The 60,948-nt window shown below is 43.1% G+C and overlaps 1 long non-coding RNA gene and 1 other non-coding gene across 5 annotated transcripts; one reads left to right on the top strand and one right to left on the bottom strand.

Annotated features, from left to right (window-relative positions):
* Positions 1-1,190: 1,190 nt before the first annotated feature.
* LOC114593574 (uncharacterized) lies at positions 1,191-15,241 on the bottom strand. 4 transcript variants are annotated; one of them, XR_013392409.1, is made up of 6 exons: positions 14,704-15,240; positions 14,233-14,322; positions 13,485-13,596; positions 11,720-11,908; positions 3,488-9,784; positions 1,191-2,635 (listed from the first exon to the last, which is right to left on the bottom strand). It is a non-coding gene; the product is annotated as an uncharacterized LOC114593574 (long non-coding RNA). The 4 variants fall into 4 exon arrangements; XR_013392410.1 differs by having other exon boundaries at positions 1,191-3,597; positions 4,731-9,784; positions 14,704-15,238; XR_013392408.1 differs by having other exon boundaries at positions 1,191-9,784; positions 14,704-15,241.
* Positions 15,242-16,833: 1,592 nt separating this feature from the next.
* On the top strand, positions 16,834-16,906 carry TRNAE-UUC (transfer RNA glutamic acid (anticodon UUC)). Its single transcript has one exon. It is a non-coding gene; the product is annotated as a tRNA-Glu (tRNA).
* The last annotated feature ends 44,042 nt before the right edge of the window (positions 16,907-60,948 follow it).

The following is a 60,948-nucleotide window of genomic DNA, read 5'->3' as shown; positions in this document are numbered from 1 at the left end:
TCCCCACCACAGTATGATCCAGACCAGCTAGAATTATGGAAATTGGGCTGCATCACCAGCTACAGCCAATAGCAATTTGTATGGTGACAATACACTTCTTCTGCCTGTCAGGGCCATAAGGTGGCCAGTGCCTTGTGCACTTGCATGTAGCCCAATTTACATCAGTACTTTCCTATGTGGTACAGGCACGGCCACACTTAACATGTGTGAACACTGATAGGTAGCCGTGTTGGTCTGCCATAGTCAAAACAAAACAAAACAAAACAAAAAAATTATCTGAAGAAGTGTGCATGCACACGAAAGCTCATACCAAGAACTAACTTAGTTGGTCTTTAAGGTGCTACTGGAAGGAATTTTTTTTGTTTTGACTATGGCAGACCAACACGGCTACCTATCTGTAACTGGAACTATGGAAGGCACCACATTGAGCCGCATGAAATGGAAGTCCATCGGTATCTGAAGAAGTGTGCATGCACACGAAAGCTCATACCAAGAACTAACTTAGTTGGTCTTTAAGGTGCTACTGGAAGGAATTTTTTTTGTTTTGACTATGTGTGAACACATCCACTTTGTTCCAATACAGATCCTGTATTTAGCAGAGGACTCTGCTACGTGGTCATCAAGGTCCCTTACAATTCGAGTTGTGCGTAAATTGCATCATGTTGAGATTATACGAGATATATCTTGGTAATCAGCAGCCGTCTGCTGTGGTTGTTGAAATTATTCACCTACGGAAACACTAAATGCAGATCAAATCAGCGGAAGTGAATGTTTGGTCAATGGGCTGCAATGGCTGAAGACCTTTTCTGGAGCCTGGGTAGCCCAATCCTAGAAGCACAAGACCGTTCGTCCGGGTGGGGAGTGCTTTGGTAGTCTCTGTGTAATGTGGACCATTGCCCCGAATATCAAGACATGTTTTTAAAGAAAGTGATCTGCATTTAGAAGTTTGAAGACGTTTGTCCAAAGGCTGTGGTCACAGGCTCATTCAGTCTGAAGCACGTTTCACTGATATTAGCTGATATTTGCTTCCATGTTAAGAATGTTGTGAAAGACGCTGCAGATCCTGAAGGCAAAAATTAATATAAAATTATTGCTACCTTGTGTCCTGGATGCTGAATGATAGATGATCCCTACTGAGAAATAAATGCACATAAGAAAAGACATCCCAGACGAATCACACAAACTCAGTGTTAAAAAGTATGAAACATTTGAGGATTTTATTGCATTAAAGGTGTGGGATGTTTCAGGAAAATCCACAGTCCATACGGTAAAAATAACTCTTTTACACAATCCATCTCAACGTTCTAGCTTCTATCTGCTCATTTGATTCATTTGAAAAAAATTCTAGAGACTTTGGTTGATTCCTTAGATTAAATCTCATTTTAAATAGTACTCTGTAGATACCTTTAGAGAGTGGTTTCCTGCCAGTGTCTGTTCTTGTGTATGCAGCTGTAAAGGAATTACTAGATAAATTATTTTTTTTGCGCCAAAAATGTATTTTCTACAACATCCAAGAACCAACACCTTCAAATTACAAGGAATGTACAATGTGAGAGCTACATATTTTTTGACGGGCACAATTTTCCCATGGTCTGTCTTTTTTGTCATCTTCTGTTATATGGATATACCATGAAGTGTGATGTTCCCCTCTTGAAAATAGGGGACCTGTGGCATCTGGGACAGGATCTCTTTCCTTTAAAGATGACTTTTATATTAGAACTTTAGCATTTATTTAATGGGATATAGGTTGTCACCTGCATAAACAAGTTACTTGGTTGCAATGCTGTTCTAGCACACCAGTGTTGCTGAGCATGGAGACGGGGAGATCCCTGTTATCAGACCAAAACTATGATGTGCCCATGGGCAGGGGGCTTGCTGTCCCCCCCCACATCAAGTTAATAAATAAAAACACTTAACTAAAAGTAGAAGTTGTAGAAAGGTTTTGACAGATTTTTCTGAGTGCTTGGTGGGGTGTGTGTGTCAAAAGAGAATAATTTAAAACAACTGTTGTTCAGACATTTCATTCTGAACTTGCTAGACAGAGGATGATGACAGGTGGGTGTCCGGCCCTCCATAACATAAATCCTAGCTATGCGCATGGATGTGCCATGTCATTCTTGGCCAGCTACCGAAAGGCAAGGGTGATGCAGCCTAGGTTCTTGTGCCCAGAAGGCCTGGCGATGTGCACAGTGGTACAACCGCAACACATGTGTTGCAGTCCATGTCGGTATTAAGGCACGGCTCGACACTCACTGTTGTAGGACGAGTGGAGGCTGGGAAGCCTTTTATACTGACAGTAATGAGAAGTGAGTCAGCCAGTCCACATTGTGGCCAGTTCACAGCAGCCACAATTACGATGTTATCATCTTGGACTGGGTGTTCCTTGTATAACTCAGCCAGCAGTACATGTATAGGAGGTCCTCCACACAACCCAGCGGCCCCTTGTGGATAGCCACGTGCCCAATGTGCTCCATCCTGTTGCATTGCAATCAGCAGTTTCCCAGAACCAAGAAGGTTTTCTCTAAATATGAATACAGATGAAAGATGAGCCACCATCTTTAAATAACTTCTTTGAAAATCTAATAGCAATATGTTTCGTGAGGTTGTTATACAGGGCACTATGGATTAATATCACCTGGAAAGAAAAGAATCAAGTTGTAAGAGTTCGCATTTTATTTAAGGTTAGATAATTTGGAGAGAGTTGAGAGGAAGCTGGCTGGTTCGTTAAAACACTCAAGGCATATGCCTAAGTCACATGATGGCTGAAGACACATGCAAGGAAGTAGTCTTTTAACTTAACTGGGTTCTGCATACATATAAACCAACACACCATGCCTGGGGAAAGGCCAAATGCCATAAATATATATTAAAAAAACATTTCAGCATCAGAATGGTTAATACATAGGATAGCCTGAAAAGAGCCTATTGGTTAACCCTAAGGGATGGCTGACAATTGTTAGACTCATCAGATGAAGATAATCTCCTCAGATAGCTTTTAGGTTTGCCTAGCTGACGGCAAAAGCACAGTATACCGGTAACACACGTTTTCAGAAAGGAGTGTTTCATATACAGAGACTCATGCGACCAAGCAGCTCAGAAACACTGAAAATGAAAAGATGTAAAGCTTTGCTGCATAACTGACTCACACACTGTCAGAAATATGAAAGTCTTCCATGCTCTGGCCTTCTTTAGATCATTCCTTATTTGTGCTTCCCTTCCTCTTTGTTTCAGATTGCGATTTAAATCAAACTCTTTTCTGTGACTGTCTGTTATGCAGCATTTGGGTAAGTCCCATTTTTTTCCACAATTTAAAATTATATCTATATTTATATCTCTGTATACCCTAGGAAATCTATACCAGCAGGGCACTTTACAGAGTAAAATACATGTGATAATCTTTTAAAACCAAAGAGAAAATTATTTCAGCAGAGGAGCATGTGAAATTGTACAGAACACTAAAATTGGAATGTGCATGTATGATACATACCCAAACTCCTATTATAAAATATTCCCAGCATTTAAACCACTATTGGGTGAATTTGGGATGATATTTTATTTGCCTTCTTCTTCTTCTTCTTCTTTTTTAAATGAGACGTTCTTTGAAAAATGACACAAAAGTAAATAGTTTTACAAAGCAACAACCTAATCAGTCTCTCAAGCAGAATATAAATCATGGATTTCATTAACTGTTGGTAGCCAGTTTAAATTGTAGTCTTGTCCATAATGTCTATCTATCTATGTATGTCCGAGTTATATTAAAAACCTTTAAATGGCTTTGTAATACCAGCCACATCTAGCTATTATAATAATTAATGATAGTGTTTTATAAATCAATATATGTATTCTTGATAAATTCATATCCAGTTAATGGTGTAATTTAAATAAAAAATTAATGCAATAAAGGACATACAGGCATAGGCAGAAAATCTTTAAAGGTTAAGAGGCAAATTTGTCTAAATTCTTTTTTTATTTTTATTTTTAAAAAAACCTCTCATTTTTTAGGGCAGCAGGGCTGGGGGGAAGAATTGCCCACTGAAACCCATTCGTCTAAAAGAGTCAACCTTATATTTTGTTTGCCATTTGGTTTTACTATTATCTATAATTTCGCAAGCCTGATGCTTCCGAGTCTGTAGTTTTGTAGAAGATTTAGGTTACAACAAATCAGGAGTTAGAGCAGGTGCTCTCAGCATGGATTTAAAGGGGGGGGGAGGGAGGGACCCCTTTTTAAAATGTAATTTTACGTTTTTTAAATTTATGAACTTCTTATTCCAGATTTTGGTAGGTGAATGTTCTTTATTATATGTGTGCTCCATACTCCATAAATATGAAAACGCAGCTCCAAAATCATAAGCGCATTGCAATGATTGTGTAAATCCTCAAGAATGTTTTCAGCCAACAGAAATATGTTCCTTATCTGCTGTTCTAAGTACAGTTAATCCAGTTTATTCAAAAAAATAACATGGGAGTAACTTGGGGGGGACGGGACTTATCACCCCCCCTCCTTTCCTCCCTAAGCTGCACATTCATATTAAATTACATAAAGTTTCTTTTATGGGTTATTGTATAGTTTACAGTTTATTTATAGCCTATAACAAAATGCATCCTGAAAAACAACACAAGGTTAGAAAAACAACAGCGTTCACTGTGTATTATCATCCACAGCAATCTTAAACATATAATAATAATTGTTGTTTGTTTATATGTTGAACATTAAGCAAGGAATAGCTCACCAAATTTATGCAAAAAATTAAGCATGGCGATTGAGGCTGACATGATGCAGAAATGTTACTTTAATCCGGAGAGATTAGTTTCTGACGTTTTTCTTAACATTGCAATTGCCTTATTTAGAACAGTAAAAGTGATTCGTCCAATCTCCCTTGACAAGGATGGAAGGTTGCAAGATCCCTCATGGAAGGAAAAAGGAATGGATTTGCTGTTCTTTCACTTTAATAATACACCTTCATAGCCAATTTTTATTGTTTAAAAGTTTACATTTGCATTTCCACATGCAATTCTATATAGTTCAGTGCTTGCTTGAGGGGCAGGGAGAGAAAAGATGTGGTGGGGGAGAGGAGAGATAAAAATAAAAGTACAGTTAATAAGTGCACGTCAAAGTGAGCTGGAATAATGCAATCCATTTAAGATGTATTGTGATTTTAGGGAGAGAAAAACATGGCACAGATTTCTAGGAAACCTAATAAAAGAATACATCAACTGCTACAGATAAGTGAAGCAATGAAATATGTCAAGTTTTTAAATATATATGTTCACCTTCCATTGTATTTTTCCTCTTGGGACTACATATGTTGCTCTCAACTAGCCCCCGCCTCCAGATTATACTATGCAACAACAACAACAACCAGCTACCTGAATCTTAGGCTTTATTAGCCTTTCAGCACTTTAAGGATATATCCTCTTCATTACATGAAGTGAAACAGGAATCTTTAAAATATTGATCCACAAATATCTGTAATGTTTTTTTAAGAAAGTGTTTTTAATCAAATGTAGGACGTTTCATTTTTTTCTTTTTTACATACAAATCACAGTATTTCTCCACTTAAATGAATGTTGTCTGCTTTTAACTCACTATGCTCATTTTGAGGGTAAAAATCAATGTACCTGATAATTTTGCTAAAATTATTTTTTCCCTCAGAATGTCTATCAAGCAGCTTAATATATTAGATTTAGGTGGATTTAGTCCTGCTAACTTCCACAGGACTCTCAAGAAAATCCTCTACAGCTAATTGGCATATATAAAACACTTACTTTTGGAGCTCTCCTTTTTTACTCCAATGAGACCATTTTCTGGAATAGACAGTTTAAGGCTTTGCTATTGACAGGCCAAAATCCAAGCCGGGGAGTTTAACTGGTTTGTGGATCAAACATTTTGTTTCCTTGTGTGGTTATCCCCCTTGAGCCATGTGAAGTGGATTAGCATCACAACCACAAGTTCTCTCAGGATTCAAACCTGATTTCAGAAGAAACAGCATCCGTGTAAACAAATGCCTCTCCCAGCTGTGTACAGTCAGCTCTCATCTGCAGATATTTACATCCACAAAACCACATTGTCAGAGCCAAGGAAATTATGCAACAACAGTGACTTGTTAAATAGGTTTTCCTCATCAGATAAGGACAAGTTTAAGGAGCCCTCGAGGCAAAGGGTACTGATCTGGCCAGCTGACAGAGACCAAGATACAGGTAATTATTGCTATCACAGAACAATGGGTTAAAAGAAGGAACCGGCCTCATCCATTCAACTGGACCGAGAGGGAGTTTATAAGGATATCCTGTTTGGAACATCATAAATGTACGATCAGCTTTGGCAGCTATAAGCTGGCAAATGTGTTGAAGAAATCAGAGCACACTTCTCAGTAATAGCACAATCCAATTGGTTAAAAACATCTGACAGATATGACCATTCTCTGCAGCCCACATCATCCCAATTCCACCGGCCAGGCAGAGGATTTAAGAAAAGCAAAAGTCTTCGCTGCACAGCAAAGCTGCTTTGCTTCTCCGCATTCCTTGTGAGCACCAATTCCCTGTGACTGAAAACAGTCCTTGCTTATTAAGATGCTAAAGCTTTTCCTCTAGAGGACATACTAATTTCTGTGCAGGAATCACATGGTGTTGTAGGAAGAGTCCCGGTTTCCGAGGAACACATCATGATTTAAGGAGGCAGTAGCTGAGCATCACTGCAATTTCAGTGTTAAAAGCGGTAATCTGTTTATGAGCTTTTTGCCTGAAGTTATATATAAAAAAAACCCAAAACCGGAGGGTGTGGGGGATAAACACACACATGACAACATGCAACAACAAACAAACAGCTGGTTTAAAAGAACCAAACATTTCGCTTATAATTATTGAGCTCAGTGTAACTAACCATTCTGGGTGGATTCGCCTTTTGAGAATATTTCTCGCTTAGCAGACAGCAAGTTGCCAAAGGCTTCTTCTTGTGGCACGCAGAGGATTCGAGTAGCCATGATAAGAAATGTATTGCAATTTTAAAAGGCTCATACAAAGCCACCGGGAAGGGGGTGGAATCTAAACAAAGGATGTGTAAGCAATTTCATTTATTTTGATAAACCTCCCTCCTGCTCAAGAGCATTTTGCTGTCTTTGTCAAAGTGAATGACAACAATTTGGCCAACTCTCTCTAAGCCACACTCAGCAGTGACAGGCAAATTATCAGAGGCCCTGCACTCCTTATTATCAGAGGAGAAGTCATCAGGAGGACGCGTGGAGGATCCCTCTCCCCTGTCACTATTTGTCAGTGGGACAAGGGCCACTGCTATGGGGAGCTGACAGGTAATTTCAACAATAACAATTACTCCTATTACTGGTGTCATAAACAATTCGCCCAAGGCATGACAATAGCAAAGCTTTATAATTCAATGCCATATAAATAAATGCCAGCAGGTAACAAGTAATTTAGCTCCAATCAAGCCTTGGCCCCAGCATTAATATTGTTATTGCACGAAAATGGAAAATTGAAAAAAAAAAATTCAATAAGTTAATGAATTAAGAAAGGGTTCAAGGGCTAGCAAAGAGCAGCAGCTTTAAAATCACCCTTTAAGATCCATTTTGCATTTGCAATACTGTACATTTACTATTTCACAAGATAACACCAGAGGCATGGTTCAGCTTACTTGTGTTTCTGCCCTAGAGAAAATGCAAATTTCACTGTATTCTTGTTTGTCTTCAGTTATTAAACTGCATATTTAAAATGTACATTAAGAACCAATGCGTCCCCTGCACTTCCCTATTTGTTTTAATACAGACAAAAATCGAATTGAAGAGGTCATACGGCTTAAGATAAGCTATTAGCAGCCTGATCCACAGCCCAGTTGAAGAGGATACTGTGACTTACATCAGGTTTAACCCTGTTAAGTTCAATATAGCAGCAATTCATATTTACTAAGCCGTGAATTAGGCTAAGAAGGTGTAGTTCAAAATTCAGTACATTGTATTTTTCCTTTTCCATTCAGGTTTGATGAGACAGCAACTGAAAGTTGTTTTATTGTACATATATATGTTGCAATAAAATGCTCTTTTCTCTGTTAGTTTCCTGCCTCACTTTTGTAAGCAGAGCCACAAAATTCAAATCCTGACATTAGCAAAATAAAGCACAAGCAAGTCTTATTACTCCATGTTGATCCGCCCAATTTGCAATTTTACTCTTTGTCCACTAAGACAATGTGGCATCACTTTGACAGGAGTAAAAGAATTTGAAAATCTCTAATTAGAAGAGCTGTGGAGCAATTAACGCATGTCAAATTTCACTTCATCAAGTGCCACTCTAATTTTCTCACTAAAAATTAATGGACTTTTTTTTTTTGTATGTGCATGTCCCCTCAAGGCAATGTTGATTCAAATCTGCTCAAGAAGCAGCGTTGCACAGCTAAGCATCTTTTTGATTACAATCCGACACACTTCTAACTGCTTTCATTCTCACTGCCACAGATACTTTGTCAACAGTCAAATTACACCACGCTGATAACAATGCATAATGGTGTTCCTCAAAGGAGGTGCCTGTCATGGAACAGGGTTTCATAAAACGCGCCATCTTCTTCACTAAGAAACGCCACTGTTTTAAACCAAACTTTTTGTGTGGATTCAGCAGCCCTTGCTCTGCATGTTTGCGTCTGTTTCATTGCAATTTAGTTAATTCTAGATCACAGGGAAAGACAGTTGTGACTGCTTAAAGATGGCAAGTGTAGAACGAAAAAGAAAGGAGGATATCACTTTTCACCATTTCTTCTCCAAGACAGGTTTCTATGTAGCATCCTGGAATTGCCCAACAGCTATTCAGCAAAAGACAAAGGCACTCCTCACATGAACTGCCTTGTGATGTCAGTCGTAAAAGTTTTCCTGAGCAAAAGCTGCAAGTTTTGGCACAAATACTATAAACATAACAGAAAGTGTTCTTTTAATGGATAGTATTTGGATTCCAACAGAATTTGTATAATGGTAGTATCTGCCAGATTCCATCAAAAATAAAATAAATAATTAAAAACCGGAAGAGGCAAGTGACAAATAGCTTTTTACATTTGAAAAAATAACTCTCGAGCGTTGCAAGATGTGGAAAAATGGGCTCATCTAAACGTTTTCATTTTTAAAGTGTATTTATTTATGGTTGATATGCAAGTACAGAAAAGCTTTAGGAGAAGGAGGGGGGGGGGGGTTCCTTTTCTTTGATCAAAGCTGACTCTCAAAGACCTTGGAAAATTTCCAGTTATTCAAATGCCTCTCCCCCCCCCCCCAAATTAAAACATGTCTGTGTTGAACCACTAATTAGTGACTTAACTACCGTAATATACAACTTTGCTACAAATGTCAAACGTTATCTTTTGTGTTTGATTGCTTCTCATCATTTTAAACATCTTATATTTACAGTTTTTATGCCAAATTCATCTCTGTTGCTGGAACTTAATTAACCTGAATGGAAAGAGACCATTGGATAATAGTTCACATTTTCATTATATTCCCTTACCATTTTGACCATGTTGCCATTAACAGCTTGGTGCAACTTTATAACAATGTCTCGCAATCCACAGATGTCTCCTTTAGAAAATGTTCAGACATTTTCAGAGTTCTGGGGACAGTCATATAGATTTTTCCTTTGTCCCATTTTTGGCATTTATGTTCATAGAAACCAGATCTCAACACAAACTGCTGAAGCATTTAAAACTCCTCAGTCGTGGTGGGATGGAAACAACGTCATCAAAAGTTAAGCAAATCAAACTGATAAGATGTGTTTCCTTCTTATTAATGGTGATTCTATATTCCTTAAAAATGATAATGTGGGAATTAGACAAGGTATATAATATACACTGCATATCAAAGACCATTTTAAAACATACAATCATTCTGGCAGAAAATAAATTGAATGTGAGGATGAGGTAAAGCAATACACGGATAAAAATTTGAAAATATAACTTCAATGCAAAACAGTTTTTTCTTCAGGATTTTTGCTTTTGTTTTTAAAATGCTAAATAAACAATACATAATGCATCCCTCATCAGCCGCAAACCGTGAGGGCTCTGCACTCAAATAACAGGAAACATATTCAATTTTCCTAACAGAAGACAGTTCATTAAGCTGTGCCACATCAAATAAAACTTTAATTTCTTCAGCATCCGAGTCGCAATGAAAGCAATTGATGAAGATGAGCCATATGGTACTTCTATCAGCAAACACATATTGCTCATTCCCCAAAAGTTTTCTAATTCTGCTCCCCAGGCCTGTGTAATATAGATAATGTGCTCTGAGAGCAGCAACCATGAGCTATCTGGTGTACATTTCTAATACTGTATTTAATGGGAAATAATGAATCATAAAAGCCTGCGGAAGGCTGCTTTTGCTAACCTAAATCTCAGCTGTAATTTCATCGTTCTGTGCCTAAGATGCTGTTTGCCCTTTCTAAACAACAGCAACTGAATGTAATAATGCAGTCGCTTCAAACCTGGGTGGGAGGAGAAATCCTCCTTAATACAGCCAGGCTTCATTTAACTCTTGAGGCTCCAAAGACACACAAACTAGGATCAATAAGAGAGTATTGTATGCTTTGAAAATATCACATACATGTGTACACAGGCACAAGGCACATGGAAATGCTTATTTTCATCTGTATCTATATGATAGTATTAAATTTTTTTTGAAGCTCTCCCAAACAGATAACTAAATGTGTGTGTGGTGGGGGGAATGATTTGAGACTCCAAAATTTGGAACTTTTGTAGTAGCAGCTGCAAACACCCAGACTTTAAAATGATTTTTTCCCTATGTACAAAAAATTGAAGGACAATTCCTGAATGAACAAGTCCATATAAAAATATCAGTTTACAAGGTTAGGTATATTGTGTTTAGATTTATAGATTACTGATTCATGCAACTTTTTTTTTTTTACAAGCTTCTAAATTATATTTTTATATCCAACGAGGATTTAAATATCAAAAATTGCTAAGCAAAAATAGATGGGTTGAAGTTAAACTTTACATGGCTCAGTCATGCAGAGTGTGTTGTTCTGAGAATGTCCTTAAATCTGCAAAAAGTTCAGACGTTAAGCCAACACGTTTTCTTAAAGATATGGTACTTCCCCCGTATGCATTGGAAACATATTTAAGTGAATGTGTTTGGCAATATATGAATCCCAAACCATCACATTGCAAAGGAAGCCTTTGGAAAGTTAGAGACTGCCTTTAAAAGCTTATTAAAACCAGCATGTTCCATGTCTGTCTTTGAATTTAGAGACGCGATTGCCTTCATTAATGCTGCCTGTTTGGGTGCTTTTCCCGCAAATGTTTTAAGTGCCGGCTTTCTCCACGCCTTCTCTCGCCCCAATGCTGATTCTCACTAGCTGTCCACTTGGGAGTTTCCTCCCCGTAAAATCTCAAACAACAAATTAATCTTCCTTATGCAGCAACATTTACCGGCAGGTGAAATATACCAAAACAACACAGTATTGAATGCAATGTCCTCAAAGAAGAGGTAAAATAAACCTGACCATCTCCAGTGTGGAAAATAAATAAATACCCATTTCCAAAACGAAATAAGCACATTGATTATATTGCATGAATGTCTTAAAAACAAGTGTTTAAAGACTCCCCCCCTGTCCCCCCGGCTCCAAACAGCGCAGAAACCTCTGCCTGCTCCGATGGGTCACAATGACAATGGTCTATTGCAATGTAAAACAAGCTGCGGGATAAAAAGGTGCTTTCTGTTACCATTTTATCAAAGCTGTTCATCTTCCAGCTGCAGGCAGCATTTTGCCGGAATTGCAGATATTTCTCTGTCCAGGCGCCTTTGTTTGTGCATCTCATTTGCATATATTTATCTCCAGCTGAGGGTGCTTTCAGCTCATTAAGGCCTCCCCTCACATTATTTCATAAGCCAGCTGCTAGGAGGGATTTCACCTGTGGTGAGTGAGAAAAGAAGGGTAGAATAATAATAATAATAATAATAATAATAATAATAATAATACTCCAAACACACAACGCAGCGCACCCCCCCCAATTCTTCATAAAAAGGAAATTTTCGGACTCTCTTCCCCTATAAATGGGCACCATTTGTGTTAAACAGCTTCTTGTCATGATAGATGCCTCCGAGGGTCAGGGGTGAAAGTTGATTTGAAGGTCAGCAGTAAAACAACAGACAAACCAGACGCCAAACTGGTTCCTGAGCTGTCGGTGGGAGCGCTGGTACAACCAGGTCTTGAACCTTTCCCAACCTCTAATAAAACAGGCTAAGAATCTGAAGTGGATCAAGCAGACCCCAGAGGAAGATGCGCAGAAACACACACAAATAATATCGATATCAAGCAGCAAGGAGAAACAACGTGGGCAGCTGCCCCGCAGTACAGGCATGCGCCTATTGTTTCAAGAGCAGGGGAATTAATTCCACTTATTTATTTAAGGCGTGTCAACTCACTGCCTAAACCTGTTTCAGTGTCAAGATGAATAAAACTTTTATGGCTCATAAAATGGAGTAATTCATCTCAATGTTCTTTGTGGCGCTTTCCCCCCCCTCCCCTGGCATAGATAGGTCTCTGTTCGGAATGGTTGAGGCCAAATGTACTGTTGCTACGGGACGCACCATACGAAAAAAAGGGGGGGGGCAGCAGCAGAATTATTTGATTGGCAAACGGAGAACAGCACAAAGAATAAAGCAGAAGAGGTTAGGAGCTGAGTAATCGCCTCCAAAATTCTCACAGGCAGCGTCTCCCTTGCCTGCATTTGCAAGCAGAGAGTTGCAATGTTGACTCTGAAACATTTAAAAATAAACAAATTCCAGGGAGGAATGCGTTTTGTTTTGTTTTGCACATTATGTTGCTCACCTGCTTCTGCCTCAATCATCCATTCGCTTATTCAGTTGGCCCTTCTCAGTTTTGCACTAGTGCGAACAGTACGAAATTCTTACATTTATTAAAAAGTAGACCCAATCTCTTAACTGTAGACTCGTCTGATTTTGCTACCCAGGTGTGGGGCTTGCAGCTAATAAAGCCTCACGAACCAATTCTTCCCACCCACCCAGGATGCGTTTAGTAGTTGTAAAAAGTATAGCCTGAAATTTAAGGCATTTGAATGTGCCATATCTGATGAGTGAGAAGCAGACTCTCTCAAATAGCAAAGCTTAAATGGATTATCCAGGTTTGTAAAGGGAGGGAAAATGTACCTGCGACTTGTTTTAAATAGAACGAGGACACCTTTGAAGTAATGGGAAATAATTTACAGCAGAATTGCAGCCCTGCACCAAAAAAATAAAAGGCAATTTCAATTTTAAGAAATAAACTTTTATGACATGTCTGTAAAATAAATATTCAAATATTGGTCTCTGCTTAGATATATCTATGATACTTAGTCATTGGTTTGTTTATAGTGAAAGGGAATCTGGAATAAACAAATGCCATTTTGTTTAGTGCTTCATCCAAAATGCTCATCAGAATAACACTGTGTTTTCATTGTGCGAATTGCAGGTTCTCTTCAAACTTACGTTTCCTTTACAAATTCAGATCACTGTCACATTCGCTGCCTACAGTGTGAAGACATCCCCATTTTTAGCTTCAGCTCATCTTATCCGAAACAAGCCTTGACTCAAAAAAACTCTGAAACATGAAAAATAGGAGATACTCATAATGACCAAACTCTGCCTCAGTAACAGCTTGCATTTCTAACTTGGCCTGCATTTAAAAGATTTCCTTTTATTTCACCTAAAGAAAGAGTGTCTCTGGCCGAAATGCCTTTAAAACTTTTGAAATCTTGTTCATACCTTGATTTATTTATTTTTAACAACTTGAATAAGTTCATTACGGCTATTTTGGCGTTTGTTCTCTCTTAAGAAACACAGAATACACCCCAGATCCCAAACAGATCTCCTACTCCCCCAAAAGATCTTTAACCATGTTTCTCATTTTTCTTTGCCTCTAATCTAATCGCTAATTCCTTCACTTGGTCAAGAAGTTAAAAATGTTAAGTGCTAGCAGCGCCTCCTTCCTCCCCCTCATATCTGTCTCTGTTTATGGAACGGGCCCTGGTTTCCTCCCTCGCCTGTTCAGCTCCAGGTCTTCAGGTCAGGAGACTGTAAATACACACAGCACTGCCCCAACCCATAAATCTGAGCAAAGGGCAGGCATATATATTCAGATAAGCAATGTGGAGGGGAAAGAAAGGAAAGACAGAACAAACAGAGTCTGTAGAGCGCCAGGCGTTTTCCTAGAAACAAAATTAAAATGCCAACAAACCTCTCCGTAAGGCAGTGGAAGGAGAGAAGTCCTCTTGTTGAACATCGGCCTCTAAAAGATGAGTTTGGAATCATCACCGTTCTCCTCCCACTGTTTATATACAAATGAGTAAAATAAATGCATTTTATTGCCTTCGAGACAGTGAAAACAAACAAAGGCATTGCACTTACATTCCTGCATGCTGTTCTGGCGCCTCCCACTTGCAACCGGTTGTTTTGGTACCCAGTTCCTCACCAATTTAAGAAACCCCAAGAACAGCACTAATTCCTTTGTACAAGAAATCCCAATCCCAGGGAGGGCGGGGTACAAATTATTATTATTATTATTATTATTATTATTATTATTATTATTAAAGGACCCAATGAGACGGGGCTGAAACCACCTTACCAACCCCCCTCCCAATAATAATCAATTATTTCATCAAATAGGATTTGGTGCTAATGTAATGGCACATGCATCGTCGACACTCACCTCTTAACACGTATGCAAATGGTTGACATCCTATAATAATCTAAATATTTGGGTGGCTTTGGCCGACTGCCATGATGGCAGGATACCCCCCACCTGCCCATTCATAGCATCTGAGTAGATAGGTTTTAATGCTGGGATCAAGAACAAGCTAGGAAGAAGGTGTCAGCATTTCACAAAGCAATCTAGGTAATAATTGCAGTTGCCTCCTTGTAGTGTTGGCTGGTGTTCCCCGAGCAAAGAAAGCAGAATTGACTGACGTTTTGCTCTTACACGAACACACCAAACTTCACAAAGGCTTCCCTCCTCAGCTCAGGCTGACATTTCCTCGCACTGCTCTCATATTCACCTCTCCTGCTCTCTGATATCTGCTGTAAATAGGACCTGCTATTAGACAGCTTTCCTTTTTCACTTTGATTCAGGTGAGGTGTAACATACTGCAGATGTACCAGTGAGAGAAGCCATTACACTAAGGGCCTTTTCCCCTTCCTCAGTTGAAAACAAAGTGAAAACTTCAGTGACTTGGCAGACCTCTGCAGAAAACCATAGCAGAGAGCGCGCACAATTTATTGTAAGGCCAATTTTCTCCCCAGTATGGTGGTTTTTTGGTTTTTTTTACTTGAAACAAATGTAAATCAATTGTCATTAGTTCTGGCACATACTGGCAAGTTGTTGAATTAAAGGTTTTCAGTCATATGACAGAAGTTGTCTCCTTCCACACACACAAACATTCCAGGCCCAGTCCTTTTCCATCAAAAGGATTTAGAAGAACATTTTCAAGGTTTCCAAGCATTTCAGAGTATTAGTGTGGGTTTTTAATTTTAAAAGTCAAATCTTGATTTCATACGTATTAGAACTGAAAAACTTTTACATTTAAAATAGATTGTTACATGAAACTGTCATATCAATATTAGTTCCCTTGGTGGAAATGACTGACAGACAAATGGCGCAAATGATAATTTGTTAATACATATCCAAGAAATTAGTAATAACTAGTTTCTTAATAAAAAAAAATCTTTCCAGTAGCACCTTAGAGACCAACTAAGTTTGTTATTGGTATGAGCTTTCATGTGCATACACACATCTTCAGGTGTATCTGAAGACGTATGCATGCACACAAAAGCTCATACCAATAACAAACTTAGTTGGTCTCTAAGGTGCTACTGGAAGGATTTTTTTTGTTTTGCTTCGACTACGGCAGACCAACACGGCTACCTACCTGTAACTAGTTTCTTAATATTTACTGATATGATGAATAATACTTTTGCATTTTCTCTATGTGGATTTTAATTTATTTGACCTGAGGTAATTACCTAACTTTAAATTTTGGGTCTTCTAAAGCAGATATTACGGGACGCGGGTGGCGCTGTGGGTAAAAGCCTCAGCGCCTAGGGCTTGCCGATCGAAAGGTCGGCGGTTCGAATCCCCGCGGCGGGGTGCGCTCCCGTTGCTCGGTCCCAGCGCCTGCCAACCTAGCAGTTCGAAAGCACCCCCGGGTGCAAGTAGATAAATAGGAACCGCTTACTAGCGGGAAGGTAAACGGCGTTTCCGTGTGCGGCTCTGGCTCGCCAGATGCAGCTTTGTCACGCTGGCCATGTGACCCGGAAGTGTCTGCGGACAGCGCTGGCCCCCGGCCTCTTAAGTGAGATGGGCGCACAACCCCAGAGTCTGTCAAGACTGGCCCGTACGGGCAGGGGTACCTTTACCTTTTTAAAGCAGATATTGGTTTATGTTCTGCCCTATTGTAAAATTATCTGCCCCACAGAAATGTTTTAAACGTTTGCTTAAATGCTCAGCAGGAAAGCTCTCTAAAGTACAATTGGCTTTTAATCTGCGTTTTTCTTTTCTTTACTGCGTGGGTCCAGGTTATCTTAATATCTGCCTGATCCATTATGTCCCGACCTTATCACTGAGGTTTTCAGGACAGTCTTTGTTGGTGGTCTCCCGTGGCTCAGATGCCATGGTCTGTAACTACCAGAATCTGTGCCTTCGGTTTAGTGGGCTCGAGACGGTGGAGCTGAGAGTGGACAGGCACCTTCCTGACTGAACTTCAGGCCCAGGAATAAGACTTTCTTGTTCCATCAGGCATTTTAAGGTAACGTTTGGTTTTATGATTATTTTTATTGTCTTATTGCCTGGATAGCTCAGTCGGTAGAGCATCAGACTTTCAATCTGAGGGTCCAGGGTCCATGTCCCTATTTGGGCAATTAATTTTGGCTGCTGGGATAGCTCAGTCAGTAGAGCATGGGACTTTTAATTTCAGGGTTATGGGTTCGAGTCCAACACTGGGCAAAAGATTCCTGCATTGCAGGGGGCTGGACTAGATGACCCCCGTGGTCCCTTCCAACTCTACAATTCAATGATTAGGTTTTCTGTGAATTGTTTTTATGCGTACCACTCAGAAATATGAATAAATAAGCAGTATAGAAATGTCTTAAATAAATAAAATGAATATATACAAACTTTGTAAATGCTCAGGTAGGGATGCAAGAAATACCGTATTTTTTGCTCTATAAGACTCACTTTTTCCCTCCTAAAAAGTAAGGGGAAATGTGTGTGCGTCTTATGGAGCGAATGCAGGCTGCGCAGCTATCCCAGAAGCCAGAACAGCAAGAGGGATTGCTGCTTTCGCTGCGCAGCAATCCCTCTTGTTGTTCTGCCTTCTGAGATTCAGAATATTTTTTTTCCTGTTTTCCTCCTCCAAAAACTAGGTGCGTCTTATAGTCTGGTGCGTCTTATAGAGCGAAAAATACGGTATTTACAGGGAAGTTCATACCAAAGTTAATGAAGATGAATGAAAATGGGGGGCAATTTCATCAAAAACCAATTTGGGGTTGGTGGTTGAAAGGCGGGCAGGTGGGCAGGAGACCATTACTGGGATCTTACTGGAAGCTGGCCGTGTGGCATGCAGGAGCGCCCATTACCCTTCCTTCACTAACCCCTTGGGGTCATTCCTGGTCAAGCGTCATCATTTGACCACCATCAGTATAAAACTAAATGTTTAAATTAATGCAAGAGGCTTCTTTGAAATGCACGTGCCCAAATTCTTGTCACTTAAAAAGGTAAAGGACCCCTGACAGTTCAGTCCAGTCGCAGACGACTCTGGGGTTGCAGGCTGAGGGAGCTGGTGTTTGTTTGCAGACAGTTTTTCCAGGTCATGTGGCCAGCATGACTAAGCCGCTTCTGGCGAAACCAGAGCAGCGCACGGAAACACCATGCTGCACTGTTTTTAATATTCAGTTGGAAGCCGCCCAGAGTGGCTGGGGAAACCCAGCCAGATGGGCGGGGTATAAATAAATTATTATTATTATTATTATTATTATTATTATTATTATTATTATTATTATTTTCCTTCCCACCGGAGTGGTACCTATTCATCTACTTGCACTTTGACGTGCTTTCGAACTGCTAGGTTGGCAGGAGCTGGGACCGAGCAACGGGAGCTCACCCCGTCGCGGGGATTCGAACCACTGACCTTCCGATCGGCAAGCCCAAGACTCAGTGGTTTACACCACGGCGCCACCCGCGTCCCTTCTTGTCACTTACACCAAAACAATTGCCAGTTTTTGTCCAACAAAGAAAATGGTCAGCTTCCAAATGGGTGCATACAGACGCCTTTGTCGTACCCGTTGAAAAGTTACTCCTGAAAATTAGCGGGGTGCGGAAGGATTCTCTGGAGATGTATTTGATGCAGACGAGGCATTGCAGTATGAAGCAAAAATTGGCAAAGCCCCCGTATGTGCATATAGAAGTACTTTAGGTGTCTGGAGTGTGTTTGTTGTATCCATTCCAACTATCAGTATAAATCGAGAACATTCGATTGGTAAACTTTATAACCCTCACTTTACAACCCTATCCATGAATAAATGGGAAAGTTCTATAACATTTTTTTCCTGTATATACAGGCAAGTTTCATGTTTTCTTAGGTAATTTGTCATATTTTTAAAGGGAATAAAGCTAATTGGTTTATAGCTATCAGATTCCTCTGAAATTGTCAGAGGCAATTCATATGAAACTTAGAGTCTGAGTGTTTGGCTGGATAACCCTAAAAATATTCAGGGCTTATCTAAGCCTCAGTAAAACCTATCAGTACCATTTTAAAACTCCGGAAATTGAGCTAAAACTGTCTTGAGAGAGGTATCTTTCTTTGTAAGATTACCACTACTTCCTGACTGAAACCAGGCTTGAGAAAATATGGTGAGAATCACTTTTTTGTGGTATTTCAGCTTTCAATCCAAGTCAAAACCAGGAAGTGCAGAAGTAGGTGAAAATTAAAATCACTAAGAAAATAAGTTTCACAAAGGCTTGATTCCCAAAAGCCTTCTGGAAAGTTGGGGGAAAAAATGCCATTAACTCCCATGAATGTCTGTCACAAGGAATGCTTTCCACAGTCAAATCCTACTTTTGTAGACTGAATCCCCGTGTTGTCTGCTTCCCTCAAAAGTCAGATCCGCTTGCGTTTTATCCAGGCCAGTGCATAAATCCCAAGTCATAAATCTATATGCTGTCCCAGACTGCTGGATTTTGCATCTGTAACTTTGGAAAACGGAGAGTAAAAAGATTTACACAACTGCATGTAGACAGAATCGCCCTTGTTGATTCCTCAGCTGATTCCTCTGTTGCTGATTTGAGGAAGAATATTTTGGACACAGTCTTCTATTGAGATGTATATTCCTGAGATGAGGCAAAATGAAGACATGATTTCTTAGTTGCACGGGGTTTTTGGAAGGGATTGGACAGGGTTATTTATCGCACTTGGTCCTAGCGGTCCACATACATGCGTATCTTGTGCCTGCACCGGCCTGCTGTTGTCTCAGTGAGGTGAATGCACGTAGCACTTACGCTCCAAAGCAGAAGCCAGGCTGCAGTGCTGGCCTGCCATTTTCTGCCCCCTGTGCCAAATTCTCCAGAAGCCATAAACTGGTGGTGTGTAAGCCTATTCACGCACCATGCCTTAAAAGCATCAGATTAAAAACTGTAATTTTATGTGTTTCTTTCATTAAATTTAGGCACATTTTGATTGTAAAAAAACCACACCCCTCAAAGCAGTTTACAAAAAGATATAATGCACGAGAACAGCAGCTGGACAGGAAAGGTTTAATTGGGGGAGGTTTCCTTGGGTTTTTTTGCAACCAGAAAGAGAAATCTAGCCACAGTTTCTGATAATAATTTATTCCGATCTGCTGAAAGGTGGAATTTTTTGAGGGAATAGAAGCTGAGTGGTTCACTGGAAGGGGTACACTTAAGTTGGCCATCCGATAACAGAAAAGGTAAGCAATTAACCTACCTTGGGTGGAAAATAATTTCCCTAAGTATCTCGCATAGCTTCCTGGGGAGCACAGAACAAACCCAGATAGAGTGGGGAACAAACTTTTTGGGCAGAGGACATAGAGTATCAATGAGTGTCAATGTTCTGAGCATGGAGGCATTGCATGGACTGAGTGCAGTTGTGTCTCGACGCTCCAGAGCAGCCCTCCAGATGTTTTGAGACTACAATTCCCATCATCCCTGACCACTGGTCCTGCTAGCTAGGGATCATGGGAGTTGTAGGCCAAAAACATCTGGAGGGCCGAGGTTGAGGAAGGCTGCTCCAGAGGGACAGGCTCATCTTGGACTCCTTGAGTGGGAATGGACCTCCTGATTATCAAGAGTTAGGTGGGCACCTGGGCAGTGCTCCTAGATTCAACATGCACCTCACAGGTAGACCTTGAGGACCCCACTGGTGCAGCATCTGCTTGAGCTGCCTTCACAATGGGCTTCACAATATATTGTAATTGTTTTATAGATGATGTGTTAATTACTTTATATTATTTATGCCATATTTGTGATGTTCTATTATGCTTTATTCTGTTATTGTTATTTACTGTGTGTAAGCACTGGGGACGCGGGTGGCGCTGCCGGTTAAACCACAGAGCCAAGGACTTGCCGATCAGAAGGTCAGCGGTTCAAATCCCCACAATGGGGTGAGTTCCTGTTGCTTGGTCCCAGCTCCTGCCAACCTAGCAGTTCAAAAGCACGTCAAAGTGCAAGTAGATAAATAGGTACCGCTCCGGCAGGAAGGTAAATAGCATTTCCGTGCGCTGCTCTAGTTCGCCAGAAGCGGCTTAGTCATGCTGGCCACATGACCCAGAAGCTGTACGCTGGCTCCCTCGGCCAGTAAAGCGAGATGAGCGCCGCAACGCCAGAGTCGGTCACAACTGGACCTAGTGGTCAGGGGTCCCTTTACCTTTTAAGCCGCTCTGAGAGTCATACGAAATGGAAAGCGGCGTAGAAGTACAGCAAATCAAATCAATCCAGTTAAGTCAACGAGCCATAGTTGATTTTGCTTGGTGATAGCCCAGGGTAAGCCAAAAGTTTTATGGATAAACCTAACAATTGTTATTTGTTGTTAAGGGTCTTATACGACCCGCTGATATACTTGTTCCATTGGAGGATGAGCAGAGGCCCTAAGGGGAATGTCAGAGGATGCCTTGGTATTCTGATAGAAAGAGAAATAGTTCTGTCTATAGCAGATGGTCTGCAAGCCCCTTACTGAATGTTTAAACCAGGATTAGACTATGTGATGGTTACAGATGTATTTGTTTAAAGCTCGTCTGCTCCAACCCAGACAAAGCTGGAGAGGCGTAGATTTTTAGGGTAGAAGGCAGCACACTGGTGACAGGAGCTGAACTCTCCTTGTACTTCCTGCTGCTTATGTTTCCTTCTGTTCTGCTTTCAGGGAGGATCGCTTTCGACATCAAAGTCCACACTGAGAGTGAAATTTCAGGGAGCTAAGCCCCAGACTGGGGAAACCTGCAAATCTGATGAGCATCTCCTCCGTTCCTTCGTCCTAGTCATTTATAAACATGCGGGGCCCAGGGCAGAATGTGTTTCAGTTTTAGGGTCCTGTTTTATCAGTTATTCAGATTTTTTTTTATCTATTTGTACATATGAAACATGCAATACTTTCAGGACATTCACATCTCAGTGCTGAAGTAAGCAAAAAAAAAAAAAAAAAAAAAAAAGGAGGCTGGGTTTTTAAAACTTCAAACTCAAATGTGGTCTGGGATTTTAAAAATTTTACCTATGGAGAACCCCTTTTAGAAAAGCTGGTAAAATTCGAAGAGCCCTACAGAGACTCCTGGTGCATGGAATGCACAGGAAACCTCTTCAAACATGAAATGGGGGTGGGGTTTCCCCCCACCAGTTCACCCAAGGGTTACTTAAAAATTACCTTTTCTCTTATTAATAGCATCCACCATAAAGTTGTTCTGATCCTTTTATTGTACTGCACTAATTAAAAATGCTCTGCAAGAGCTAGTATTGAGCTAATGAAAGGCCAATAAAATGAATTTGCAAATAGCACAGCTCTGTAATCAATTATCACATTTTTTTATTTTTTTCTTTTTTGGTAAAGGCACATTCATCTCAAAGAATAAGATGGAGTCATCTGGCTATGAGCAAACTGGATCTCTAAATGTTAATGAGCCCCAGATTTACCACCACTATAGAGAAGGGTTTAATGGGGTGCAAATCTAATGCATAGCACCACTCTCGGCAAGGCTATAGATCGAGCGATTTGTTCCTTTAAAACCAGCATCTGTAATATTTAAAATTCCTGCGACTTCCGTACTGCCAACTTCTGAAGGATGTTACTGAGAACATTAATGAGAGTTGGGTACATAGTAAAAACATCTCGTGAAGATATGCCGAAATCATTAATTCAGTTATATTCATAATTCTTTGGTGTTTCCTTTCCATAAGTATGGGCCATTTAGTTTAACTAGCCCTGGAAGCAAATTACAAGGTTTTATGCTGAATGCCTTCTTGCAGCTGTTGAAGACCAAAAGCTCAACCCAGCCCAAGCCTCAACATTCAATAGCTCTGTAGCACTGGGAGATTACACACCATTTGCTCCAATATACTTTCCTTTTAGCTTTCTGTACTAAGACCTACCTTTCAGGACCTCTTATTTACTTTTTTTTGGGGGGTGGGGTGTGTGTAATTTTCATTTTACTTTGATTTCCCTGCAATGAGGAACTTAGGTTTTCCTAACACACTTTTGGTCAGATTTTTGTTCTTCACATATCTCTATGATATGTGGATGACATGCAATGCTGCCATTTCACTTTTATTCCAGCAGAAACATCCAAGAGGAAGGGAGAGGATTCTATTCCGTGCTCCCATCCCTCGTAAACTCTTGCACTACTGTCCACACCATTCAGGGCCAGGTTTCCAGGGCACTAAAGCATGGGGAAGGAAAATCTGCGGACGTAGACTTCCCTCCTTCTCCATTAGCTAATGTAGCTGCTGGATCAAAAGCCATTCTGTGTGGAACAGCAGAATTGGATTCCACCCATTAAGGTAAAGGTAAAGGGACCCCTGACTATTAGGTCCAGTCGTGACCGACTCTGGGGTTGCGGCTCTCATCTCGCTTTACTGGCCAAGGGAGCCGGCGTACAGCTTCCGGATCATGTGGCCAGCATGACTAAGCCGCTTCTGGCGAACCAGAGCAGTACACGGAAACGCTGTTTACCTTCCTGCCAGAGCGGTACCTATTTATCTACATGCACTCTGATGTGCTTTCGAATTGCTAGGTTGGCAGGAGCAGGGAAGAGCAACGGGAGCTCACCCCATTGCAGGGATTGGAACTGCTGACCTTCTGATTGGCAAGTCCTAGGCTCAGTGGCTTAACCCACAGCGCCACCCGCGTCCTATTCCACCCATTACCAATCAATAAAAAATGCAAATAAAAAATAAAATTCGGCACAGACAGTGCTATTCTCATGCAGGCATGGACTCACTCTGCCCTAAGGGACTAGAATCATAGAATCATAGAGTTGGAATAGACCACAAGGGCCATCGAGTCCAACCCCCTGCCAAGCAGGAAACACCACCAGAGCACTCCTGACATATGGTAGTCAAGCCTCTGCTTAAAGACCTCCAAAGAAGGAGACTCCACCACACTCCTTGGCAGCAAATTCCACTGTCGAACAGCTCTTACTGTCAGGAAGTTCTTCCTAATGTTTAGGTGGAATTTTCTTTCTTGTAGTTTGGATCCATTGCTCTGTGTCCGCTTCTCTGGAGCAGCAGAAAACAACCTTTCTCCCTCCTCTATATGACATCCTTTTATATATTTGAACATGGCTATCATATCATCCCTTAACCTCCTCTTCTCCAGGCTAAACATGCCCAGCTCCCTTAGCCGTTCCTCATAAGGCATCGTTTCCAGACCTTTGACCATTTTGGTTGCCCTCCTCTGGACACGTTCCAGTTTGTCAGCGTCCTTCTTGAACTGTGGTGCCCAGAACTGGACACAGTACTCCAGGTGAGGTCTGACCAGAGCAGAATACAGTGGCACTATTACTTCCCTTGATCTAGATGCTATACTCCTATTGATGAGGCCCAGAATTGCATTGGCTTTTTTAGCTGCCGCGCCACACTGTTGGCTCATGTCAAGTTTGTGGTCAACCAAGACTCCTAGATCCTTTTCACATGTACTGCTCTCAAGCCAGGTGTCACCCATATTGTATTTGTGCCTCTCATTTTTTTTGCCCAAGTGCAATACTTTACATTTCTCCCTGTTAAAGTTCATCTTGTTTGTTTTGGCCCAGTTCTCTAATCTGTCAAGCTCGACTACAATCAATCCTATGCCAAAAACACCCATGAAAGGAAAGTTAGGATGCAGCCCAATGTTCTGCATGTTGTGGAAATTTATAACTTCAGTGCTATAGTAATTCCTAAGCCCACATCCTCAGTTTGTTTGCACTTCAGTCTCAGTGACGTCTGTGCTGGCTTGGACATGTCCACAGAATGGAAGATGGCAGGATTCCCAAAGATATGCTCTATGGGGAACTGGCTTCAGGCACTAGACCTGTTGCGGGACCAACTCTGTTAATAATAACAACAATAATAATAATAATAATAATAATAATAATAATAATAATAATAATTTTTATTTATACCCTGCCTTCCCTGGCCAAAACCAGGCTCAGAGCGGCTAACATAAATTAAAATACATCCTAAAATCAGATCAGGATCAGAACCCCCCCCCCATCTCATTCTGTTCAGAAAACCTGGGGCCACTTTCAACCAATACATCTCTTCCTGCACGACAGTACAAGCCGTGCATTCAAATATGGTAGGCATTGGGCTTTCTTGATCATTATTGCTTGAGATCCACTCAATGGTTTACTTGACTGGTCCTGTGCAGCTACTCTGAAGTGGTGGTGGGGTTGGGGAATGGGACTTTCCCATGCTAGTCAAGTGCCTGTCAAAAAGCTCTCAGACACTAAATGCATATGCATGGTTGAAGCCCTCTGTGTAAGATCTCATTGTGCGATTCTAGCAGGTCAGCCTTTACCTCCAACGTTGCCTATTACTCAATAAGGTTTGATCATGTACTCTTATGATCAGGTTGTTCCTCCTGGAGGTCAGCCAGCAGTATGCAAAAAGGACTTCATGAACTTTTGCCTTAGTTCAGGCATAGGCAAACTTGGCCCTCCAGATGTTTTGGGACTACAACTCCCATCATCCCTGACCACTGGTCCTGTTAGCTAGGGATGATGGGAGTTGTAGTCCCAAAACATCTGGAGGGCCAAGTTGGCCTATGCCTGCCTTAGTTTCTAGTTCTTCCAATGGATCCAGCTATGGTAACTGTCAGAATTTATTTATTTGTTGTATTCGTTAGTCACTATGTCTTGCTCAGGGCAACCCAAAGTGACTTACAATGGGCTTATCACTGGCAAACCATTTATAGTGCTTTTGCTGACATGTTAAGTATCTTCCCTTGTCTGTCTCTGCAGAAGATCAAATGGCCTCAAAGTCCTTGTTTTTCTAAAAATTGTTCAGCTAAAAGAACAAAGCAAAATCCCCCAAAGGGTTTATGTATTAACTTGTGTATGTCTTTCTAGTTCCCATGGCTTTACCATTTCTAAAGTGTGTATGCATTTATTAAAAATCTTCTAGTATTGAATATGGCAGGCAGCCCAACAGAATCATAAGATTTTGTGGACTAGACGCTACTACTTCATCAGATGCATGAAATGCAATCTTCAGTTGGCTGGTAGGGCCAACTGGGCATATAGAAAGAAGACTGTGTAAAGTTTGAAGTCAAATTGCCAATGAGATGAATAAAGTGCAGCCTGTGACAATTCAATTAGAGCTTATATGATTACAAAACCAGAAATTGTGACCCTTCATAATATCAGTAACTGGTGATAACAGAATCATCTTAGATTTCTAGATTTAGAAGTCAGTACATCACAAGAACTTAATTGGGATGAATGCAGAGTAGGAGAGTATCTTCTGCAGAAAAAACCCCCAAATTGGGTTAGAAGAAATCCCAGCCTCTCCTACAAACCCCAAACTGATCAAGATGTCAACTATGGCCTTGAAAGAACTGTGCTTGGAGTTCCAAAAACTTATGTCAAGTTTTAAAATAAATTGCTTTCTCCAGTTGATTGTGTTATTGGGTGGAACTGAGTAGACTCTTGTATTCAATAACCATAATTGGAGAACAGTTTGCCAACAACCTTAAAATAATGAACCCCCTGGACCCATGCTGCTTCATTCCTCCACATTTATCTTTGCTTCTCGCAGAAGTGCTCCCGTAAGAATACAAAATGGACACGTGCAGTCTCTTCAACTCCTTAAATTTCATTAAGATCATGTTTCTTTAAAATCTCCCCACAAGTCAAGCAGAGTTGAGAAAACTCAAAATTGCTTACGCTCCAGTCTCGCACTATTCCTCGTGGACCACTTTCCCCATTAAACTCTTCTTCCCAAAGTGGAATTTTTATAGTGATAATAGCAAGGTTAAATTAATCAGCTAATGATGTCCCTAAAGATCATTTGCTGCTGCTTAAGATCTACACCTGGCTTTCTTTACTTATGTGTTATTGCTTTCTTCACTAAATTGGTTTCTTGGGCTGTTCTCTCTTTGTTCCCCACATTTCTCTGCTTTGACAGCTCAGGAAGAGCCAAACTTTATGTGACAACAGGCCTGATGTAATTTTATCTCCAAGTTTCACTATTACCTTTTTTATAAAGACAAACAAACACACAAAAGCCCACCTTTAATAATTGTAGCCACAGTAGGTGGGTGTGGGGGTTGACTGATTCCCCTGCTCCATTATTCCATTGGCTCCTCCTTACTGTTTGCCCTCACTACCAGAATTGTGGTTCTGATTTGATTTAGGCAATCTTGCAGATGCATTTTTTTTAAAAAAAACCCTCACAACTGAGAAAGTACCTTTGATTGTGTTCAGAGAAATTCTATAGGTTCCGAATCTGCATTAGCAATCAGTGCCTAGCAGTTTTGAAGAAGGAAAAAAACCTATGAAAAAGTACCACTCAGCTGTCATTACTTACTGCCAGACAGATTTCCTTGCAAAACACTTTAAATTACGGTGCCAATTGGATTTCAGTTTTATTTTAAAGAGTCCTAGAACTGGCACATGAAATAAACTGGAAATTTAATGCTGTAATTTCTTGCCAAGTGGAGAAGAAAAAGTCTTTGCCACATTTCTGCACCTGATCAGAAATTTACCAAAGCAGTAAGATACTCACCAACTTGGTAGGACAGTTGAGATGCCTGGATGACTAAATTGCTACCTGTACGTAGGTAAGTTACCACGTGGTAAATGGTAACTCAAGATCGGCTGCAGATTTGTTTATATTTAAATTACTTTGAACTGACATCAACTCGGCAAGATGGTATAGGGGGCAGATGGTTGATTTTCCTCTTGCTTTATTGAAAATGAACTCATTCATTCAACCACCATCCACTTTCCATCTTGCCATGTGTTTAGCTGATTTTGCACATCCTGAAAGTGGCCCCAGGACTATAGAATATGGTTAGGTGAAAATATTCTGACACAGTGAAAATATAGACGCAATTCAACACACAGCCCCTTTGAACGGTTCTGTGAGGACAAATGGTGAAAAGATGCCATAATTTTACAAGTGAATGGGAAGAAAAAGCCAGAACATATCCTGGCAACATGTTTAAGAAGTTGATTTATGTCTCATGCTGAGCCTTACACCTGCAGTTCAAGCAAAACCCAACTTTGCCGCCCCACAGAGTCTACTTTATTAGGTATGAAGGAGTCACAAGAAGCCATGTAATTAAAACTGTAATTAACTGGAAAGAGAAAGTGCCACCTGAGTTTTGAGAGGCTGTCAATTTTATTTGCCTTACAGCTCTCCTTCTGGTTCTTTTCTCTGTGTGGGCTTATTTTGTTCTTAAATCTAATCCTCCTTGCCCATTCCCCATTTACCCCAAATATTCAGTGTATATTCTCATCAGCATCATTAAGCAGAACAAGTAATCTACATGGGAATCTATGTTATTTAAATATCATTCATTCAAAGCTCAAACTTAATTCTGTCCCTCATATTATGTCAAATGCAACCTCCCTTGATCTTAGTCTTTGATTACCAGAGTGCTCTATATATTTTATAGTTATGTGTTCAAAATGTGGAATCAATCCACACTCTTAAGGCAATGTTGACAATCTTTTATGACTGGAAATATGGAGGTGACACTGGTCACCCAGTAGTCTTTATGTATTCAGGTGTCTGTCTCTATATTTAAGGGGCATTCTGGCATGGTGCAGACATTTTCTGAAACCCATGTATGATCTATTATACACTGTTAGCTTAGCCTTGGTAATTGAATATAACATTAAATATTGCCAAACAATATTTCTCAAAAGAAGCATCTGAATTTGGAGAATCCAAGTTCTGAGGAATCAGAAGTCTTCAACTTACATTGAGAAAAACAAGGCCTCCAAGCTTTAGGTAGTGCAACTAAAAGTGTATCAGTTCCAGGCTGCTAATATAAGTTGAAGTGGAAACTCTTCCCTCCAGAAGTAGAAATGACCAATATTAATGGTCTATAAATCTATATAGGAGCTTCTTTTAACACTATTCAGGGTGAGTGAGCATTTGTGTGTGTGTGTGTGTGTGTGTGTGTGTGTGTACATACACATGCACACTGAGATAAATAAATAGATGTATGTATAGATATATATATTACAATACGTCCGTTGACAAATTGCATGCAGAAGATGCATTCCATAGCAAGATGATTTGCCTGCTAAAAGTAATGGAGTAGAGAATGGACCAGGCTCTCGGCTGGTGTAAATCAGCACAGCTCTGAGAAAATAGAAACTGACACACCCCAGCTGGGGATCTGTAGCAAAATTGTCAAGAACATCATCACCTGGTAATGCAAAAGGTGTTCCTGCTGCTTATGTTTGCAGCTGCCCAGTTATTCAACTTGGTTCTTATTTCACCTGCAACATTTCCTTTCTGTCTGAAAGCAGAGGATGAGGAACATTAACACCATCTAGATACAATGCTAATTATTGGAAACAAATACAATGAAGCAGATTATACACCCCGCTCCCCTGCACCAAAGAGCTCTAATATGTGAGTTAATATACGGTAGTTTCTTCTTTAGCTGCTTAAATTGCTCTCTCCTCACTTCATATAAGTTCTACAAATTCATTTCATTTGAATAAGGGTACTTTAACAAATAGGGACGTGGTGGCGCTGTGGGTTAAACCACAGAGCCTAGGGCTTGCCGATCAGAAGGTCGGCAGTTCGAATCCCCTTGACGGGGTGAGCTCCCGTTGCTCGGTCCCTGCTCCTGCCAACCTAGCAGTTCGAAAGCACGTCAAAGTGCAAGTAGATAAATAGGTACTGCTCTGGTGGGAAGGAAAATGGCATTTCTGTGTGCTGCTCTGGTTCACCAGAAGCGGCTTAGTCATGCTGGCCACATGACCCGGAAGCTGTACGCCGGCTCCCTCGGCCAATAAAGCGAGATGAGCGCCACAACCCCAGAGTCGGCCACGACTGGACCTAATGGTCAGGGGTCCCTTTAGCTTTTACTTTAACAAATACTATTGTTCTAAAAATCAGCACCCGGCAACAGGACATTATAGCAAAAATACTGCAACAATATGCTTCTTGCAAAGTGATCAGGGTCAAAGTGTTATTATCACTGCTCATCTCGCGTAAGCCCCATAGAAGCACGTGAGATGAGCGCCGCAACCCCAGTCATTCGCAACTGGACTTAACTGTCAGGAGGCCTTTACCTTTACCTTTTAAAGCACCATTGAACTTAGTAGGACTTACTGCTGAGTAGAACTGCATAGGATTGTGCTGTTTAACACCCATTGATTTATACAAGAAATATTTAAGCATACACTTAACCCTTTCATTGAAATTAACATGATCTAGATGTGCTTAACATTGGTTGAGTCACATCCATTAAATTATAAGGAACAAACAAACAGTGAACTAAACTAAAACCTAAAACCAAATGCTTATTTTGCAGAGACTCAAGATAATAGCGTTAACCTTTTCCCCTTATCGATTTACCAGATGACAGAAAGCATCAGTTTAAAATCTCAACCCTGGAGAAAGGAAGCTATAATTCTTACAATTCATTTTCCTTTCATGTAGTTCATTTGTATCTGCCTTTGTAAACGTTATTCGTTTGCAGTTGCCCCCACTTTCGCAAATAGGCCTCTTAATTGCAAGATTGCTGGTTCCTGGAATCTTTTAACATTAGGGGAGATCTCTGTATCAGCGTATAATTTCGGAAAGTCAACTAGAGGTATCCACAGCACATTACGTGCGGGGCTTCGCTTCTTATTGAGGTACAAGTCAGCAGGGCAACTCCCTGACCATCTGTGTTCTATAAATTACAGTAACACTGGCACATGCTGCTACTAAATCACCAATGAACAGGCTTTACCTTGTGACACACTACATGAACCCTGTTGGATATTCCAATAAACTTCCATAAAGCATCTGATATAAACTCAGGATTATGTTTCCTTCAGGGGTTGGGAAACTTACATTATTCTTTCCTTGTGGGAACGTCTAGTACTTACCATGTCAAAAATGTGAGCATTGGTACATTACCTGTTTCCAAATTAGTGACTTGCACCATATTCTTAGGCTGCTATCCACAAACAGGTTGAGGCTGAGGTAATTTTGTTTCAAACAATTGGCACTTCAACCCCCCCAATGGAGTTTCAGTGGAACTTGTTTCCAAATTATAACCGTGAATAGTAATGCAGGCTTTCCCCATTAAAAGGGATTAAAACAGCTCAAATTCAGGGAGTTTATAATTTTTTTTAATTGGTAGGACTTTTAGCTATTATTGTGGTAGTCCAGGAATCCACACGTATGTGATTTTTTTTATTAATCTCATATAAAAATATTAATAGTAGTAGCAGCAGGAGTATTCGTACCCAAGGCAGGGTACAACAATAACCTACAATATTCATTCACTACGTCTTCCACCTCACAAATTAATACTACAATATTAAAATCAATTTAAAAATTTACTTTTCTAGCTGATAATATGGGGAATTTCTTAAAGCTACGAGGTTTAGATTGGCCACTTCAGAATACGATGAGCAAGTGTCTAATTTTTCTTATGCTAGAGAAAAAGAAAAGCATATGCAGGCAGTTTTCTGCAAAAGATTCAGAATAAACTTTAAAAAGTGCTACCTCTGGTCACAGAGGAGACTTTACTGTATGCTTGTCTTTGATATATTTCTTTTATTTCCGATATAGTAATAGTAATGATGAATACTGGATCCAAACCTTAAAGAGTCCTAAACTACAAGTGCACAAGAGCCCTTCAATGAAGGCGCCTCATGACTAGCACATGGCAAAAAGAAACAGAAGCGGTAAAGTTGGATGAAAATGGTTCTCATAAAGATTTCAAGAGTTCTTTAAAAAAAAACCCCAAAACTAGAGTCAATATGTTTAGGAGAGTCTTAGACTCTGTGTGCACGCATGCTGTATATGGAAATAATCAACACACCTCCTGTAAACCAAAATTACAAGAAGAATATGACTAATCAAACATCTGAAATGCTATTGCTGCTGGTTTGTATGTCTGCTTGTTAAAATAGCAGATATTTCATCTTGAACATACACTCCGAACATGACCGATTGCAGATATAACTTTCAGCAACTTTAAAACACCTAATCCAGTTCTTTAATTAATACAGTCTATTCTGAAACTTGAGGGATTTATTGGTGCTGGCAGAAACATTTGAAAATAACTTCAGGAAGTTCATGACATACCATGTATCTCAAGGGAATTCATTCATTTTCCTACATATTTTTTCTTTGCCACCATCAATAAATTCATTCAGAGGTTTAAATATACTAAGCTAGAAGGCAGTTAAAACGCTGTTGGAAATTTTCAATAGTATGATTTAAGAGAATATAAATACGGACAAAGAGATTCACTGTATTATTATTTGTTTTATAAATTTATATTTAAATATTTCTAGAATGGCTGAAGGAGACTCTCAAGTTCTCAAAGAAAAACGAAACCAAGAGATACCCAGACGAACTATGTTTTTGTGTCTTGATGTAGATATACCCATACATGCAGGGTGGGGTTCAACTAAATCCCGTAAGTGGAAGCATTGCACAAGGACTCTTGCTTGTGTCATGGGGCTTCCCCTCTCTCTGCTCCCTTTGTGTTCCCTGAAATTGGCTCTGGAAGGGTTTTGCAGAGCCCCTGGAACAGCATGCAGAGGGAGAAGAGGGGGAAGGCCCAATGTAGGAGCAGAAGATTTTGCACAGGACTTCCAACGATCACCTTGGCGCAATAATGAATTGCTCCTACGGTCAAGCGCTAAGGATTCTGAAATTGGTTGTGCCAGCACATTAGGATGGGGTGTGTGTGTGTGCTGTCCCATTTTTCTGCCTAAGGCAAAATGGGAAGGTGTTCCCCTGACCCGTGATGTGCCCCCCTGCTGCCCCCGCCAAAGCCTTAGCAGGCTCACATGGCTGAGGTCCAGGGCTGAGGGCCTTCTGGCGGTTCCCTCACTGTGAGAAGTGAAGTTACAGGGAACCAGGCAGAGGGCCTTCTCGGTAGTGGCTCCCGCCCTGTGGAATGCCCTCCCATCAGATGTCAAGGAAATAAACAACTATATGACGTTTAGAAGACATCTGAAAGCAGCCCTGTTTAGGGAAGTTTTTAATGTCTGATGTTTTAATGTATTTTTAATCTTTTGTTGGAAGCAGCCCAGAGTGGCTGGGGAAACCCAGCCAGAAGGGCAGGGTAGAAATAATAAGTTGTTATTATTATTATTATTATTATTATTATTATTATTATTATTATTAGGCTTCCAGGTTTTGGTGAGATATTGTGAGAGCTCCGTGAGATTGCGCAGACCTTCAGAAGCCTCACACAACCTTCCTTGGACCCTGGTAAGGGAGACACTCTGCCTCACTTACCCAGGTCTCAGGAAGGTCGTGCAAAGCCTCTGCACGATCTTGTGGGTATCTTGTAAGATCTCATCGGAACTCGGAAGCCACTGAAGTTGCTTCTCCTTCCTTCTCTGGTGGTGTTGGGCACCCACAGAAGCACTCCTTGGATTCTGTCACCTGAGGCGTCTGCCTCCGTCTGCCTCATGGACTGGCTGGCCCTGATTAGGATGTTGGATATTACAAAAACATGGCATTATTCCGGCATTATATTGATGCCCAGATGCAGGTCACATGTGAGGAACATGGTGAATGGCCAAGACATTTCACTAGGAAGTTGGGTTTGAGGAAAGATTCGTACAGAATTGTTGACAAGGTAATAATATAATTATATTTGTCATGGACATTCACTCTGCAAAAAATATGGCAGACACAGTTAAAACATATTGATGGGTAAGAGTAGACAATGCTATCATGTGGTCATGTCTCGTTCACACCTTTGTGATATAAGATTATTAATACCCTTTTGGAGAAATGGTAATGACCGCTCCCCACATTAAACGGGGGGTGCCCTTTGCGTGGTCGCGCACAGGCCCTGGACCCTGTGCGGCTCCATCAGCATAGGCTTGGCTTCGCCTTCCCCCAGGTGGGATACCTGGAGGTCTCCGCCTACCTCAGTCAGTTGTCCAATCCCACCTGGGGAAGCGTTGCCAGGGTGACCAGGCCAGGGAGGGGGAGGGACTACCTGCCCACACAATAGAGAAAGGATCTTATCTGGGAATCCTCAGTTGGCTCCAGAGCTTCTCCCACCCTACCCACCCTCAGTTAAGACTTCTTTTGCAGGTTAACCTTTTCTTCACAGGTATGCAGGCGCTGCTATGTCAAGGTCGCTGTTGAAGGGCCAGAAAGGAATTCCCCTGCATTGGCAGGTTTTGCCTTTCCCGTAGTAAAACATCACAACTTTGGCGTTATCAGGCCTTGGGCGGAATCCTTTAGTCTATCTTCCCTGAATGGGGGGGGGGGGCGTGCAGCAGTGACCCACACTCCCTTCCTTTTTGTGGCGGCGATACCAGGGCTCCCAGTTAAAGGGGTTTTTGAGGGGAGGCTTTGACCGTATGCCGAGAGGTCGTCATTGCTCTCCCCTGCGACGGTGGCAAAACGGGGGCAGCTCTCTCTGCTTGAACATATGTTCTCCAGAGCCGCCCCCCCCCCCACTGGATAACCCTGATGTTCCCCAGATCCCCGGCTGGGGACTGGGAGGGATAAACGCCCAATGCCTGAGCCAAGGTCTACCCACATGTGACCAATTTTAATCCCATAGCACGTTGTCTTGAGTTGTTATTCCACATGGGGGGGGGCTGCCCAGGGTTTGGGGGACTCCGCCTCTCCATGCAAACACACATGCACACACTGACTTTACTTGCTCAAAGTCCCCTATTACAGCAGTAAATGAAATAATCCAGTTTCAGTAGTGTCAACTGAAAGAGCACAGAATCTTCCAAATCTGACATAAAGAGGTCTTGGTAGTACAGAGGCACTGTGCCGTTTTGAACATTTGTAGCTATAATTGTAGCCAACTTTTTGTTTTTTTGAGTGGCTAAATGAGTACTGATCAAGCTGTGTTTGGAGATCTACTGACAGAGGGAAGTTCTGCATAGCACCACTTAATATTTTATGATGCATTCTACCTGCGATACGGTGGTAGTCGTTTTAAAGACTTAGTGGTGAGAGGCAGGCTGTAGAAACGAAAACAAATGTACAACTCTTTTTATTTTGTTTTCTAGAATAGCACAGTGCAAGAAGAGGGTCAGATTCTTTTACGCCTCTGGCAAAATTGTACCTCAAGGAAGGAGAAATTCTAGGAAGACCAAAGAGCTTATCTGATAAGTTAACTGCGCTCTGCTGAACTTTGCCTTCTGTCTTGTTGTACCATTTATGTGAATGACTGAAGTGTACATCTGCCAACCACAGCAGTGTGAGGTGGCAAAAAATGGCCGGTGCAGGAAAAAGGAAGTGCAGAGTGGTTTCTTACAGAACTGAGGTGAGAAGCTTGTGATGAAGGGACTACTTCATTCACACCCACAGTGCTATATAAACAACACTAGCAATACACACCATTGTTATGATTAGCTTTCCGGACAACCAGTGGTTTGTGGAATCAGTATGCCTGTTTCTTTTGCGCACAGTCCAGTCTGGAGCTTGAGTTGCAAGGAACCACATTTTCTAAGCACCGAATCCGCCATATTTTATGCAACATCTCCCCCAGAGAGTGCATTCACTGTAGTCACATTCACACGCTTACTCGTGTTGCAGAACATTCATGCTGCAGGAGCTGACGCAGCGCTTTTGGCCTAGTCCTGATATTACATCCCCACCACCATGTCACCTCGACCTTCACAGGTTCAGGACCGAGTTGATCACCCTACTAGGCTATTGCAATCTCTTTATAGGGCCAAGTCTTCTCAACTTTTTTTTTTAATTTGCATTTTAATTGTTAACATTGTTATATTACATCAATAAACGTTGTCATATTACATTACAGGGACGCGGGTGGCGCTGTGGGTTAAACCACAGAGCCTAGGACTTGCCGATCAGAAGGTCAGTGGTTCTAATCCTCGCGACGGGGTGAGCTCCCGTTGTTCAGTCCCTGCTCCTGCCCACCTAGCAGTTCGAAAGCACGTCAAAGTGCAAGTAGATAAATAGGTACCGCTCCGGCAGGAAGGTAAACGGCATTTCCGTGCGCTGCTCTGGTTTGCCAGAAGCGGCTTAGTCATGCTGGCCACATGATCCGGAAGCTGTACGCCGGCTCCCTCGGCCACAGTTTGTGAACCCAGACATATCACAAACCACAGTTTGCACAAACTGTGGCTTGCAAACCAACTTCAAATCACTGATGTGCTGGTTTGGCAGTCCCTCACAAACCATGGTTCGTAAGATGGTGTAGGTTCCAGCCCTGAACCATTGGGTTTGGCACTGCCTAAAGGCAACCTTTGTCTTTGGGAGATTTTCCTGTTAATAATATATTTATCTGAACAAAATAAAAGCAAATACATAAAAAGAACCTAGAAGAGGGGCAGAGAATTGGCTGTTGGAGCAACATAATGAAAAGAGCACCTGTCCTCCATAAAACCTTCAAATGCAGAGGTTTTAAAAATTATATTTCTATTTCAGCTTTATGTTCAAGGAGATGTACTACTTTCAGAGCACCTTGGCTATTGACACTTCAGAGTGAAACAAAATTGGCAGTGAATGAACCTAAAAATGCTATCAAAAGTGAAAAAGAACAATGAAAATGACGAAGCCTAAATGCATAGTCTTTGCTCTGAACCTTTTACTGATAGAAAACATCTAATTCCCTCAAACCACTTCCCGAAAAGCAAAGCTTTAGGTAGAGAAAGAGCAGCCCAACTATGTAGCATTCATTTTTCTTTTTTTGCTTTGATGCCAAAAACAAAGGAGCAGTTCTGTATTTTTCAAGATCTTGGTTCCAGCATTTTGAAAGGTCAAAAAATAGACATTGTCTCCCTTCCTCTATTTTACTGTGCTCTGGGATCAACGAGTTCTCAATACTACTGATATAAAATGTTTTTATCCATTTATAAATTTGTGTGTATTATATTTATTATTGTGGGCACCCTGGGGAGGACATGATATGCACATGCTTGCATAGTAAACACATATGCATGTGCTGTGTACTTCCTTATGGTACTGTCTATGTTTTCCACTTGGCTTTTGTTCCAGTTGAGGTATGCAGATTATTGGTGCAGAATAAACCTGTGTAAATGGGGGGGGGGGGCAGAGAATGCAAGAAACTGCCTATTGGTAAAAATCTTGCCCATAGTCTTAATTTCCTAATGTAGAAGTTCTAAATTTGTAGTCAAATTACTTTCAAGAAATCCTGTTCTTGGGCTCCACAGCCCTTTTTGACCTCACTCCCTTTTGCCTATGTCTTTCCTTCCTTCCTTTCTGTAAATTTAACAACTGCTGTCCTGTACATAGCAGGAAGACTTGGAGGTGGGGAGAAGTTACCTGTTTAACAGACAATTCTTTAAAAGCACAGGAGTGGGATCTATGAAAATGTGTCACCCCTACTCATGCAGACAGAGGGACTCAAAAGGAGGCAGATATTCCTAATAATGTTTATCCCACAGCTGAAATCCGCTGTGATCAGAGCCCTGCTGATCAGGCTTTTGATATATCTGCGATCAGGGACGCGGACTTATAAAAAATATTGGGGGGGCCCGGGAAAGCTCATGAATAATAAATAAGCTCATGAATATGCAAATAAAGTGGCGCCGCCTCCTCGTGAGCGAATAGGGGAGAGCGTGCTGCGCCTAGCCCCATGGAGTCGGCGCCTATGAGAGAGCCCGAGAGAGAGAGAGAGAGAGAGAGAGAGAGCCCGAGAGAGAGCGAGAGAGAGAGAGAGCGCAGCCAAGCCCCCTTCACCGCCTGCCCCCCCCGCCAGCCCCCTCTCCCCTCCTCCCTAGGCGGCAGCTCCGCCATGACCACAAACGGTGGCGGCAGCAGCAGCAGCCGCGCGCGGCCCGGGCTCCCCTCGCCGGCCGCGGGAGCCAAGGCGCGCGATAATTTGCTTAAATTATGTCAGCGGCGCCCGGCAGAGCAGCCCTCTCGGCCACGGCAGCCCGGCTCTCCCAGCCCCCGGGGGCCGCCCTCCTCCCTCGCGCAACCGCAGCGTTCCCGCCCGGGGAGGCGGCGCCCCCAGGAGAGGCGGCAGCAGCAGCCGCGCGCGGCCCGGGCTCCCCTCGCCGGCCGCGGGAGCCAAGGCGCGCGATAATTTTTTTAATTATTGGGGGGGCCGAGCCCCCCCAATAAAATTTTTGAGGGGGCTCGGGCCCCCTCAGGCCCCATGGGGTCGGCGCCTATGTCTGCGATGCAGAAATAGTTCCTGTGTTCTGGGCTGTGGGCAATTTTAACGGAATCAAGCCCAGAGAGCAAGGCAGGCTCTTCTTCTCTATCAGGGGCTCCACTCAGGCTGGGCCTGGGCCCTGTGGAATAGCCACAAAGCAGTTAAATACTTGGATTTAATTCTCCCAATTTAGTTCCACTGCCTTCGCTGGGTCTTAGCAACTTTAAATCCAAATCTCACGGCTTAACCAGGTCAAGGAGTGGGATGTCCACTGAACACATCTGCCGCCTTTCCTTTTTCTTAAGCACGCACGGCTTTCCACTCTCACTCTCGGCTAAGATCCTTTGACAGCATGGGCATTGTGGTGGTGGTGACTTCTAAAAGTGTAATGCTACAGACCCAGACATACGCAAGGCATCTCAGCCATCACGTTTGCTCTGACTCCACATCACTCACTGCCCATATTCCCCACTCTGAACAGAACAGGACAAGGCCAGAGGGGGAAATGCAACTGAAGTGTACTGAGCTATTAGTGTACGGCATTGTTTTCAATCTTAATATAACAGGACAGAATAAATAGGGATTAGTGCTGAAGTTGAAGTTTTTATTATGTGAAGTACTCGATGGGCTGCTGGGGGAGTTTCAGAGATAAAGAGAGTACCAACCAGAAAAAAAGGTATTTATTTTGTCAAGCCCCTTTAATCTTTTCCTTAGCTTGCTTTTGAGCCCGTGAATTACAAGTGCTAACAAATTTGATTGCCCGACAGTCTTCTAGGGCAATAAGGGGAATTTCTGTGCTTTTGCAAAAGTATACACAGCCTGCTTGTGGAATTCAGCACACCTCTTTTTTGGAGCGGTTTGGGGTGGCGGCACCTTGGAGCACAGTGGCTTCCTTCTGGGCAGGTGTCACGGGAATAGGGGTTGCTTGTGTGTAACCTTCTAGCTGTTCCAAACTGCTTAGGATCGTGGTGTGTCTTCCCTGACTGAGCAGCTTGGGTGCTGCTGCTGCTCAGTCGCTCGACGAATCCGTGAGTGGGCGTTTTCTAAATTTCCTCCAGCATAGAAGCTCCTTGACAGTTACTCTCCGCCTCCCCTCTCTGCGCGAAACCCTTCTGCGCAGAGTGGGCGTGCCCAGGGGCGGCCCTCCACTCTCTTCACTGCCTTCAGTGCCAGAGTCTCGGAGCCTCTCCTCCAAGATGCTTTCCCTCTCTTCCTCCTTCCTGGTGTCCCCTGGACATTCTTCCCCAGATGACGTTCTCTCTCTACCCTTACTAGTTCCTTCTCCTGCAGAGTCGGGAAGCCCGCCCTCTCTCCTCTGCTCCGATGTCAGTTCCCTGACATCCACCTCCCTCCCAGGGCCCTCCCCTCCCCCCGACCTTCCCTCTGACGGAGATTCAGGGAACCCTCGGAAAGAACTCTCTTCTCCCTCTGACGGTTCAAACACCCTTCTCCACTTGCTGCTCTCTCTCTCCTCTTCCCAATCCTCCCACTCCGATTCTTCTTCGGGCCAACCCCCCCCTTCCTCGTCGGAGACAGGAAAACCCTCAAACTCTTCCTCCTCATCGGTGGTTCCAAATTGCTCCCTCCAGAATCTCTCTGGTGGTTGGGGCTTTCTCGGGTACCTCCTATGAAACTCCTCCTGCAGGTACTCATCCCTCATTTCTTCTGCTGGTACCCATGCATTTTCCTCAGTTGTTTCCCCCTCCCATGCCACCAAATACTCCACCCTCCCTCCTTTCCACCTGGAATCGAGAATCTCAGCTGCATGTCCACTGAGTTCTCTTTCCTCCATCGGTGGCTGTAAGGGTGTTCTATTTTGCTGGCCCAGACATTCCCTCCCTTCCCTGAATGGTGAAAGTAAGGACCTGTGAAACACCGGGTGCAGTTTCATGTGATATGGCAATTTGAGCCTAAAGGTCACCGGATTGACTTGCTGAGTTACTTCGAACGGTCCCAGCCTCTTTGGCCGTAGTTTCTTGCATCCTCCCTTGAACGGTAACCCTTTGGTGGACAACCACACCTGGTCCCCCACCCTTATGCTTTCTCCCTCCCTGCGGTGCCGATCGGCCTGCCTCTTATACACTTCCTTGGCTCTCTCCAGGTTTAACTTAAGCTGTTGGTGTAAAGCCGCCATTTCTTCCACAAACTGCTCCGCGGCGGGAACACTCCAACTTCCCTCCCCTTCCCCTGGAAAAGCCCTGGGATGACACCCGTAATTTGCCATAAACGGGCTCATCCCTGTGGACACATGTTCTGCGTTATTGTATGCAAACTCAGCCAACGCTAATTTGTCCACCCAGTCCTTCTCTCTCTCGTGGACGTAGCATCGTAGATATTGTTGCAGCACGCTGTTCGCTCTCTCTGCCTGTCCATTAGTCTGCGGATGCCTGGCCGTAGAGAACACCACCTCCACGTCCAGCAGACTCATAAGCTTTCTCCAGAAGCGTGACGTGAACTGCCGGCCTCTGTCAGATAAAATCCTCAAGGGGGCGCCATGCAACCTGAAAACATGCTCTACAAACAATTTGGCCGTTTCTTCTGCAGTCACCACATGCGAACACGCAATAAAATGGCACATCTTTGTCATCAAATCAACAACCACCATTACTGCCGTCTTTCCCCTGGCCTTGGGTAAATCAGTCATAAAGTCAATTGATACCACCTCCCATGGTCTCCCTGGTGTAGGTAATGGTTCCAGTAACCCCGCAGGAGCCGACCTCTCCCCCTTCGCTCTCTGGCAAACCTGGCACCCTCGTACATACTGCTTCACATCCTCCCTCACCCGTGGCCACCAAAATTCCCTGGTCACCCGTAACATGGTTTTATGTTGTCCAAAATGTCCCGCCGTGGGATTGTCATGCATCTGTTTGAGTATTCTGCTTCTCAATTCCCCCTCAGGTATGTACAAGGCCCCCCTATAGTACAATGCTCCGTCCTTGACTTCAAACTCCCCTTGAGTTTCCCCAGGGGTCCCAATCTCTCGCATCTTGGTTTGTGCATATTGATCATCCCTCGTCAACCCGGCTAGCTCTTGCCTCCCTACGAACACTCCCCCACAGACCCAATTTTCCTCTGGAATGACATGTCGTGCTACTTGTCCTCCCTCCCCCTCTTCATATTCAGGCTTGCGGGAGAGGGCGTCTGCTCTGACATTTTCCTTCCCGGGCACGTACCTAATCTCAAAATTAAACTTGGAGAACTCTTGAGCCCACCGCACCTGACGTTGGTTGAGCACTCTGGCCGTTCTCCAATACTCCAGGTTCTTGTGGTCAGTACACACCTGGACCTTGTGCTGCGCCCCTATGAGAAAATGTCGCCACCGTCGAAACGCTTCGTGAATAGCCAGCAGTTCTCGATCGTAAACTGTGTAGTTTTGCTCTGACTTGTTAAGCTTTCTTGAGAAGAAGGCACACGGTTTCCACTCCCCATGTGCCTGCTGGAGCAATATTCCCCCCACCGCTCTGTCTGACGCGTCCGTCTCAAGCCTCATTGGCTTCCGCAGATCCACATGTAAGAGCTGCTCTTCCGACGCAAAAGCCCTCTTGAGCCTTTCAAAGGAACGCTGGGCCTCTTCCGTCCATTCGAACTTCTTCTTACTGCTGAGGCAATCCGTTATGGGTGCCGTTAGATGTGCAAAGTTCTTGATGAACTTCCTGTAGAAATTTGCAAACCCCAAGAACCTCTGCACGTCCTTCCTGTTCTTGGGAGGCTTCCATTCTAGCACTGCTTGCACCTTGCCCGGGTCCATCGCCAAGCCCTTGTCTGACAGCCGATAGCCAAGGAACTCCACCTCTCGCACGTGGAATTGGCACTTCTCCAGTTTGACCCACAGCTGGTGCTCCTGCAGTCTCTTCAGTACTTCCCTGACGTCTTTTACATGTTGCTCTTCGTTCTCTGAATAGATTAGGACGTCGTCCAGGAAGGCTACACAATTCTTGTAGAGCAATGACCCCAACACGTGGTGCATAAAACTTTGAAATGTCGATGAGCCTGATTGGAGTCCGAAGGGCATAACTAAGTACTCAAAGGCTCCCAGAGGGGTGAACATGGTGGTTTTCCATTCATCTCCCTCCCTCATCCTTATCAAGTTGTACGCCCCCCGAAGGTCCAGCTTAGTAAAGATCTTCCCCTCCCTCACCCTGGCCAAAATGTCATCAATCCTGGGCATGGGGAAGGTCACAGGCTCCGACACCCTGTTCACGGACCTGAAATCTACGACCAAGCGTAGTTCTTTGGAGTCTCTTTTGTCCACAAAGAACACTGGACTGCCCCCCACCGCCCTTGATTCACGTATAAAACCCCTCTTCAGATTCTTGTCAATGAACTTTCTCAACTCCTGCATCTCCCTATCAGACATGGCGTACAGCTTACCCACTGGTAACTGTGCCCCTGGGAGTAGATTTATCTGACAGTCAAAGGGCCGGTGAGGGGGGAGTCTATCCGCCTCTCTCTCGCTGAAGACTTCTTCCAGGTCTGCATACTGAGGTGGTACTCTCCCCTTTTCTCCCACCGCCATTCCTGCCACCCTGGCTACTGCCATCCTCGAGGTTTCCCCTCCGTGGCAGTGCTCTACGCAGTGGGCTGATCCAAACGTGACTGTCCTCTGGTGCCACCCTACTACTGGGTCGTGTAATGCCAACCAACTCATTCCCAGTATGATGGGTGGTCCTGCTAGGGTGGCTACGTGAAAGGCAATGGTTTCAGTGTGTCTGGAAACTGTCATTTTCATGGGAGGGGTTTGGTGGGTTACTTCCCCTCCCAAAAGTTCTCTCCCATCTATCGTGGTTACTTGCAGTGGATGTTCCAAAGGCACCACCTGGAGCTGGTGCTCTAGCGCAAAGTCCTTGCTAAAGAAGTTGCACGAGCTGCCTGAATCCAGCAGCGCCTTCACCTTGATGGGGTGTCCGTTTGGGAGTTCTAGTACCACCTCTATTGCAATGGCTGCTCGGGGGGGTTCTGGTTTGGGCACTTCTACTGATTGCTCGCCTGGCTGCTGTGCCCTCCTTCCTGCAGCCAAGCCTTGCCGTTTCCCGGCTCCTCCTTCTTCTCCTCCTCACTCCCCACTGCCCCCACCATTCCTTGCCACGCCTTCTTCTGAGGGCATGCTCTGGCAAAATGTCCCGGCTGCTGGCAGAGGAAACACCTCTTGCTGTTTTTCCCCTCCTTCTTGCGTACCTCGCTGGAGTTTGAAAGCCCGCGCGCGCTCACTCCTCCGATCTCCATTGGCTCCTCGGGCGGCACTGCTGACGTTGGCATGTCTGGAATCCGGTTCTCCTGCCAACGCTCTGGCCTCCCTTCCCGCCTTTCCAAAGCGCGCGTCTCTTGTCTAACTCCCACAGCGAGCGCCAACTTGGTCAGCTGATCCATCGATTGCGGGCGGGGCGAGCGGGAAAGTTCGTCTCTCACCCAGGGGGATAGCCCCTCCTCAAAAAGCATTTGAATCGGTTCCGAACTCAAATCCCACCCAAGTTTATGGATCAACATAGCAAATCTCGACCAGTACTCTCTCACTGACTGGTTTCCTTGTTTGCACCCCATCAGTTCTTTGCGCGTCACACTCAGTTCCACATCACTCGAGAACATGTGGTCCATCGCGGAAAAGAACTTTCTCAGGTCCTTCAAGGCAGCATTCTCCGCTGCCATCAAGGGGCGGACCCAATCCCTGGCTCGCCCCTCCAGGTGCCCCACCACGAAAGCAACTCTCCCCCCATCGTCGGTAAAATCATGGTACTGCAGATCCAACGCATACTGCACTTCAGTCTTAAAAGCGTTATAGTCTCTGGGGTTGCCCCCAAACTTCTGCACTAGTCCCGGTACCTTTCTTGCGATGGGGGTGATCTTTCCCTGGGCGTCATGTGTCCTCCTCTCATCCAGCCGCGCCGCTAGTAGTGCCAGTTGCTGCTCCAGGTCTCGATTTCTCTCCTCAAGACTCTGCCCGCCTCTGGCTCCCTCTCCGGCGCCTGCTCCTTCTGTTTGACTCATGACTGTTCCCCAGTGCTCTAGCACACAAGCAACGTAAAGGACTCACGGATTGCTGTCACGGGAATAGGGGTTGCTTGTGTGTAACCTTCTAGCTGTTCCAAACTGCTTAGGATTGTGGTGTGTCTTCCCTGACTGAGCAGCTTGGGTGCTGCTGCTGCTCAGTCGCTCGACGAATCCGTGAGTGGGCGTTTTCTAAATTTCCTCCAGCATAGAAGCTCCTTGACAGTTACTCTCCGCCTCCCCTCTCTGCGCGAAACCCTTCTGCGCAGAGTGGGCGTGCCCAGGGGCGGCCCTCCACTCTCTTCACTGCCTTCAGTGCCAGAGTCTCGGAGCCTCTCCTCCAAGATGCTTTCCCTCTCTTCCTCCTTCCTGGTGTCCCCTGGACATTCTTCCCCAGATGACGTTCTCTCTCTACCCTTACTAGTTCCTTCTCCTGCAGAGTCGGGAAGCCCGCCCTCTCTCCTCTGCTCCGATGTCAGTTCCCTGACAGCAGGCTACCCACATTCCAGAGCTCTCATAGTTCCTTCCCACTGGGCAGCACACATCTGTCTAGACGCAACAATAGAAGGCTTCTGTCACTGATATTGGCTGGCAACATGGCAACACCAAACTGCCCCATTCAATAGTGCCACTGTATTCTGCTCTGGTCAGACCTCACCTGGAGTACTGTGTCCAGTTCTGGGCACCACAGTTCAAGAAGGACACTGACAAACTGGAACGTGTCCAGAGGAGGGCAACCAAAATGATCAAAGGCCTGGAAACGATGCCTTATGAGGAACGGCTAAGGGAGCTGGGCATGTTTAGCCTGGAGAAGAGGAGGTTAAGGGGTGATATGATAGCCATGTTCAAATATATAAAAGGATGTCATATAGAGGAGGGAGAAAGGTTGTTTTCTGCTGCTCCAGAGAAGCGGACACGGAGCAATGGATCCAAACTACAAGAAAGAAGATTCCACCTAAACATTAGGAAGAACTTCCTGACAGTAAGAGCTGTTCGACAGTGGAATTTGCTGCCAAGGAGTGTGGTGGAGTCTCCTTCTTTGGAGGTCTTTAAGCAGAGGCTTGGCAACCATATGTCAGGAGTGCTCTGATGGTGTTTCCTGCTTGGCAGGGGGTTGGACTCGATGGCCCTTGTGGTCTCTTCCAACTCTATGATTCTATGATTCTATGATTCCAAACAGATATCAAATTGGTTAGAGTATATCATTTGCCCTTGAGCAGTTGAAGTTGGACTATGGACTGGAGACTCACTAGTTACTCTGGTTGTTCACTAGTTGCACTACAACAAGGAAGCTGCTTTATAACCATGTTCTATTGCGGTGTTGCCCATGTGATGTGCTGGACTAGGACCTGGGAGGCCAGGGTTCAAATCTTCACTCTTCCATGAAGCTCACTGGGTGACCTTGGGTCAGTCAACATCTTTCAATCTAAATTATCTGACAGTGCTGTTTTAGTGAGGAAATGAGGGGAGGACTGCGAGGAATATAAATGTAGTAATAAATACAAATACCCCAAGTTATAAATTCTACAGGTATTTGCTATGTCCTTCTGCGTCCTACTAGAAGTTTTGTCTGGTGGATTTTCTTCATAGCCTTGTGATTTCTGGAGGTGTTTTGATGATGAGGATATAGCCCAAACCTTGAACATACATTAAAGACCATGCAATGCATGCTGCCTCCTCATTTTTTTAAATCTAGACATAGCATTTAGTTGGGTTACCTGGCTCTTCAACTGTTTTCTAATCAATAGTGTCTCTGAGTACATCTAGCCTGCATTTATCATCCGACTTAGATCATAACCAAATGACACAGAGTGGAGATACTTCCAGTTAAGTCAGTGGTCTCAGGACCTGATGGATGCAGAGTTGGTGCTGCAGGTGGATGAAGCCTTGCACATGCTTGCTGTGGCTGATGGAAGTTGCAGTTCAAAACACCTAGAGGGCACCAGGTTGGCAAAGATTGCCTTACGCTTGCTTGGAAGTCCTTTCTGGTGATTTCCTTCGTCTTCAGTTTTCTCTTTTCTCTCGGTTGTCTCTTCATCCTGTGCTCCTCCTTCTCCTTCTTTTAAATGCATGTTTACCAATGAACACGTTTAACCCAGATGACCACTGTCATTCCGAAAAGACCCAATAAACCTGCATTATAACCCAAGATGGTGAGATATGCCTTCAAATATTTCCCCTTCCAAGGAAAAATGAGGTGCACTTACTCTCACTGAAGACAGGAGATAAACTGCTTTTCATGGAAAGGGCTGCAAGATAGGATAATATGGTTTGTGTTAAAGAACTCCCCTTCTCCTATCCCTATTGTTAATCCTTATCTCCAAAACAAAATATTTCTGCCATTAAGCACATTCCCATAGCAGCAGCCTTTTCTTTTCCAGTGGCCAGCTGGATGCCAGTTTGGATTTTGCACTGCAGAGAGATCACTTTAATCTATTTCTATTTCCATTCCAAGAACACCATTTGTACGTTGTCCAGCTTGAAAATGTTAACCTGACACCATTGGCCATGATGAGCCATTTCTCTTCAAGTGGCAAGTTTCCAACTAGCTGCCAGTTGAGTATTTACGCTGGAATGTTTCCTCTGCACACCCAAAATATACTGTTTGTTCCCTTATAAAGTGCACATTAGCATGTTAAGCACTTTCCTGGCCCCAGGCAGGGCTCAGTCATGAGGGCCAATGCATGGGGCAGTTTATTATTATTCTGCAATGCATGTGGAAGTATTATGATAGGGCGGGGGGGATTAAGTTGCATGTCTTTTGTTTGTTTGTTTGAGACCTCAAAGGACATCATATTCAACCCTACTGCTCAGTACAGGAACTGCAATGCAGGATGCAACTACCGTATTTCTTCTCCTTCTTCTTCCAATTATTTATGAACACAGCTTTTTAGAACTTTCTCCAATTGTCTGTACTCTACAGCAAAGTTTTAGGACACTCATCTTGTTTGAAGTACATGCAACAGGCATATGAATGCAGTCCTTGACTAAAGACAATAAAGGGATTCCTAGGGGATTCTATGAAGGAGATTGCTATTACTTCCAGCAATACAATTTATGGTTCCTGAAAGAATATTACACTTTGGGCTGTCTTCCATAATTGAAATAAGAAGTTGTGGTTCATTTCTGTGATTTGGCATCAGGGATGTTATGTAGCAGGAAAGGGTGTGTTTCATGTACTTCATTTCAAGCGATTCCCAATAAAACATATCCTTTCTTTGTGCTTCTCTAGTAGCCGGAGGAAATTGGAGGCGAGGAAAAGAGTAAGACTATGACAACCTGGAAACATATAGTTCAGGAACAGAAAATCTCTCTCTTCCTCCTACTCAGAAGACTCTGGATTAGGTTGGGGAAAATTCTGAAAGCTGCAGAAGGGAAACTAGGACAACAACATATTTGTCTTTTCCACCTCACCAAATCTGATCTCAACAAATCCAGCGCATTCACTTTTTACAGCAAGCTATGTGAACTGCAAGTTTTTCACTAAGGCTCCAATCCTGAGGCTCTCACAGTATTCTGCTACTTCAAAGACCTTTGCAAAATATTCACATTACAAGAAAAGCACGTGTAGCTTACCTTTGTAGTAAGAACGGTGATACTAGTAATGGTGTGTTGACCATAGAGCCCAACCTACCTGTAATGGTTCTAGGGGTTGCTTGTGTGTAAATCAACGCCACCCTTGGCTGGTTGCCTGAATGAACCCTTTCTGTCTGGACAGCCATGCGCCCGTGGCTGTCTCAATCGCTGGCAGAATCCGTTAGTGGGCGTTTCTTGAACTTCTTCCAGCAAAGAAGCTTTTGACGCCTAGTCTCTGCCTATTTTCCCTGCACGGAAGCCTTCTGCGCAGGGAGGGTGTGGGCATCGGAGGACCCATGCTTTCCCCACTGGTTCCCGGCAAGGAGTCTTGGAGCCACCTCGCCGCTTCCCCCATCTGCCCCCCTTCTCCACTGGTGCTACGCTGATTTCCTTCCCCAGAAGATGTGCTGCTTCTCTCCCTCCCGGGACGCTCTCCGGAATCCCTCTGGAGCCCTCCCTCTCCCTCTGGCTCCAATGGCAGTTCCCTGACACTACCCCAATCACTTTCTTGGCATCCTGTGTACTTGGTTGTCAATTGTAAATTATTGTCCTTAAAAATGAACTGCTGCATCTCGGAATACAGGCTTCCCCCCCCCTTTTTCTTCTTTAAATGACCTTACCTGGTATTTTGTATGAAATGATTGTCACAGACAGCTTTGAAGGGCACAGGTGGTAGAGAGCTGAGGAGGCTTCCCAAATTCTTCAGCTGACTTCCTTCAAATGGTACATAGGTGTTTTAGGCTCCTGAAAGGTACACTTTTAATCAGTCAGTCATTTCAGTGGAACATTCAGTAGCTCATTATTACAATGGTACAGTGGTACCTTCAGTGGTACCTTCAGGATACAGACGCTTCAGGTTACAGACTCCGCTAACCCAGAGATAGTACCTCGGGTTAATAACTTTGCTTCAGGATGAGAACAGAAATTGTGCGGCGGCAGCGCGGCGGCAGCTGGAGGCCCCATTGGCTAAAGTGGTGCTTCAGGTTAAGAACAGTTTCAGGTTAAGAACGGACCTCCGGAACAAATTAAGTACTTAACCTGAGATACCACTGTACTGTATTTTTCGCTTTGTAAGACACACTTTTTTCCTCCTAAAAAGTAAGGGGAAATGTCTGTGCGCCTTATGGAGCGAATGTGTGGTCCATCACTGGCTCCCTTTCTGGCCCCGCCCCCTTGCCCCGGCCTCCATTGCTGAATGTTCTGCAGGCAGAGGCTGTTTGTTTCCCCAGCGACATGGGACTGGCTGATTAGATTATCTGTCTGGAAACTGTAGAAACGGCTCCCTTTCCTTTCCTCAAGAAGCTGCAGAACTGTGAGTTGAAGCCCATCAAAACAGGATTTTCCCCCTTTGCAAAGTATGCTCAGCAACTTTGAGTTGATCCTCAAAAAGGGGGCTTTTCCCTTTTGCAAAAGAAGCTGCACAACTTTGAGCTGATCCTCAAAAAAACGGGGCTTTTCCCCTTTGCAAAAGAATCTGCACAACTGTGAGCTGATCCCCCCCAAAACAGGGCTTTCCCCTTTTCATCCTCTAAAAACTAGGTGTGTCTTATGGTCAGGTGTGTCTTATGGAGCGAAAAATACGGCACTTCCATACAGGGTAAAGGACCCCTGGACGGTTAAGTCCTTTATATTGGATTCCCCCCTACCCTTTCCCATTATTGGTGCATCAGGAACATCTTGATTTAGTTGGAGGCAAGTGGAGTCTGCCACTTGGATGCCTAAAGGAAAAGAGTAAAGCAGAGAGTATCAAATCCACATTAGCAGCTTCAAATCCACAGTAAACTTCAGTGTGGGTGAGCCCATAGGTCTCAAAAACCAAAATGAAACAAAACAACAACCCTAAGCAGTCTTTTTTGAATACTTTTAGTAAGTTTGACGAACATTAAGCTGGACTCAGATAGTATAAATGCAGCGTATCAGTATGTGCTTGGAGTTAAGAAACCAAAGCAAACAGCCCCGAAGTCTGTGAGAGATTTGGACTCCAAGGAAGGGAGAAAACCAAGTGCTTTTTGGAAGAAATTTAGTCACCGGGGGAAAACTGTGAGTGTCTGCAGAAGGATAATGGGCCTGAAAAAGAGTGATTGGGAGACTGGGAAATAACATCAGGCTCACAGAGAGGGAAAAAGCTTCGTGGCTGGAGATAGGCTTTGGGAACTCATAACTGAAGAGGCCTGGGGCTAATCTTTGTTTGGTTTCTCCCTCCTCCCCCTCTGTTTGTTTAGCTCAATCAGATTTCCGAGCAATTAGTAAAATATCATGCAAATATTTCCTGGGAGACTGCATGTGAATAACTTTAATTTAGCTGAACATTTGTCTCATTGCTGCAAAATTCATCTGCTGTTTGCATTAACTTAATCTGTTCAAATATGGCAACCTGAGTTAAGGTTTTTTAGAATGCATTTATGAAACAATTTCATAACTTGTGCCCTGTCCCTGGGAGCATACGTGAGGATCTTTGATTACATGGGGACTAGAAGCGAATGGATGCAGTACCATTTTGTCAATAACTTCCAGTTGGTTGAGAATAGTTCAATATATCCCAGCTCCTATAAGGATAAGGAGATTGCAGTTCAACTGTCTCAATGTTTCCTCCTTACTCATATAGGACACCTGTCTTTTTACCTATTATCCCTGAAACTTCCTCGCAGAACACCTGTGTGATGTTCCTCATCTCACATCCTCAAAACACACCTTTCCCATGAACTCTTTAGCATAATTTCTACTATGCTGTGCTATAATTAAGTCTATGGCTGCATTTAGACAACACTTCATTCCATATTCCCAATTTTCCCTTGACTGATAATTTCCACATTTTATGTGATCATTCACATGATGTAAAAGGCTAGTTAACTCTAATGTAACTTGGGTGTTCGTTTCTGCACTAATTGCTTTCAGGAAAAAATCTGTTTGCAACTACCTTAACCCAGAAAATGGTGAGAGTTGTGTGCTGTAATTCCCTGGTCATGTGATAAAATTGGGGGTTGCCTGAAGGTGCCATTGCGCCCCAGAAATAGAGGAAATCTTCAAAACCAATTACGCCAGCTCTAGGTCTAGATTACTTTAAACCTCAGACAAAGAGACAAACATAAGGGAATCTGATTATTATACCTTTAATCAGATTAGGACAATAAATACATATGGTGAGAGTTTGAGTTGGAATGATGGCCTTAATGAACAAACTAATACTTTCGCAAATGAATGTACAACTCTGCCTTAGCTAAATTATAACTCCTTTACTCCTCTGGAGAGCTCAATCAAGAGAATTTAGAGTACTTCTACAGCTAATAGACAAGATGCATATGAGGTGGTGGGTGTTTATTGCTTTTACACATCATGAAAACAGCTTTCAGAGACCATCAAGCTGAGCTGATCCAGGGACCAATTTCATGCTGTGTGAACACTCTAAAAAAGAATGGTGTGGCCCAATAAATCTATCTAAATATCCAAACTTGACTTTAGTAAGAACAGCAGCAGCAAAATAGAGTTTGGGTTAATATTTTGTTGACTAATAAGAGTTTCACATTGCTGACTTAAAACCTAAAGCATTTTTGAATCCACATCAACGGACGACGACATACCAGAGCTGCGTTTGTAATTGCCCCAGAACTGATGACCAACATTGATGGTCTGCTTTTGGCTGCTTAATGAATTTGTAGTCAAACAAGCAAGAACATATATAAACAGAAGATGTGGTACAAAAACATATAGCTTGCCAGTGGAGCCCTGGAACTCAAATGCTCCATTACATTATTTGTTTTAGGAGTGCTGAAGGAAACTATAATTTATACTTATATTTAAATCAACTGCAGATGTTTTTCCTTTTAAATTATGCAGAGCATTTATGACATTGACAATTCTCTCTCTCTGTTTTTAGCAAATGCATCTGAACACCATTGCAGAGAACTGGAGCTGTCTGCAAAAAGGGTTGCATGGAGTATTGCACTGGATATGTTCCCTAGAGCAAAGGGTTGAAGTACAGTGGTACCTCGGGTTAAGTACTTAATTCTTTCCGGAGGTCCGTAGTTAACCTGAAACTGTTCTTAACCTGAAGAACCACTTTAGCTAATGGGGCCTCCCGCTGCGCCGCCGTTGCACGATTTCTGTTCTCATCCTGAAGCAAAGTTCTTAACCCAAGGTACTATTTCTGAGTTAGCGGGGTCTGTAACCTGAAGCGTATGTAATCTGAAGCGTATGTAACCCGAGGTACCACTGTAGTTGGCTTTAGTAAATCTAAGCGTAGACAGCAGTGCCACATTTTTTACTTGATGGCCACAGTAGCATTGCAGAAAGTGACACTGTGGTAGCCATGCCACCTGGCAGGGCACATTCTTCTTATATATTTTGTCCATTTCAGAGTAATGTATGGCATTTAAATCAATCAATGATATTATATAAGGAAGCCAGCCATCTTTTACTGAGTCATTTTCAAATCATGAGTGTAGCCTGTAATTGGCGATATATTATTGGATAAAGCAGAACATGAAACAACTCAAATCTCACTACAAAATGAAAGCATATATGACTTATTTGGAGAATCCAACAAAAGAAAGATTATGTATGGTTCAAGTGATGATTATGCAGTGGGCGATGTTATGGCTTTGAAAGGGCAGTTTGCTGGTAGAACACATTTCAGGTATGAAAACCTCTGGTAGAGAACTGGGTTCAAGACCACATTCTGGTCAGGATAATTAAGAGTACACTGAGTCCAGCTGACCCAATTGTAATCAATGGGCTTAAACTGGCCTTCATCAGCCTGGTGTCCTCCGGTTGTATGGGACCATGACTCCCATCAGTTTTGGTAATTAGCTATGCTGACAGAGGCTGGTGGGAGTCCAAAAAATCTAGACGGTTCCAGGTTCAGAAAGATTGGCTTAAACCGACCTGACTCTATGCTGTTGTGCAGTGGTCATAATAAAATATAATATTTATACATGTTCATACTGCTGATTCCTATGGGGCACACATGGTGTATGTCACCTCGAACTCAAAGCCGTAATCCTTGGCTTGGTTTCCAAGAAAAATATGGAAGTATGGATTGGTGGAGGGTTTTTATTTTTGAGAGGGGAAAGGTGCTTCCCCAAATTGAAATATGACAGCAATTTGTAGTTCCCCTGTAAATGTTCCAAAGATCGTGGTCTTAAAGAGGCAGTTTAAGAGCACAGCACAAGCTGAATCAATACAAAGTTGTTGTATGTACATCACACAGAACACTGCACATTTCTGTGTTACCTACAGCAGCTTTAGCAATAAAAACAATCATTTTATCAGAGTCAAATTGAAAGCATGCATATGCCACACACAGGCAGTGATGCTTTGTACACTGACATAAAAGCAAATTCCACTGGCATCAAGGCTTCCAAGTAAGCACATTCTGGGTGTGAAAAATCTTATTTGTGTGAGTGAAAGATTTCCCTCCCTGTTTCCACCTATTGGATCAAATTCTAACTACATCATTATTTGTGAACATTCCCCATTTAAAGTGAAAGCAGCTTGTCCACATGTGCTCACGATGATCTTTGAGCAAAGGGTATTTTGCAAGAAAGAGCGGGAAGATCTATCGCTTCTGCTGTAATAACTGTCTAACACCAATTCTTCTTGTCTGAGAGACGCTTCCAAGTTAGGTAAAAGATTGATGTTTGTATTCATTATCCGTAAAACCACATAATGGCCCCAATTCCGCTCCCTTTTATTCATTTTTACATTTTACTCTAGGAACCATATTAGATCTGAAGCCGCTTTAAAAGTGATTCCCATTCCCCAACCCATGTGTTGGTTTATCTAGGTGCTTCTTGTATGGGTTTCCATACAATAAATGTAAATCAACTGTAAATCAAACTCTTCTGACAAAGAAAGATCTACTGAGGGAGGTTCACATGAATTGCTTCAAGCGTCAAAATAATAATAATAATAATAATAATAATAATAATAATAATAATAAGAATCATAGAATCATAGAGTTGGAAGAGACCACAAGGGCCATCGAGTCCAACCCCCTGCCAAGCAGGAAACACCATCAGAGCACTCCTGACATATGGTTGTCAAGCCTCTGCTTAAAGACCTCCAAAGAAGGAGACTCCACCACACTCCTTGGCAGCAAATCCCACTGTCAAACAGCTCTTACTGTCAGGAAGTTCTTCCTAATGTTTAGGTGGAATCTTCTTTCTTGTAGTTTGTATCCATTGCTCCGTGTCCGCTTCTCTGGAGCAGCAGAAAACAACCTTTCTCCCTCCTCTATATGACATCCTTTTTATATATTTGAACATGGCTATCATATCACCCCTTAACCTCCTCTTCTCCAGGCTAAACATGCCCAGCTCCCTTAGCCGTTCCTCATAAGGCATCGTTTCCAGGCCTTTGACCATTTTGGTTGCCCTCCTCTGGACACGTTCCAGTTTGTCAGTGTCCTTCTTGAACTGTGGTGCCCAGTACTGGACACAGTACTCCAGGTGAGGTCTGACCAGAGCAGAATACAGTGGCACTATTACTTCCCTTGATCTAGATGCTATAGTCCTGTTGATGCAGCCCAGAATTGCTTTGGCCTTTTTAGCTGCTGCGTCACACTGTTGGCTCATGTCAAGTTTGTGGTCAACCAAGACTCCTAGAGAAGAAGAAGAAGAAGAAGAATTTGTAGTCTAGCCCAGGACAACTCAAAGTGATTTACAACCAACCTATTAGAAAGCATGCATGAGGGAGTTATGGGGCTACACTGGCTAGCCTTTACCCTCATGGTGATTGGCCCAGGATTTTCCCTCATGGGAAATTTCCCCTCTATGCACATACATCAGTACATTCATAGGGCCCATTCACACTCCCACATACCTCCAACATTTCTTCTATGAAAATAGTGACAACCTAAATAATAATAATAATAATAATAATAATAATAATAATAATAATAATAATTGTACCCCGCCCATCTGACTGGGTTGCCCCAGCCACTCTGGATGGCTTCCAACATATATAAAAACGTAATAAAACACAAAACATTAAAAAACTTCCCTTATATAGAGCTGCCTTCAGATGTCTTCTAAAGGTTGTATCTCCTTAGCTTATCTCCTCAGCTTGGGTTGGGGTGTCACATAACTCCATACCCTCCAACATTTCTCCGATAAAATAGGAACATCCTAAGGAGAAGCAGAACATTCCAGGATCAAATCAGAAACTGGGATGGCTTCTGTAAATCCAGGACAGTCCCTGGAAAATAGGGACACTTGGAGGGTCTTCTGCCATGTTGTGTGTTGCGCTACAATATGGTGCAAGGGCTAACCTCATGTGCTTTCTGCTGAATAGTGAAGACCTCTAGGAAAACATACTTCATTATTCTCAACAGCAAGCAGAACAATCGTATCCTTGCCCAGGGGATTATCAGGGCAGTAAAGCCGCTGGAGTATTTGAAGCACTGCTAGCGTTCAGTGGTCAGGGTGGCAGATCAGAGGTCATGTTCTTGATTCTTTTTTGCTGTACCAGCACTAGGGTAGCATAGCAGAGGGGCCTGAATCAACCCAAATAAAAGTGAGTTGAGCTTGTCTGTTTTAAATCAGTGATGCTAAGTTCCACTTGGAGAAAGCACCTTCTCTGTGGAAACACACCAGCTGTAAAATGCTCTTCCCAAAGAGGTTCACCTTATTACCTTCTCAGAATCAGGGCAAAGACCTTTTGGTTTTCACGAATGCTCAGATACAATTTTAAATTGTGTGTCAACACCGTTTTAAATCATATTATGCAACATTACTGGGACTGTGGTGTTCGTTGTTGTATATTTGTCCTACTCTAAATTTTAAGCAAATAAACGAAATAACTAATCTTGCTGATTGTTCTATGTTTTTGTGTGTAATTCACTCTGGGATGACTGACGGGCAGTCTAAAAATACTTATAATGAATAAATGAAATGGCCACAGCTTATTTAAGCCCTACAAAACTCAATGGGACTTAAGCATGACTTTTGCGGGACTAGGGCTTAGGACTTGGGTAGGGAAACTAAGGCCCGGGGGCCGGATCCAGTCCAATCGCCTTCTAAATCCGGCCTGTGGACGGTCTGGGAATCAGCATGTTTTTACATGAGTAGAATGTGCCCTTTTATTTAAAATGCATCTCTGGATTATTTGTGGGGCATAGGAATTCATTCACCCCCGCCCCCTCCCAAATATAGTCTGGCCCTACACAAGGTCTGAGGGACAGTGGACCCTGCTGAAAAAGTTTGCTGACCCCTGGCTTAGGAGGTCTGGAAGCATAAAACAGAAGAGACAGGTTGTGTACTGATGCCTCTGCCTAAGCACACAGGAGACAAAAGTTGCACAGAATTTTTCTTAAGTCTAATGTTGAGCTGCATTACACTGTGAGTGCCATGAAGACCAACTCCCAATGCTCTATAGCAGGACCATGAAACATGTGGCCTTCCAACTCCTTTCAAAGTCAAGATGGCCAATAGTTAGAGAGGAGGGAAGTTCTCCATTTCTGCTCTAGGGGCCCTTCCCTACAGACCTTATTCAAATAACCCCATTAACCTTGTTTGGAAGTTTCTCCTGTTCTACAAGCTGGTTTTAGGCACTTAGATCATTAGGCTGAAAGCATTTCTAAACTGGTTGATTTTGTGATCTTGTGCATATTCTTGGTTTTAACGTATCATGGAGCAAGAACTATTTTGATGGTGTTTTCAAATGTGGCCTTGCCAATGCACAGAATCTTCTTCATCCTGTTCCCATGACATATATGCCAACTACACCTTTATATTATCGTGTGCTATTGCTCCCAATTGGTCTTTTGAGGCGGAGGTTGCAGGGCTACATGTAGCTTGCTGGAAGTTGCCAGGCATTTATTTTAAAATATGGATATTATTTGTGAACAGAAATGAAGCTCTGAGATCATTTGCACCACAAACACAAGCAGATAATTTTGCTCAGATTTACACACAGATATCCATTGGGTAAGATCATTATTGTCACATAGCGATTACTCAAGCATATTGCTGGATTGGGAGAGAGGGTTGAGATTCCTCTACATTGACTAAGTGTGGACTATAAAAAGTGGATGTGAACCGCATGACAAAATCTGCATCGAAAAGAGATGAATTCCTACCCCCTAGACAAATCAACAAAGAAAAAGAAAGAAATGACGTGAATTTACTAAAAGGCCAACTGTGCAGAAGGGCTGGTCTTGATTAACACTTGGAGAGATCTGTGTGCCTTTTTCTTCCCTTTTGGAAGTTAAGAAATGCAATGGGGTCTCCTGCAACTCTTGAAATATTTTTGAATTGTGGATTTGAATCCCTTTTCTCCTAGACAATTACATTATTGGCAAAGTGTGATGAATCTGCCAGAAAGGGTGGCACAGCTATACTGGGGTGTAGGGTAGCACAACAAATGGTAAGCCTCTCCTACCCTATTTGAAAACTCAGAATCTGAGCTGGCCTTTGGAGAGGAAAGCCAAATATGATCACATGGATGCATGGCTGTATTTTCATACCTGACTCGGTTCACCTACTTAGATACGGAGTCATTTTTCATCTACCAAATATGGACTGTGTGCAATAAATAATATGCACAGCAGCATAATAAATAGACAATATAAATTGCATGTATGTATTTATAGTGGCCCTTGTAGACTTCAAGCAGCACAGTCAAGGCCAAAGTGGCATTTTCATTTTTAAAAATCTGATATTCTGAATATGGACATCAGATTACAGCATGGTTTCACGAGGTATTGATATACAATCTGCTCACCATCAGATAAATTATGGACAAGGTCTTTAAGACTTATATTTGAACAGACAGGAAGAAGTAAGAAAGAGTGCTTTGTTCCATCTGCATGGTCTGTTGCCCAGCCTCAGCCACAAAAGATGTCTTGGTCATATTAAAGGCTGAAATGCCCATATCAGTAGCTAGCATCTAACTCATTTGACTGTCACAGCTCTGACTGAGGCAGACCTAGTACAGTTTAAACATAGACCCAGGGCCAAAGAGCCGCCCTGACATAAAACTTCCAAAAGACCCTCTGTGGCAGCAAGAGGACTTTGCAGTTGTGAAGAAAAGCCACAGACCGATATGCTGCAATATTGTTCATTCTATCCTGCTGCCACTCAACACAGTAGGCAGAGGCTCTTACGTGCAGTAAATAAATAGTTATTCAGGCAAGTAACAGTACACAGAGCTCAGGCATCACAATTCAGGACTTCAGGAATAAGCCAAGAAGCTCAGGGCTGGATGGAAGCTATGAAGACGTCCCAACGAGTTCTCACACCCCACCAACCAAGCTTTTAAAGATGAGGCACGGCATACTGACTCACAACACTTGTTTGCCCTGTGGAAATGTTAGCATTGCAAATGCCCAGAATAGGGAGCACCTGGTTTGTTTGCTGTTTAAAAAATTATTTATACTTTTCATTTTACACCAAACATAGATTTAAATTATTCCACACACCATATTTTGGGAGTGTCTGGTTTTAAGTGACAGGACTGTGCCTTGCTGTTCAGGCTTCCGTTCAGTCACTGATGCTTCCTGTACTGACTCCTCCCTCAGCTGCTCACAGCTAACTCCAACATCCAGTGAGGCTCTCTGCCCACAGAAAGGTCAAGGGAAATAGCTGACACCCTTTCTTCCTCTTCCAAAGTGGCTAAAATGGAGGCGGAAAGAGGAGCCCCCACCCTCCAAGTTTCCCATCATTCAGGCCCTCTCACACCTGATTCTTCCTCCTCCTGTGTCAGGGCCTGCCAGTCCAGACCCCATCCTGACAGCACTGTGGGTCTCACAACACATTTCCCATCAACAATCTACCATTCCTGGGTGGCACAGCCAAAGTCTCCAGCATGCCAGATGCCCAGCTGCAAGCAAAGTATGACCAAGCCTTAGACAGGGTTCTGTCCTTCTTAGAAATGGGAGTTGTTGTAATTGGGTTAATGTAGTATAAACACTGACAACTGGGAAACACTGGCCTGTGAGCGCTCCAGTTGGAGAACAGCCTTGACCAAAGGTGTCATGGGCTTTGAAGACATTCGAATTCAGGACACAAGGGAGAAACGTGCCAAGAGGAAGGCACGCCTGGCAAATCCACACCGTGATCAACTCCCGCTCAGGAACCAATGTCCCCACTGTGGAAGGACGTGTGGGTCCAGAATTGGCCTCCACAGTCACTTACGGACTCATTGTTAAAACCCTGTTTATGGAAGACAATCTTACTTGGCTACAAGTGATTGCAAAGAAGAAGCAGCAGCACTAAATGAGGATTGGCTCATGGGCTAACTAGGGTGGTGTAAATTCAGAATAATCTTCTGAACCCATTTCATTATCACACCAACTGGGCCATGTGAACTGGCCTTCAAAGGAGTCTGCGTTAGATAGTGGATAACCATGACTCATTCTTCTCTGTACATGCTCTGCCTATAATGCATGTGTGCAGCCATAACTGAGGTTTGTCAGAGCTTTTAAAATGCAAATATTATTCACTATTGGAAAAAGCCCTGCTTGTTTCAGCTCATTGAGATTCATGCCTCAGTACAGATCCCGCAAGCCTGTTTAAAATCATGTAAACATATGAGAGTGCATGCCTAAGGATGTCAAGCATCTTAGAATATGGGAGGGATATTCTACGTATCCCCGCGGAGCATTATTTGCACTTCACTTCATTTACTTTGGAAAAGAATAGCACTTTGGAATGGTCATATCAGCTGAACTCATATGCTTTGACTAGGAGCGGGCGGAAGGAGTGAAGATCACTCTTGAATAGCTAACTTAGGGCTCGTCCATACTTGGCAGCAAAGTGCACATTTTAGTTGTCCGTTTTGACAGCTGCCTGTCCTGACATTCCTCACACCCACCTTATTATGGCTCCCCATATCTGTTCCTTTTCATGTCGCAGTGTGAAGTGGGCATGTGAACTAGAGCATACTGAGGCCCCATTCACACCATTACATCGAAAGCACTGACTATAACACCACTTTAAAACAGTCATTAGTCTCCCCCCCCCCGAAAGAATTCTGGGAGCTGTAGTTTGTTAAGGGCACTGAGAGTCCCAAGGCCACAGTTCCAGCATTCCTTCTTAAGAGGGTTTGATTGCTCAACCATTCAGGAAATTAGAGCTCTGTGAGGGGGAATAGGGGGTCTCCTAACAATGTTCAGCACACTTAAGTGAAGGGACCCCTGACCATTAGGTCCAGTCATGACCGACTCTGGGGTTGCAGCGCTCATCTCGCTTTACTGGCCGAGGGAGACGGCATGCAGCTTCCGGATCATGTGGCCAGCATGACTAAGCCACTTCTGGTGAACCAGAGCAGTGCACGGAAATGCCGTTTACCTTCCCGCCGGAGCAGTACCTATTTATCTACTTGCACTTTGATGTGCTTTCGAACTGCTAGGTTGGCAGGAGCAGGGACCAAGCAACGGGAGCTCACACCACCACAGGGATTCGAACTGCCGACCTTCTGATTGGCTCTGTCCTAGGCTCTGTGGTTTAACCCAAAGCGCGTCCCTACTGCTTTTTGTCTACTGCGTAGCAAATCGTCACAACTTGTAAGGTTGTGCTTAGGCATTGGTTAACAATTGGTTGGAGGAGGGGTTAGGATTGGCTGGGCCTGCCCCTCCAAGGTTGCTGCGGAAAAGGAATTCCGTTAAAGGAATCCAGGGGCTTGCCATGTTTTTGTCCGAATCCCTGGAATGGGGCTAAGGCCGGCAAGCCCTGGGGAGCATGCGGGGAGAGGTGAGGGTCTGTGCCTCAGCCCCATTTCTCCCCAATATTGCTTTCCCTTACTGGCTTTCATTGGTGTCCGGAAGTCAGTTCTGTCCCCAGGTGGGAGGACAGATAGTCTTAACCAATGCCTAAACAACCACTCACATTTATGTATTTCAATAAAGTTGTGGCCAAAATTATGCCAAAAACCTTAAACAAAAATTATGTGTGTGTTGTGAGTTATTTGAGGGGTGGCTTGGGGACCTTGACACACAACTAAGTTAGTCAATCAGCTGTTTCAGATATTCCAAATGGTTTGCATAGCCATTTCATTGAGGAACATGAATATTGAGAAGGCTGATACCAGCCCTTTAGAACTGATTCATAAAAACAAGCTGTTTTGCTGCTGTTAAATCAGCATTTGTGTTGTTACAATGCAGAAGACTAAGGCTGTGTACACACGGCCATTTACTTCAGTTCCAGCACACTCCCATTGCTGGTGTTTGATGCCAAGTACACATAACATTTGCCACAATCTGTATGTATCTGTACCTTCTTGAGAAATACTGCTGTACGTTGCATTTTCCCTCAAGCCAGCTTCCATCCAACTGGAAAACATAAGCCGTGGTGAAGCTGAGGTGTGTACATTTCAGATGGCTGTTGCACATGTGCAGATGAGCGTATACAGAGATCGCAGCTTCACTGATTGCAGCCATAATGTTGCATCCAAGATATGTCTTTTAAACATCTTTTAAACAAAATCCTGGCCGTCTCTTACTGCAGACCCATTTCATTGAGCCTCAGCTTCCACAGCCCCTGCCCACCATGAGCCGCCATTGGCAGGGTTGGCAGCAAACAGCAGCAGATATACTTGTGATAATATTTTATTATCTTGCTAATTTTGATGTTTTAAATGTGCATTTTATATTG

The sequence above is a fragment of the Podarcis muralis genome, chromosome 3 (genome assembly GCF_964188315.1).
Source record: "Podarcis muralis chromosome 3, rPodMur119.hap1.1, whole genome shotgun sequence".
Lineage (NCBI taxonomy): Eukaryota > Metazoa > Chordata > Lepidosauria > Squamata > Lacertidae > Podarcis > Podarcis muralis.
Note: the sequence above shows the minus strand (reverse complement) of the source record. Positions and strands in the feature narration are given on the sequence as shown.